This window comes from Chlamydotis macqueenii, chromosome 19 (assembly GCF_036417535.1).
Source record: "Chlamydotis macqueenii isolate bChlMac1 chromosome 19, bChlMac1.mat, whole genome shotgun sequence".
NCBI classification, from domain to species: Eukaryota; Metazoa; Chordata; class Aves; order Otidiformes; family Otididae; genus Chlamydotis; species Chlamydotis macqueenii.
Genome location: NC_141574.1, coordinates 6,970,916 through 7,035,805, shown reverse-complemented (window position 1 = coordinate 7,035,805; position 64,890 = coordinate 6,970,916). Strand labels below are relative to the sequence as shown.

At 48.4% G+C, this 64,890-nt stretch overlaps 6 protein-coding genes across 13 annotated transcripts; 4 read left to right on the top strand and 2 right to left on the bottom strand.

Moving 5' to 3' along the window:
* Window positions 1–14,984: 14,984 nt before the first annotated feature.
* Window positions 14,985–16,122, top strand: LOC104478648 (C-C motif chemokine 3). Its single transcript, XM_010119057.2, has 3 exons — window positions 14,985–15,127; window positions 15,319–15,433; window positions 15,606–16,122. The coding sequence occupies exons 1-3, from the start codon at window positions 15,055–15,057 to the stop codon at window positions 15,709–15,711; spliced, it is 294 nt and encodes a 97-aa protein (XP_010117359.1). The 5' UTR covers window positions 14,985–15,054; the 3' UTR covers window positions 15,712–16,122.
* Window positions 16,123–16,816: 694 nt separating this feature from the next.
* LOC104478649 (C-C motif chemokine 3) lies at window positions 16,817–18,226 on the top strand. Of its 2 annotated transcripts, XM_010119058.2 has the most exons (3): window positions 16,817–17,098; window positions 17,484–17,601; window positions 17,965–18,226. In XM_010119058.2, the coding sequence occupies exons 1-3, from the start codon at window positions 17,026–17,028 to the stop codon at window positions 18,065–18,067; spliced, it is 294 nt and encodes a 97-aa protein (XP_010117360.2). In that variant the 5' UTR covers window positions 16,817–17,025; the 3' UTR covers window positions 18,068–18,226. The 2 variants fall into 2 exon arrangements, with proteins under 2 accessions (XP_010117360.2, XP_086619373.1); XM_086763247.1 differs by lacking the exon at window positions 16,817–17,098 and having other exon boundaries at window positions 17,124–17,601.
* Window positions 18,227–19,424: 1,198 nt separating this feature from the next.
* Window positions 19,425–20,574, top strand: LOC147598361 (C-C motif chemokine 3-like). The gene is made up of 3 exons (XM_086763160.1): window positions 19,425–19,577; window positions 19,889–19,997; window positions 20,169–20,574. The coding sequence occupies exons 1-3, from the start codon at window positions 19,505–19,507 to the stop codon at window positions 20,263–20,265; spliced, it is 279 nt and encodes a 92-aa protein (XP_086619286.1). The 5' UTR covers window positions 19,425–19,504; the 3' UTR covers window positions 20,266–20,574.
* Window positions 20,575–22,242: 1,668 nt separating this feature from the next.
* On the bottom strand, window positions 22,243–23,382 carry LOC104485436 (C-C motif chemokine 3). The gene is made up of 3 exons (XM_086763171.1): window positions 23,241–23,382; window positions 22,828–22,936; window positions 22,243–22,648 (listed from the first exon to the last, which is right to left on the bottom strand). Exons 1-3 carry the CDS (start codon window positions 23,311–23,313, stop codon window positions 22,552–22,554), a joined length of 279 nt encoding a protein of 92 aa, XP_086619297.1. The 5' UTR covers window positions 23,314–23,382; the 3' UTR covers window positions 22,243–22,551.
* A 10,916-nt stretch (window positions 23,383–34,298) lies between these two features.
* On the bottom strand, window positions 34,299–60,455 carry LOC104482320 (merlin). Of its 6 annotated transcripts, none has more exons than XM_086762978.1 (20): window positions 60,185–60,455; window positions 59,242–59,350; window positions 55,838–56,086; window positions 54,269–54,386; window positions 52,392–52,517; window positions 51,912–52,034; window positions 48,161–48,244; window positions 47,294–47,362; window positions 46,991–47,073; window positions 45,684–45,759; window positions 45,090–45,227; window positions 43,250–43,324; window positions 42,379–42,492; window positions 41,818–41,940; window positions 41,017–41,234; window positions 40,012–40,114; window positions 39,158–39,285; window positions 38,409–38,559; window positions 37,509–37,718; window positions 34,299–36,491 (listed from the first exon to the last, which is right to left on the bottom strand). In XM_086762978.1, the coding sequence occupies exons 3-20, from the start codon at window positions 55,843–55,845 to the stop codon at window positions 36,456–36,458; spliced, it is 1,983 nt and encodes a 660-aa protein (XP_086619104.1). In that variant the 5' UTR covers window positions 55,846–56,086; window positions 59,242–59,350; window positions 60,185–60,455; the 3' UTR covers window positions 34,299–36,455. The 6 variants fall into 6 exon arrangements, with proteins under 6 accessions (XP_086619104.1, XP_010122084.2, XP_086619102.1 ...); XM_010123782.2 differs by having other exon boundaries at window positions 60,292–60,455; XM_086762976.1 differs by lacking the exons at window positions 55,838–56,086; window positions 59,242–59,350; window positions 60,185–60,455 and adding an exon at window positions 54,655–54,772.
* Window positions 60,456–60,690: 235 nt separating this feature from the next.
* On the top strand, window positions 60,691–64,306 carry MRPS17 (mitochondrial ribosomal protein S17). Of its 2 annotated transcripts, none has more exons than XM_086763238.1 (3): window positions 60,691–60,764; window positions 62,121–62,267; window positions 63,569–64,306. In XM_086763238.1, exons 2-3 carry the CDS (start codon window positions 62,145–62,147, stop codon window positions 63,857–63,859), a joined length of 414 nt encoding a protein of 137 aa, XP_086619364.1. In that variant the 5' UTR covers window positions 60,691–60,764; window positions 62,121–62,144; the 3' UTR covers window positions 63,860–64,306. The 2 variants fall into 2 exon arrangements, with proteins under 2 accessions (XP_086619364.1, XP_086619365.1); XM_086763239.1 differs by lacking the exon at window positions 60,691–60,764 and adding an exon at window positions 60,822–60,960.
* Window positions 64,307–64,890: the final 584 nt, after the last annotated feature.

Genomic DNA, 64,890 nt, shown 5'->3' with positions numbered 1-64,890 from the left:
CCATCTACCTACCCGTCCATCCATGCACCTTCTCTTTGTCTGCCCATCCATCCATCCATCCGTCCACCCGTCCATCCCTCTATACCCTCTCCCTGCCCATCCACTGTTGTCCCTCCATCCCTCATCCATCCTTCTATCACTCCAGCTCTCCCTCCATCCATCCTCCATCCCTGCCTCCACCCATCCTACACTCCCCTCTCTCCCCACTGTGACCTTTCCGGGTGAAGACCCCTGTGCCGGCGGCTCCGTGTCCCCCACAGAGGGGCCCCTCTGCCACCTGGCCAGGGCCGAGGACCGTTGCCAGCCGAGCGGCGAGAGGCCCCAGCAGCGAGCAGGGCCTCCCTTTCCCCTTCGCTGGACCTGTCACAACAGCGCTCATCGGGGACACAGACAGAGGAGGGGGGAGGCCCTGGAAGAAGGGCTGGAACTGACTGAACATCCCTTGTTTTCGGAGGCACTGTGGCGAAATGGGCTGAGTTTGCTCCTGGGTGTGAGGTGGTGGCGGCTGCGGGTCCCACCGCCATGAGCATCTCCTACAGGACACCCATTGGAGAGCGGCCCCATGCTGGGCACCCTGCTGCACCCCAAAAAACACCCCATCATCTCCAAAAAGCCAGGCTCCAGCAGCAGGAGGGGGCTTTCCCTCATGCCCTCTCCTCCCACGGGACACGGGGTTCAACACCAGCAGCTGCCGGGGCTCCGCTGCGGGTGGATGGGGCACCTGCGCACCTGGCAAGCAAAAACCTCCTCTGCCCACCGGCCTCGGGAGGCGAAACTGAAGCCCAGCTTTTATCCCAAGAGTTCAGAGCCCCGATCCCCAGCACTTTCCCGGCTGGCATGTCCGGTGGGATAATGGTGGAGCAGCTGCTCATTCATCTGGGTCGGCCCCAGCGATGCCTAATGGCCACCCCGCTAATGGCCGGGGTGTCCCGGGGGCCTGGGGTCCCATCTGGAGCGGGGCCCATTGAAGCCTTTCCCTTCCTGCCATTAGTAGCTCCCAACTGGGATTTCCCACTCCTTGCTGGGGGGAAGAACCCCCTAGAAGACCATTTAGGACCATAAATTTTTCAGGAGCTCATTTAGCAGCAAACATTTTCCCATCTGGTTCTGCACAGAGTGGGTTAACCCCTTCAGCAGCCCTGCGGAGGGAGGGGGATGGAGGAGGCAGATCCCGAGTGGGAGTGGGCTGCCATGATATTGGTAGGAGCAGGAGCTGGGTTCGGCTCCTTGCTTTCCTCTCCGGAGCCAACAGCAACCAGCTGCCGGCACCAGAAGGACCGGCATCGTGACCAACGCAGGCTTGAGCTGGCAGGGAGTGGGCAGCGGCAGCCCCAGAGGCAACAAAAATGAAGTCTGACCCAAAACATGCCTGAAACAACAGAAAAACCCTAATTTTACACATGGACCTTCACAGGATGCAACAACTGGGAAACCCATGCAAAGGCCATTGCCTGAATCCCCTCCATCCTGAAGGTAATCCCGTATCCGATGGGAAGGAGCCGACAGCCAGGGCCGGGAGGCATCAGGGAAAACAGCATTTGAACCACACGCATTGCTGGAGTCTGGAATAATTATAGCACCGGGGTCAAAAGAGCCTTCTTCAATGTTATTTCTCTGCTCAATATGCAGCAACCGTTTAAAATAAAATAAAGCCCCTGGAAAGTCCGGTCGTAGAAGGGAAAGATGGGGAATGGCCAGGAGAGAGGTAGGATTTTCCAGCGGGATGGTTGCTGGGCTGTCTCAGGGGCAGGCAGGGAAAGGATCACAATTTTGTGGCAAAAGCTGGTGTTTAAGGCTTCTGGCAACAATTTCTATCAGAGCTCAGCAGTTTTTCGAACGAAGCACTCCTGACCTTGACGTTGTCTGGCCAGCGATGATTCAGTGTTTGGCTACAGGTAGCCACATCTCAATTAAAGCCCCCAGTGTCTTCGGTGACGCGTCTGCTGCATCCTCCACGCTGACCCTGCTAACAGGGCTGGGTGTGGGGTTGGTTTTTCTGTGGCCTGCAGCTCTTTTGGACCTCCTCAGGGGGTCTGACGGATGATCGCATCCTTCCTCAGCCTCATCTTCCTCTCCCAGATGTGGGTGTGGAGGGCAAGGGTCCCCCATTTGCCTGGGGGCTGCCAGGGCACGGGCTGCATCTCCCCAACCTGGGGTTATGATTTGCAAAGTCGAACGGCCTTTGAGGGCTCTGCAAGAGGTGGGGAAAAGGGCTGAGGCACTGCCACCGACTTGCAGGCTGCCCTTTGTCACATCCCTTCGCCTCACCCCTGTGCACAGATCAAAACGGTTTTGCGTTTTGGGTGGTTTCCAGAAGGGCACGAGGGGCAGCGAAGAGGGGGCTGCGCCCTGCCGCAGCGTCCCGCAGGTCAGAGCGCAGCTGAGGGTCCTGCCGCAGCCCCTCGCCAGTCCCCCTCCCCGCTGAGGCTTCCCCCTCTCCCACTTCAAGCTGAACCCTCTGTGAGAGCTTCTCTCTGCCCTTCCCCTGGCATCCCCCAGGGTTTCAGCGCCGTCCCCAGCTCTGCAAGCAGATCATTTAATATTACCGTCGCAGCATCCTTCTAACGCAGATCTCAGCCCTCGGGAGCTGTACTTATCCTCTGAAGGGGACCCCGGGCTGGCCCATGGGATGCCCATGGCACCCCAGCTGCACAAATCCCTCACCATATAATCAGGCATTGTCCTGGCACACACGAAACTCTGCCAAAAGAACCATGCAGTGAGAAAAATAAGACTGCGCAATAAGCCAGGCAAGGGAAGGCAGCGCGTTTCTGCTTGGCTGTGCAGGGAGGGGTCTGCGGTGCGCAAACAGCGTCCGCTCCCATCTTTTCATAGCAGTGACATTGAAGAGAGTTGCAAAAAAAATCCATTTTCTTCAGCTAGGGGAAAAAAAAAAAAAAAAGATATTTGCAGCCTTGAAAGATTTATGTTCCCCTTCCAGAAGCCAGTGAGACCACGCAGGCTGTGTGGAGGTGCTCAGAGGTAGGGGTGGCCCCAAATGGCCCTTCCAGGGTGGGGGGAGGCAGGGATGCTGGTGGGGGGATTCCCGTGGGAAAAGCAGGGTCAGTGGGGGCTGTGAGCACCTGCCCAGCCCTGCTCCATCCATTAGTGATCCTAATTAATTACTGGCTTCTTGCACTGCCCTCTCTTAGTTACATGCCTCTGAGACCACTGGGCAGCAGCAAGGGCTGCAGCTGAGGAACCCCAAAATGAGAAGAAGGACACAAAACAAGAAGAGGGACCCCAAAAGGAGCCTCTCCCCAGTGCAGAGCTGTGATTTGAGCACTGGGTCCATGCTATGTGCCAGTCTTGGGTAAACTCAGAAAAAAAAATCCTTTCTACCTCAAAGCGGAGCCCAATGACAGCAGAAAGGACCAGATCAGCTCCTCCAGCTCCCATCCTCCTTATGGGCTACAGCCCACGCAGACTGGGACCAGCCCAGCCCAAACTGGGCAAGCAGCCCTCCAAGGCCCTGTGTCTCTGATAGCAATTAGCAGCGGCTAATCGATGCTGGTCCTGGGCCCGGGTTCGCCTCCCCTGCTGCCCCCATCTCCTCATCCGCCTCCCCAGAGCTCTCCGGAAAACACACCGGCGCCAGCGTTATCAGCCCGGCCGCAAGCCAGATCTGCCAGAGCGTTAGTGCCATCCCGGGAGCCCGCCGTCTATTTTTAATCCCACTAAAAAGCAGGCAATTTGTCACTTAAGTCTCCATCCCGGACTCCCACTTACCCAGGCGGGATGTGAGCAGCGCCTCTGGCAGCATCCCCTGCACGAGCATCCCCAAAACCCGGCTACGGGAGGATGCTTTTCTGTTTGGGCTCTGAGGCAGCAGGGTGGTCCTGGTCCATGGGGCTGGGATGGAACCTGAGGCTGGGAATGGACCCTGTCCTAGTCCTTTTTCCTTTTTCCTTATGCTTTATGCCTTATCCCTTATTCTTTATTCCTTCATTTTATTCCTTATTTCTTATTTCCTTATTCCTTATTCTTCATTCTTTATTAATTTCCTTATTTCTCCACATTTCCATCTGCCCATAATTTGGGGAGGGGGTAGAAGCAGTAGTTTCCGACCATCCCAAAGCAGATTCCTCTTCTTCCCTTTCTAAAACTGCCAGAAACTGAGGAAAAAAAAAAATCCCATTTCCCGGTGCTCTGCCACCAGCCTGTCTCAGGTGTGCAGCGTGCTCCCCAAAAGCCACTGCTCTTTGTGGTGCAAGTGCTGGAGCCTCGCACTTCATCTGCTGGCAGATAATTTTGCTGTCAATAAAATCTCCATATTTCGTATGGGGTTTTTTTGGGGGGGGAGGAGGACCAACTCACACCTCTGAGCCCCACCGTGTCACCCACCCCTCCCTGCCTGCCCACCCCCTTCTCATCCCGACAGGATCCAACAGCTCCGGCACGCCGGAAACTGAAATCCTGCGGATTAGAAATCAAATGCCTCCCTCAAACGGCAAACGCGATCAGATTGCGGCGCAGCCCGCCCAGGTGGGTGATGGCAGATAAGGGCCTGCTGCCACAGAAAAGGGAAAGCTCTCCGGGAGGAATATTAAACCTCACGGCGGATGGATTGGAGGTTTATCAGCGGCTTTTGATGGTAATAGATTTCTGTAATAACCTGACTTTATTACTGGAAACAATCTGAGGATGCAAAGTGGCTTTGAGGCTCGTTAAAAGCATTTGCCAGCCACTTTAACTCCCTTCTCCCGTCGCCAGTGCTTCACCCGGGGATGCCGGAGAGTCTGGGCAGGGGATGGGAAGGCGAAAAAAACCTGGCCCAGCCCAGTCAAACCACTGCTTCAGCAGAATGGGATGCGCTGGTGAAGATCGGTGTCCCTGAGGAGCAGGAAACAGGTTTGGGTGGCACAGGGATGGGATGCAGCTTTCGGACCCTGCCCTCACTAGCCTGTGCGAGCAATGGGGAGGACACTCTGACAAATAACTGAATTCCCTTTCCTCCCAACAGAAGCCCAGGTTATGTGCTTGGCGGGTGACATTTGTACCTCTTTTAGTGACAAAACTGCAGTACTCTCATTAAATCCACATCTGGGATCAGCCCTTCATCCCGCAGCATCCTCAGATCCTCCTCATCCTTGCGAGGGAGGCGGGAAGAGGAGGGTGAAGGGCAGCACTGCAGGGCAATAGCCAAAATGCTGGAAACCGGGAATGGGGCTAGAAAAAGGAGTGGAAAAAACAGGCCAGAGTCAAGCCAGAGCCATGGAGCGCGGTGAGCGTGGGGCAGCAGGGTCTCCTGGCCAAAAGCTTCTCCGAGGCTGCGGCCAGGTTCTGGCTCTGGATTTGGGCAAATTGCTGAAAGAAAATCCCCCCTCCGGGATCGCAAGGTCAGATGCTTTGATTCATCTGCATGGGGTTATTTTTCTGTTTTTTTGCCAAAGCCACTGGAGTTTGACCTTGAACCGGTGTCTCATTTCCCTCTGCCAACCCAAAACTGATGTTTTTTCAGCAAAATGAAAACAGTAGCTGGGTGAGCACTGTTCTTCTCCAGCACTGGAACCAAAGGCAGCTGTACCAGCACCCCAAGCACCCTGAGTCGCCCCCACGGCCCCGCCACCCCCACAGGGTGACAGCCAGACAGAGAGGGGGGATTTGCAGGTGCCGTTTGAGGACGCTCACATCTGGCTGGGGACACCAAATTGGGCAGCGTGAGGAGGAAAGTGGAGCACCCAGACCCTTCCCATCACCATTACTCTCCCAAATCCGTCCCTTTAACACCTCCGACACCCTGTTTGGAGCCTGCTCGTGGCGGGGGTGGAACCAAGGACCCCTTTTGGTGTGTCCCAGCCAGCTCTGTGCGCCGCAGGGAGCCACGATCCAAGCCCAGCTCTGACATAGCGGCATCATATAAATAATATTGAATTATTTCCCTGCGGTTTCTGGGAATTGCCGGTTAAGGATCTTAGACAGCACACACTCACAGCTCCTAATCTCATTCTCCTGCCATTTACTCTGGGAGCTGAGCACAAAGCCTCCAGCCTTTCTGGGGTGCACGGATGTGGGGTCTCATGTTGTTAATAAGAAGGAATAATTAATATTAATCAGAGGTGTTGCAAATTGCACACCAGGGCCCTTCAGCATGCAGAGCTGGGGTGCAGCAAAGGGAAAAATGGGTCTTTGCACCCCAAAATAGGTCATGGGAGGAAAAGGAAGGGGAAAAGTAGAAGCCGTGCATGGGGATTAATCTGCTGCCCGGTTCATAAGCATCATTCCCCAGATACCCATCTAAGCATGAAAACACCCGCCTGGCACCTGGGAACCACTACCTCTCCAGGAGGTAACACGGGGGATGAAATGTTCTCCCCTTCCTCAGGATTCCTGGGCCTGAAAGACAGATCTGGTGACACCAAAACCAGCTCCAGACTTGGTTGAACTTTGCCAAGTTGCTGACGAAGTAAATAAGAAGGGAGGAAATCTGAAGGTTTGGGTTTTACATTGGCAGAGAGAGATGCTCTGCTTGCACTCACTTCTCTTTGAAGTGGCCTTTGGAGGTGCTGGAAATACCCTGAAATCCAAGAAGCCCCCACTAAAGGGTTTCCTTTCAGACCCCAAAAAGTTATCATTTAATTAAATCCAAACCAAAATGCTTTGATTAGAGCCCAAGACGGAAGCATCTCTTTTTTTTTGGAACCTCCCCATTAATAAAAAACCCCAAAGGCTGTGGGGGGTGGGAGCTCCCCATTGGGTTTTGGGGAGAACAGTGATGAAGCAGCACCAGGGGTGGATGCGGTACCCGGCTGGACATCATCTCCCAGAAGGAGATTGAGGAGGGGTCTGTAAGCAAAATCCTCTTTGCCACATTTTACATTTTGAGAAATTTCAATTATTTTTTGGCTGGAAAGTTTAAAAAAAAAGACTCGGGTCTTATCACACCCACCTATTTATCCCTGATGGGATCAGCGACCCTCTGCAGTCAGATTCCCGCTCACACTGCCGACAAACCAGGGCTGTGACTCCCTGCGAAAAATAGTGTGTGGGGGGTGTCGACACCCGCTTCACAACTTCTAACCTCAGCGCCTTTTTTTTCCCTATTGATATGATTTTTTTCCCTGGCTCATTTCAAGCCTGAGCTCCCCAGACGCTCCCTGACATCTGCTGATATCCCTGAAACTGGAGCCCAACGGGGCTGAGAGGCTTTGAAACCACAAATGATGCTATTTTCAGGCTGTGCTGGGATCAGGAGGGGTTTCCCACACCCTGGGCTCGGTGCCTCCCGGTGGGATGCTTGCAGCAGCCCCAGGGGATCTGAGGCATCGTGGGGTGAGTTTTCCATGGCTTTTTTTTTTTTTTTTTTAATGGGGATGGCACAGCCCTGTTGCAGGCTGTGGCTTGGGGCTGGCAGGAGCCTCTCCAGACCATGACAGATGTACTCGCTCAACCTGGGCTTGCATTTGCAGGCAGGAGAGAAGCTCCTGAAAGAAAGGCTGTGGGTGAAACCCAAATTGCCCCAAATAGCAGGCCTGGCCCATCCCAGAAGGGACTGGCAACTCAGCTTCTCCATGCCTCGGGAGCCAGAGACGCAGCCCCAGGGAGGAAGATGAGGCATCAGTAGCCGGCACATCACGCCATGCCCAGCCCGCAGCCCCACCACCTTCTCCGCTTGCCTTCCCATCCTGCTAATTTCAATCAAGGAAAACTCCATCTGGGTAAAACAGAAAGCCAGCATTTCCCCCCCCCCCCCTTTTTTTTTTTTTTAGTGCATATTGAGTGTGTAGTGGATGTAAACTGCGTTATCTGGATGGCTTGCTGGCTTAGCACAGCCTCCGTTTTACCATACTAATGACTTTTTACACTCCAGGTAAAATCAGAACAAGACAAGAAGGTTTTAGAAAGCTCGTTCTGACAAATTCCTCACTGTAATTACTGGAGCAGAAAGAACTCATCAGCAGTACATGCCGTTGCTCCGGGCGCTAAAAGTCTCGAGTGGTGAATGGCCCAGATATGGAAACTGCAGCCGCCGCCGCCGCCACGGCACCGCACCGCCGCGCGGCACAGGGCCCGGCAGGTCTCCGCGTCGAGGCGGCAAGTGAAGCCCATCGCGGCTTCCCTTGCCAACGGGGCTCCTCGCCGGCCGAGGAGCAATTTTATACACGAGTGATCCGGCATAATCCCTGTCCTCCTCGGGCCGGGGACCGCTGCGGGGTGACAGCACTGCTACAGGGTGTGCGGGGGTGTCGGATCCCACGCCGGCTGGGCTTGGCTTTGTTGGTGATTAAAGACACCAGGCTGGCCTTTGGGAGGCCAGTTTTATACTCCAGGTCCCCCTCACCGGAGGGGATGGAGGGTGGGGACCCCCATCCCAGCTCCCACCACTCGCCCGGCACCATCCCAACCCCAGCCCCACATCCTCACCTCCCAGATCTGGTCCAGACCAAACGCCCAGATGCAAACACCCTCACGGTTGCAATCGTTTGGCTAGGAAGAGCTTTTGAGGCATTTGAGGGCTGCCAAGGTGCCTGTCCCGCATCCCTCGTGTCCTCCCTGAGCCTGGAAAAGCCTGGGCAGGCAAGGAAAATCCACCACGGCGTGGCTTTTGCTGCCCTCTCCAGTCCCCCTCCAGCAAAGGCAGCTCCCAGACTGGAAAACCTCAAAGCACGGGAGAAGGGGGGTCCAGAGCCCAGGGCCGAGCTGTGAAGGGACACCCCCGAGCTCTTCCCCCAAGCCCCAGGGATGGCCAAGGCGAATCCTCCCCCCCACCCTCCCAGAGCCCAGCCCCGGTGCCATGGACCGCAGTGGCCCTGGACGAGCCCCCCGTGAAGGGCAGGGGCCGTGGGGTCGAGCTGAGGGCTGGGGGCTGCTGAGATGTTCCCCGACACAGGGGATGTGGGGACGTGGCCTAGGAGGGGACCACAGTGGCACATGGCACATCCCCTCCCCTCTTGCCACCCCCCAGCCACTGTTGCCACCCAAAAGGATAGGATCAGGGCAGGGGGAGAAGTCACCTTCACTGTCCCCCATCCGGGGCCAGCTCCCGTGCCCTGGCCATGCATAGCCCCCCAGCCTGAGCAGCTCCCAGCAGCTCCGCGCTCCCCAAAACCTCCCCCAGCTCTGCCCTACACATCCCCCAGGAAAGCTCCCATCCTGACCCACTCTCCACAGAAGCCCCCCAGGTCTGTTGGCCACCTTCAGCAGCCACTTCATCAGAAAATGGGGGGCTTCGTGGTGCTGGTGAGTGAATATGCTCTTTTTGGAGCACCCTGAACCTCCAAAAAGACTCTTTTTGCAGATTTTTGTTGGATGGTTGTTTCAGAGATGCAGCACCCAGGTCATGCACGAGTTATCTCTCCTGTGTCCCACCCAGCCTCGTAGTGGGGAGCTAGGAAAGCAAAGCCTTTCCTTTCAGGGGGCTCCTTTCCTTCCTTCGGGGTCCTTGCGCCCCAATCTTGGCACTGAGCTCGGCTCCGGGCAGCGCCATGCCCCCCGCCGCAAACCCCCACGCGCCCGCAGAGCCAGACTGGAGCAAACGCGGGGGATGGATCCCTTTGCTCTTAATCTCTCTCTATCTGCTAATTAAATATTGATGGTAGTTAAATATTCATAGAACATTTTGGCTCCGATATTTTATCTGTCTTCAGGCATACGTGAGGTCTTTGATGTGTTATTTTTCTGGTCACCCAAGGTCCCAGAAGCCTCCAGACTTGTCAACACTCTTTTGAGGATTTTTTTCCCCCCGCTTTCCACGTGTGGCTGGTAGAGGGTTTCAGTTTTTCAGTCCCAGCTCCCAGTCCCCAGTTCCCCTCTGTATCCACTTTCCTAATTTTTTTTTTTTTTTCCCCAGCATGAAGCATGTCATCTCCTCAAAAGGGATACCGGTCCAGGAGAGCTGCACTCCATTCCCTGCACACTGCAGGGATGGGGAGGATGGCCAGCCACAACAGTGGCAGTGCCATGGGATGTGGGGATGGGGCTGGCTCCCCTCCACCTTCCTCTTCCAGGCTCCTGGATTTCTCCCCGGATGATTCCAGTGGGGCTGGGGGTGTCTGGGAGCCTCCTGATGTCTCCATTGGAGAAGGACTTGAGGTGATGGGGCTGGCTGAGACCTGCTGCTCTCAGCGCATCTCCATCAGTTGGGAGAAGCGCTGGTGGGTCCCTGCCGGCGCGGGGTGGGGGCAGCACCCCAAGCCGGGGACCCCAAGGTGATGGAGAAGGAGCCCCGTGGCCCAGCCAGGCCATGCGGTGGGACCGCAGAAGCGGCCGTTCTTCGGGCGACACTGACATCTTGTGCCAAAGGGAGGAAAAACCACCAGCCAAGGCTTGGAGAGCTGCAGAAACACCTCCAGCCTCCCCAAATCCTGCTCTCTCTCCCCTCATCCAGCCCGGCAGAGCCATGGCAGCCATGCGGCTGGGCCACCAAAAGGCTCCCGTGGGCCAGAACCTCACCCGGCTGGTGGTTTGGCACAAGGAACATAGGTCAGGGTCGTCCCAAGGGAAACAAATTCATCATCCGCTGGGTGTCTTTTCCTCCCCAGGCAGGTGGTTTGAGAAATTACGTGTGAAAACTGACAGTTGCTTACACCACAAGAGCAGATTGCAGCTGCTGATAGCCGCAGCCTGGGCAAAGTACCACCGGCATGCAGGGCTGGGTTGTGGGGGGATTCGGGGTGGGTCAGCAGAGCCTCCCACGCCCCAGCGATGCCGATCCCCGTTGCCACCTCCTGCATCCCAGCACTGCCCGGCCTCGGATCTCGTGCCTGGAGAGAGCCCAGCAAGCCCCTAGTGTGAATTTTTTTTATTGTTTTTGACTCCGGCTCCTGGGTGTGGAGGACTTTATGAGCATCTTATTTTTTCTTTTGGGGTTTCTTCTTTTTGTTTTCCCACCATTAAATGTTGCTTCTTGCCTTTCGGGTCGCTGGGAGATTGTGATGCGCATGCAAACCTGCAGAAATCAAGGTGCAGATAAAAAGGGCAGATAGTGCTTTGGGTTTTAGTTTTAAACTCTGGGTTTTCAAAGGTCAAGGTTGGCGGGCGGAGGGGGGAAGAGATCATTCAACCCGAGCCGCCCAGCGCTGATGGTAATCTCCAGCAGCGGAGCTCAGGGTTTCAGCCAGGGTCGGTCCCTGCACGGAGGCAGCCAGGATGCCGGGGCCAAAGGACACGGGAAATGAGTCAGGCGGCACACAGCGGGGGATGCCGGCAAAAAGGGAGAGTTCGGCTCGGGACGGCTGAGACAGGACGAAATGCCAGGGGATGAGTCACAACACGGGGACCGCAAAGCTCCTTCCCCCGGGTGATGGAGAGAGGGACCCTCATCCCACAGGAAAGCTTTGGCATCAGCTCTGCCACAGGCACCCTGAGCCCCCCTGCCTACCACTTTGGGTTGAAAACCTTTCACTTTGGGGATGCTTTCCCCATTATGGGGCCAGCACCCCACCGCCCGGTACCGACAGCCGGGACAGGAGGGGCTGCCCTGGCAAAGCCACCAGCCAGGAGCAGACGACAGATTCCGAAATCAAGAGAGGGCTCCAAAACCCCAGACATTTACATCAAAGCCACACGATACCATGTGTTTCATTGGGTTCCCGGTTCCCACAGCCGGGGAGCGTCGCTGTCGGCCTTTCCTCGTGCCCATGTTCGGCAGGCAAGGGTGGTCTGGGCCTGACGATGCGGCTGAGCTTCTTCCAGCAGCTCCTGTGGTGCGTTGACTATTGCTCCCACATCCGAAATTGGGGCTTGGCTGTGACTTTCCTTGTGAAATCTCCCCTGGACAAGGATAGTGGCACCTGTTCCCTCTTATTTCTATATGTTTGCAACTTCCAACAGCAGGAGATGGGCCCATCCCTGCAGCCTCAGGGCAGCTGGGTACCAGGCGATGCCTCAGAGGCTGCACAATCAGCTCCTACCCTGGTGACAAGATTTGGGGGTGAGATGCAGATCCAGCCTTGGACCAAAACAAAAAAAAAAAAATGAAACCAAACAAACAAAAAAGCTCTCTGCTGTTTTTTGAGGAAGGTGATGGCATCTGGGCTCTGCAGGGGCGTGGGGGGACTATGAGCAACCTCTTCCTGGGAACAGGCGAGGGTGGACCCATCTCTACAGAAACCATCTCCGCAAGCAGCTGGGGAAGTCCCGGGTGGCCAGGGCTGGGCAAGGACCTTAATAAAGGAAACGGCACACGTGGAGCGTGCATTTTAGTGGTTATCTCCCGATCAGCCCCATCAAGGTAATGGAAAAGCTGATCTGACCAAACCACAAAAAGGAAAAGAACAAATCAAGCAAGTTCTTTGTAGAAAAAGAGACCTGGCCTGGCAAAGTTGCTTTGATCATGTTGGTGACTTTGCAGCAGCCGCCCTGGCCCACGGGCGCTGCACTTGGGTCCTCCTCCCCCAGGGTTATCGATAAACTGAAATCAGAAGAGCCACAGCATCAACAAAGCATCTGCAAACGCGGCTGGAAAAGCCGCTCTCACCCAGGGGTGAGCGGCATTTCCAGGGGGAAACGCCACTCTCCCCCAGCACTGGGAGATTTGGAGCCCCTGCACATTTTTTAGAGGGGGCAATAAGAGCTCGGCCCTCAGCAGGGTCCCAAATCCCTCTGCTGGCCTTCAAATTTGCCGCCTTCCCCTGCGCTTCTTGGCGGCTGGAGCTGGACCCTTCCCACGCATTTTGCAGGCACTGACACCTCCCTAACCACCCTCCCTTCTCCCCCGCGATGCTTCCCCCGCGCCGGGGGCAGCAGGAGGGATGTGGGGATGAGGCAGCGTTTCCTGGGGTCCCCCACCTGTATCTCCCACATTTCCCAGCTGTATTTTCCAGCTGTATCCCAGCCCCGGGATTTCCTGGTGAGGGAGGGAGATAAAAACTGTGGCCGGTGGAGCCCCAGGACCCTATGCCATGGCTGTGGCGGAGGGAACAGGCGGAGATGGAGGCTGGTGGCCTCTCACCAGCGGCTCTGCTCCTCACCGTGTTCTGCAGCCAAGCCTGGAGCCAGAGCAGGTAAGGAGTAACCCCATGAAATGAGGGAAGAAAGGGAGGAAAAGGGTTTTTTTCAGCCCAGACCACGTGTGGGCCACACCCGTGGGGCCACCCTAAAGTAGAGGCCAGATCCACTCATCACAGCAGTGAGTCTCCCACATCCCATCTGCTTCTCTGCGTCAAACATGGGAGGGCTGATGAGCTGGAGAGGGGTGAAGATCAGTTTCTCCCAAATTCCTCAAGAGCCGCAGGAGTACCTGTTTTTCCTTCTGCCCCTCCTGAGCCCCCACGGCCATCCCCAGCTCCAGTGCCAGGTCTGTGCAACCCCGTGAAGCCCCAGCCTGGCCGATGTGGGGAGGTGAATACGCAGGTGAGCCCCGTGGACCCAGGCGGGCTCAGAGGCTGCCAGCTCCAGGGGCTGAAAAATCCCCCCATGTTCCAAAAATCCCGTCTGCAGGGTCTGCTCGCCCCGTGGGGCAGTGCTGGAGCTCTGGACCGAGGGATGCTGCAGGTGCTGGGAACATCATCGCCAGAATTCCCCAGCCCGATGTATCCCAGCATTTTTCCACGGGAGTGTTAAAAAGGGGCTTTTTCCAGTCCAGTAAACTCTCGTTTTGTTTTCCTTGTGCTTCTGTTTCATTTTCTTATTGCAGGGAACATTTTCTACCCTTAGGAGGCCACATTTACCCCAGCTGGGCCAGGAGGTCCTGAAAGCGTGGGAAAAGAAGGGGGGATAAGAGGGAAATAACGGATCCAGGAAGAGAAAGGATAGATCCAGGAAGGGAAAGGCGAGCCAGGCAGCTGCACTGGACCAGGATGAGAGTCATCTGCTGTCCTCCACTCCCCACAGTCTCCCCGAGGAGAGATTAAATGTGCGTTGGGGTGATGAGAGGAAGGTGTTCGGCTCCGACAGCTGGGTGTGGAAACATGAACTCCCCTGTGTCCACATCGCCCAGTCCTGCTTACCTCACCTCACTGTTACTCAGCACGTGCGTGCCAAAAAATTGAGGCTGATTTCCGGGAAATGGCTTTGGAGAAGAGCAAATGGAGGGACACGTGGTCCCGCTGCGGAGGTGGCTCCCGTTCCCACTGGGTCATGTCCCTGCCTGGACCAGCACCCCACGTCCTCTTCAGCCAGGTCTCCGCGGCGGGGCTGCCCTGCAGCCCTGGGTGGCCAAACTGCCGGCAGGGTGCCATTGGCATCCCCAACCCCGCGTGACGGGACGCGGCTGCCTGCACAGCCAAGCGAGCAGGGATGCGCATCTGCATCTCCCCACTGCTTCCCACCATCCGCCAGCTGCCGACAGCTGGGATGTACCTTGGGATTTCCTGGAGCTGGGTGGGAGAGGAAGGTTTTTGAACAGCTGAGGCCAGGAAAAATCCACTGGGGAATCCACAAACTGGCCTCTACCTTTCCCAGGTCAGCATGGCCAAGAACATGTGCTGCTGCTTTGGCGCTGGGGAAGGGAAACGGAGTCTGATGGGCCCCAAACACCCCCAAAACCGGCACAGAGCCCTGTGCATCGCTGAGGTAACCAAATAGAAGTTGTTTCTCTATGGCTTTCTTCAGGAGGGGGCTGTTATTTGGCCGTTTGTCCCCTGGCCTGGGATGCAAAGCGATGGGATGCAAATCTTTGCAGTACAGGGGGAGGACGGGGACCGTGGGGAGTGTGTGCGGCTGCGGGGGACCCTGTGGGGTGCTGAGCCCGGCCCCAGTCCCACCCAAGGGGGATGGAACCCAGAGCCTCTCATCCACCCTGGGTCTCCTGCCGTGGGCCACACAGCCTGTCCAGGGACACGGCTTCGGAGCCAAACTTTGGGAGCAACCTGGCCACTAGCCCTAACGCTGGAGGCAGGAGGTCAGGAAAAATTCCAAGCCCTCTGAGAATCAAAAGCACAGCCTAGGAGCTGTTTTTCCCCTTCCGGGGGCTGTGCTGGAAGGGGATGAGTTTTCCTCACGCTCTGTGCTTTGGGACATGGCGGGGGCCCAGGTCGTCTCCCTGCCCACGTAACCACTGTCCCTGGGAGAAGCCAGCCCCGCTGTTCCCCCATAAAAGCAGCCCAGCAGCCGTGACCCCAGCAGACAGCAGCTCCGCACCGGTGTCGCTGAGCAGCCCTCCCGCACGCCAGCATGGCAAAGGTGGCTGTGGTGGTCTGCACCCTCCTCTTCCTCACCGCGCTGTGCCACCAGAGCCTGGCCCAGAGTGAGTGCTGCCACCTGCTCCGTCCCTGCGGGCTGGGGGACGGGGACAGCCCCCGGGGTTGCGGGGATGCGTTTGCTTTGTGCATGGGGTGCAGGGGTCCCCCTCCCAAAGAGCCACCATGCCTACAGCAGGAGGGCTGGGATGGGAGGGGATGATCTCCAGGCGAAGCTGAGCTCACGCTGTTCCCGCAGGAGCCCCGGCCGTGCCGGACAAGTGCTGCTTCAAATTCCAGATGAGAAGGATCAAGAGAGACAACGTCGTCGCCTGCTACCCCACCAGCCCCGAGTGCCCACACCAGGCTGTGATGTGAGTACCCTAAACCCAGCCCTGGGGGTAAAGCCCCTCCAGACCCTGCCAGACCCCGTGCCTTGCTTTAGTGGGTCCAGTCCTGATCCTCTCCGCCTCCGAGCCCCTCAGAAAGTCAGCACTGGGGTCCCCATACCACCACCCTGCTAACCCCGCCTTCTCTCTGTCCCAGCTTCAGGATGAGGAGCGGGAAGGAGATTTGCACCGAGCCGAGCAGGCCCTGGGTGAAGAGGTACCAGCAGAACTTCCAAGTCAGCTCCTTCTCCATCCCCAGCTAGCGGGGCTGCCAGCAGCAGCACGGGGAGTCCCCTCCGCGGGGGACGGGACACCGCGAAGCTGACCCCCTCACGGAGGCGGCTGCGGGGACACCACGTTTGGCTACAGCAGCTCATCGGGCACATCCTCCCCATAGGCTCTGCAACGACCCTCACCACCTTCCCAAAGGCAAAGAGCCTTTGGCATCCCCAGCATCCCAGCAGGATGGGATGTGGCGACCCTGTGGGGTGCTGGGGTCCAGCCCCAAGGCTGCCAGGCACCTGCCCGTACCCCTCGCGGGCAGCGGCAGCAGCGTATCGGTGAGGCTGCGCTCACCTGCCTGGCAGCACCGGGGGGGCTGAGGGGGAACAGCTCCAGGGTTATTTTTTGTACAACACACTGAACAGAATTAAATGCGATCTCACGCGTGCAAACGTCTGGCTGTGCAAGTGTCTGAGGAGCGGGCAGATCCTGCTGCCAGCTTTCCTGCCTGGGTGTCAAACCACGTCTGTAAGCGCTGGGGTCAGGGAGGAGCCGGGAAGAGCCGAAGCCCCAACCATGTCTCTTCGAGGGGGTCTGGGGACTGCACGGGGCCAAACCACGTCCACACTGGCTTTGGGGAAGCCAACAGTGAGAGGGCATAGTCCATGAGGAGGTGGCTTCCCATGCTCCTCGCCAGCCATCCTAATGGGTAGAGACCCCTGGCCCAAATTCAGAGCTGACCCTCATGGACAGCTGTTCGGGCCCTACTGACAGCCCACGCTCCTGGGACACCACGAGATGTGATGGGCACTGCCATGGTGACAGGCACCGTGATGGGCACAGCCACCCTCATGGGCAGCCAGCGATGGGTCTGAGGGTGGGCTGAGGTGAGCCCAGCCACCACCAAGCCGCTCGCCTCAGTGCAGAACTGCAAAAGAGGCAGCGTGGTCGAGCCGAAACTGGGTAGGTTTTGAAAATAAACTCGCCAAGGGCTTTGGCAAGTGCGAGCATCATCCTGTGTGGTTTGCTGGCGGCGATAACCAAACCCAAAATAGACTGCCAGCCCTGGTGCATCACCAGCAGCGCAGAGCTGCCGGCTGCTTGCCACACTTTCCAGCAGCCCTCGGGTACCGCAGGGGCCAGAGAGGCTGGGAGAAGGAATTTCCATTCACCAGTTGCCCTTTATCAATATCTCCAGGCGGTTCTTTCCCCAGGGAGAGTCCAGAGGTGTCATGGAAAGCCTGGCCGGGGGGTATATCACGCTGAGGTGCAGGCAGGAGGGACAGGTAGGTCTCAGTGGCCCCGAGGCAGCAAGAGCTGGTGGCTGCTGGTGCTGACCAAGTCCCGGGACGGACATGAAGGTTTTCTACCTGGCCCTGCTCACCCTGCTGCTGGAGGCTCTCTGGACTGGAAGCCAGGGTGTCTCCTGTGAGTACCGATACTGAGTCTTTTCCCGCTGCCGTCCCAGTGCTGTCCCCAGCTCCTCTGGCTGCCAGGGGTTTGGAGGGGTCAGGGAGCGGGATGAGAGCTTCAACTCCTGTTTTTGCCTTGGGTTTGGGGGTCTGAGGGGCATCGCCAGCTCCCCGAGCACGGGGCTGTCCCAGATCTGCTCAAAAGGAGCAAAAACAGGCTTGGGGATGGCTTCAGTGCTGGTATCCTGGCTGGAAGCAGGCAGGGAAATGGGGGGCTCCTACCATGGGGCAAAGCAGCGCTGCCGGGGATGCGAGAGGGGATCCCTCGTCCTGGGTGGGGGAGCACCCACACCCCTCGTGCCAAGCGTGGGAGAGCACCAACCCCTCTCGCCTCCTCTCAGTCCGCAGCCCCTACGGTGCGTGCTGCTACAAGGAGATGATCATCCGGCAGAAGATCCCTGCCTTCCTCATCAGGAGCTACCAGGAGACGCCTTCCCACTGCTCCCGCAGGGCCGTGCTGTGAGTACACCCAGCCCCCACCCAGCCTTCCTCCCTTGCAACCCGCTCCTCGCCCTCGCTCCTTCCCCGTCAGTTGTTCTGCCTACAGGGATCCCCAAAACAAGCCACCCCCAAAGACTGTCGTGGGTAGGGGTGCCCTGCCCTGGCGTTGTGCACACAACCCCCCGTCCTCGATGCTTTGTGCCAAAGAGCCCCCAAATCCCCCATTTCGGCTGCCAGCCAGAAAAATAGGAAGGAAGCCAAGGTTTGTGAAAAATCAGCACTTTCGGGGGATGCAAAGGGCAGGATGTTGCAGGCATCCCCAGGCTGGCACAGCTGGGTCCCACGTGCTCCCAGCTAACGCAGCCCCTCTCTCCCCCGCAGAGTGGAGCTGCTGAAGGGGAGAAAGTTCTGCGTGGACCCGGAGACGGGCTGGTTCCAGCAGTACCGGCAGCAGCAGGAGTTGACCAGAAGAACCTCCATGTGAAGACGCTTTCTGTATAAGCTCTATTTATTTGCATCCCACAGTTATCTATAAGTTCTCATCTCATTAAGTTATGGACCCTGTTCCGTCCTCTCTTTTTCCATCGCCTCGTCCACACTACTGTACATCCCTTGATGGGTTTAATAAAATGCCCTGTTCTGACCCGCCGCTGGAGTGAGATGATGTAAATCCTGCGAGAGAAAACACAGCACGGCTCAGCATCCCCGCGGGGAACAAGGAATAGTCCTGGAAGCCCCTGGGAGGGCAGGAAATCCCCAAGGGCTGAGGCTGAACCCCTCACCTCCCCCTCAAGCTGAAGTAGCCCCCACCCGGGTGTGGGGTTTAAGGATGCCGTGGGCAGCTGCCCACCTGCTGGGATGCGGATTGAGAGGAGGGCAAAACCAGACACAAGCTGACAAGAGGAGAAAGGGTGCTTGGTGGGTTTTGGGGGTTGGTTTGTTATTTTTCCAGAAGGATCAAGGGGTTTAGAGGCAGCTGCAGAAGGAAAGGTGCACTATTCCTTCAGCCCCGGGGATGGGGACCTGCTCCTGCCAGGGGGGTCCTGTGGGGAAAATCCTCCTGCTGCCTCTAGAGCCTTTCCACCCGCTGCAGCGGAAATAACAATGGCAAAGAAAGGAAATTGGACCCTATCAGGCCAGTGACTCATGCCAGTAATTTCCTTAGCAGTAATTGAAAAGGTAGATGCTTTTGGGCAGGTTTCCAGTGAGCACAGGGAGGCTGGAGCATCCCTGATGGTGCCCATCAGCTCCTGCTGCGGAGCTTCGGAGCGATCTCTGTGACCCTGCTGTGACCGGTGGAGCAGGCTGAGAAGTGGTATTTGTGGCAAAACTGGGGAGAAGTGGGGATTTCATGCCTGGCACTGGTTTTCTGCCAGCAGCAGTGACAGCGGCGTGGACTGTCCATATCACGGCGCCTGAGCTGGGCCGGGCTGTCCGTCCGCAGAGCAGCTCCGCAGCCCCCGACACAGGGATGCTGCTGGGGCTGTTGCAAAGCAAATCCCTGCCTGGAGCCTGCTGGCGTGGCTTCACGGCTGCCTGCTTGGCACTGCCATGGGGCTCTGGCCACACGGCTTTGTGCCCCAGCCTGGCTCGTGGCCGGTGGGTTCCTTGCCGTGGTGCTGGGATTTGGGCTCTGGCTCGTTTCTGCCGGGCACCCAAACGGAATCTGAAAGTTGCAGCCCCGTGGCCTGGCACTTCCCCTGCTGTGGTTTCCTTGCCTTCTCTGGCTCAGCAAAACTGGCCCATCCTGACATAATTTCCTTGGTATGATGCACTCATTTTCTTTCCTTGAAACCCTGCGCCCGCCCAGCGGCTGGGGATAAAAGGAGGGCATCGGCGCAGGGGCCGAGCACGGTGCAGAGAGCCCTGCAGCCCCCGCAGCTTCAGCCCTGCTTGCGAATCCCTCAGCCCCCACGGCGCAATGAAGGTCCCGGCAGCTGCCCTCCTCGCTCTCCTGCTTGTGGCTGCCTGCGCCCCGTCCGAGGCCCATCTTGGTGAGTGCAGGGTCGCCGCTGCGTGCTCCGCAGGGCAGCTGTGCCGGGGCTGTGCTTGGGGCAGTGGGGGCAGCCAGGGAGCCCCATCCCCATCACTGGGGACCCTGGTGGCTCTGGGGAGGGCTGGGAGCAGGAGACCAGTGCCAATGCTGGGACTCGGGCTTGGGGCTGGGGTCTCCTGGGAGCCACTGCTGGGGAACATGAGATGAGGAGGGGCATGGGAGATGGCAAACCCCTGGGGAACCCCAGGCGCCGCTGTGCCGTAGCTGGGATCTCAGCGGGGTGGGCTGACGGTCTCTCTGCCCTCACAGACGGTGTCCCCACCGCCTGCTGCTTCAGCTACCACCAACGCATCGTCCCACGGAGCCTCATCTCCTCTGCCTACATCACCAGCAGCAGCTGCACCCAGCCAGGAGCGATGTGAGTACCCACCACTGCCGGGGCTGGGGTGCGGTGGCCGGGGCAGCCCCCAGGGTGGCTGGGAAGAGGATGGGGACATGGCCGGGAACCCCCGGGCGCTGCCAGTGCCATCCAGCACTGCCACCCTGCTTCCCTGGCTGAGGGTCTCAACACTGTTTTTTTTCCTGGCAGCCTGATCACAAAGAAGAAGAATAAGGAGCTGTGTGTGGACCCCCAGCTGCCCTGGGTGCAGGCGCATCTGAAGCACTTCCTGACCCCGAAGAACTGACCCTTCTGTGCTGCACCCGCGATGCCCCCGGTGCTGCACCCGACGGGGCCTGGCTTCCAGCCCCAGCACGCAAGAGCGTACTTGAACTGCAGCCTTCTGCAGGGGAAAATTTATTCTATTTTAATTATTTAATAATTGTATTATTCTAGTTAAACTAAGTATTTTTTTCTAAGAAAAGGGAAAATACAAAAATAATTTAAATGATATCAAAATAATAATTTAAACCACAATAATTTAACCTATGTCAATGTGCCTGTTAATGAAGACTCAGGAGTTTTGATGAACACTAAATGAAGTGTTTGAGCTATCGTTCTGTTTGTTGGCTTGTTCTTTGGGGATCCTGGTCTCTTCTTCCTGAGACAAAGTCCCAGGAGACAGGGTGCTGTGCAAGGGTCCCTGCGCTGGGGAGGCTGCGGTCTGGGCTGGCTGCTGGGGTGGGGGGGTACCAACCTGTTGGGGACTTGGATGCCCAAGTGAAACATCTCCACCTGGAAGGTGTCGCACCAGGCAGTCGGGGCTGAGCTACTGGCTTAATGTTTTGGTTGTGAAGCCGTTTGGGTGTCTCTGAAGTCCCTGCTAGAGCCCCAACTTGGGGGACAGGACCCCCACGGAAGCCCTAGACCTCCCTATGCCCTGGATTTGCTGATCCCATCAGGCCAGGGCTCCCTCAGCCTCACAGCAGCTCCTGGGGTACCTCCCCTTCTCAGCCTGGGTTCAGTTCTGCTACCACCCAGCACATCCCCACGGGGTGACACCAGCATCCCTCCCAGGGCTGCCAGCACCAGCTCCTGTTCAGGGTGCAGCCCTGCAGCACCCCCGGTGCCAAGGAAAGGGTTGGAGCCTCTTCCCTGCCATGCTTAGACACACCACCAAAGCCACAAGTGAACTCCCAACTTTTATTAGGAAGGCTCTCCAGGTTCCTGGGACGGGGGCTGGGAGGGCATTTGATCCACTGTCACCAAAGGCCCCCAAGGTACCAGCCCCAGGGCTGTGCTGAGCCCACCTCCCACCCTGGAAGCCAGGGCTGAGCTGCTGGCACGCACCCCCTGCCAGGCCCAGCTCAGCATCCCAGGGAACCTCCACCCCTCCCCAAAAGAGACAAAGGCATCTTTTCCTCACTGGGGCTGCTCCCTGGCAACTGGTGAGGCAGGGGGGGGAATCAGCTGCAGCATTGCAAGGAGAGGAGGTAGGAGAGAACCCATCTGTCAGGGATTTTGATGCCCAGGCAAAACATCTCCTCCTGGCAGGTCATCATGACCCGGCACACCTCTGCCAAAGCACAAGCAGCAGAGGGGTTCTGTTGGACCCTCCCAGAGATGGGCAACAGGGTGCAAAACAGGGGTGAGCACACCAGGGCCCATGCCACCTTCCTGGATGTGGCAGAGGTAGAACCAGGCACCGGCGCAGAGGGGACAGGCCAGGGTGCCGGAGCAGGGTCACCCCACCACTGCCTCATGGCAGATGAGTGGTCCTGCTGCACTGCCTGCACCCACCAGTGCTTTTAACAGAAGGACCTGCAGGATGGACATAGCAGTTCAGCCCCAGTCCTCCAGCCCAGCTCCACTCATGTTAACACCTCAAACAACTGTCAGGACACAGCATCACTCACTGCTGCAGGGGAATGGCGAGACTGGGTGGCAGAGCTGGCCCTGGCAGGTTGAGTGCTGGTGGCCCGACTCCCCACAGCTGCAGTGAGGAGACAATGCCTTTGTGTCCTCATTTAAGTAGGGATGGTGGTTCCCTGCCCAGCTGGGCATGGGACAGTCTGTGCACCAGCAGCTCAGCCCCGACTGCCTGGTGCGACAACTTCCAGGTGGAAATGTTTCACTTGGGCATCCAAGTCCCCAACAGGTTGGTACCCCCCCACTGCAGCAGCCAGCCCAGACCGCAGCCTCCCCAGCGCAGAGACCCTTGCACAGCACCTTGTCTCAGGAAGAAGAGACCAGGATCCCCAAAGAACACGCCAACAAACAGAACGATAGCTCAAACACTTCATTTAGTGTTCATCAAAACTCCTGAGTCTTCATTAACAGGCACATTGACATAGGTTAAATTATTGTGGTTTAAATTATTATTTTGATATCATTTAAATTATTTTTGTATTTTCCCTTTTCTTAGAAAAAAATACTTAGTTTAACTAGAATAATACAATTATTAAATAATTAAAATAGAATAAATTTTCCCCTGCAGAAGGCTGCAGTTCAAGTACGCTCTTGCGTGCCAGGGCTGGAAGCCAGGCCCCGTCGGGTGCAGCACCGGGGGCATCGCGGGTGCAGCACAGAAGGGTCAGTTCTTCGGGGTCAGGAAGTGCTTCAGATGCGCCTGCACCCAGGGCAGCTGGGGGTCCACACACAGCTCCTTATTCTTCTTCTTTGTGATCAGGCTGCCAGGAAAAAAAAAAAAACAACAGTGTTGAGACCCTCAGCCGGGGAAGCAGGGTGGCAGTGCTGGATGGCACTGGCAGCGCCCGGGGGTTCCCGGCCATGTCCCCATCCTCTTCCCAGCCACCCTGGGGGCTGCCCCGGCCACCAGACCCCAGCCCCGGCCGCGGTGGGTACTCACATTGCTCCTGGCTGGGTGCAGCTGCTGCTGGTGATGTAGGCAGAGGAGATGAGGCTCCGTGGGACGATGCGTTGGTGGTAGCTGAAGCAGCAGGCGGTGGGGACACCGTCTGTGAGGGCAGAGAGACCGTCAGCCCACCCCGCTGAGATCCCAGCTACAGCACAGCGGCGCCTGGGGTTCCCCAGGGGTTTGCCATCTCCCATGCCCCTCCTCATCTCATGTTCCCCAGCAGTGGCTCCCAGGAGACCCAAGCCCGAGTCCCAGCATTGGCACTGGTCTCCTGCTCCCAGCCCTCCCCAGAGCCACCAGGGTCCCCAGTGATGGGGATGGGGCTCCCTGGCTGCCCCCACTGCCCCAAGCACAGCCCCGGCACAGCTGCCCTGCGGAGCACGCAGCGGCGACCCTGCACTCACCAAGATGGGCCTCGGACGGGGCGCAGGCAGCCACAAGCAGGAGAGCGAGGAGGGCAGCTGCCGGGACCTTCATTGCGCCGTGGGGGCTGAGGGATTCGCAAGCAGGGCTGAAGCTGCGGGGGCTGCAGGGCTCTCTGCACCGTGCTCGGCCCCTGCGCCGATGCCCTCCTTTTATCCCCAGCCGCTGGGCGGGCACAGGGTTTCAAGGAAAGAAAATGAGTGCATCATACCAAGGAAATTATGTCAGGATGGGCCAGTTTTGCTGAGCCAGAGAAAGCGAGGAAACCACAGCAGGGGAAGTGCCAGGCCACGGGGCTGCAACTTTCAGATTCCGTTTGGGTGCCCGGCAGAAACGAGCCAGAGCCCAAATCCCAGCACCACGGCAAGGAACCCACCGGCCACGAGCCAGGCTGGGGCACAAAGCCGTGTGGCCAGAGCCCCATGGCAGTGCCAAGCAGGCAGCCGTGAAGCCACGCCAGCAGGCTCCAGGCAGGGATTTGCTTTGCAACAGCCCCAGCAGCATCCCTGTGTCGGGGGCTGCGGAGCTGCTCTGCGGACGGACAGCCCGGCCCAGCTCAGGCGCCGTGATATGGACAGTCCACGCCGCTGTCACTGCTGCTGGCAGAAAACCAGTGCCAGGCATGAAATCCCCACTTCTCCCCAGTTTTGCCACAAATACCACTTCTCAGCCTGCTCCACCAGTCACAGCAGGGACAGGGAGTTACACACACTCATCTCCCCTGGCAGCACTACTTCTTCCTTGGACGTGTAGGAAAGGAAAGATCATGTAGGAACGAGATTGTATTGAGCTGGAAGTCACTGAGGGTCTCACATTTGTCCCTTTTTTGCTGGCAATACAGTCAAAAGCAGTGGTATGCTCAAATGCTGCAGATAGATGGATGGATGACTGGATGGTCTGCAGGGACTGGATTCTGTTCCCCTGCTCCTGGGCAACCTAGCCTGCCACCCTCCATGTCCCCAGGGCAGAGAGAAGGTTTACACCTCTCTTCACTATTTTAATTTTGGCTGTAGTCTGCAGCCTCTTGACAGTCTAGTTGCTGCAATTACTGCTTGCCCACTTCTTCCTCAGCAGGATAATTTCATCCAGTTTAAGCTCTCTCTACTGGCTTAGCCCCAAAAAAAAAAAATACACCGGTGCCAGGAGACAGGGTGTTAAGAGTCGGAGCTGGAGGGAGCAGAGGGTTCTGCTGGCACCCACTGAGATCAGCTCATTGCAGCCTTGCAGATGAAACCTCAAGGAGATCATGGCATGACTGAAAAGGAGCAGCATTTGAAATCCCGGAGGAAAATTCCCAAACGCTCCTGCCAGCGCACACCCAGAAAGAGCAAGCTACCAAACCTGCCACTTTTTTTTTTTCCTTTCTTTTTCCAGCCCCATCCTGATGCTACCCCATCGTGCCACAGAGGGTTTGCTGCCCAGCTCCCACACAAACGCCCGGCCTCCTGACCCTTGGCTTGGACATGACTAATTCCTGCCGCCCTGATTCAAGGGAAAAGTCTAACTCACCGAGACACCGAGCGATGGCTGTGCCCGTCCTTCCGTCCCCTCCGCGTGGCGGGGGCAATGCTCCCCATTCGGGCACAGGGATAAACCTCGCAGTGGCTGCAATGGCCTTTTGCTCAGAAAAACTTCCCTGGCCAACAGATCCCCATCTGAGGGACACATCCCTCCCAGCTAGCATTAGTTTGAGATGAGGTGTAGGGTTGGGAGAAAAGATCATGATTGTTTCTTTTAGAAGAGACAGTACAGAGGTGAGAACGGTGTAAATCATCTCACTGGAGACCTTCAGGAGGAGGTGATCCGGCCTCGGGGCAATGAGAACAGAAACGACCTCTCCAGCTCCTTCTCCTACTGCCTATGCTTCAGCCATTCCTACTTAAGCCTCTCTGTGCCCAGGGCTACAAATTAATAAATCCTTTGTAATTAATGGTCACCAGGATCTTCCCCTGGAGCATTTGAGAAGGGCTTGGAGGAGAAGTGGTACCTGCTGTAAATGCTCCTGTTTTTGAAATGTCACTGGATACACAAAAGCAGAAGGAAAAGGCTCAACTCCTCCAAGGAGTTAAGATCTGCATGAGTTTCTCTGTTCATGCCACTGCAGAGTCACTATGAGGTGTCTCCTAACCTCAAAGCATCCTCTGTGTGTAGAGAAATCCCAAGTTCAAGGGTCAGCCAGCAGAAGCCTTCTGTGTTTTTATGAACCTCTCCACATGTAAACTCCCACATTTCCCACAAAGACCTGCCCCAGACCTCTGCCCTCCAGCCATCCCATTCTGGCATCTCTCCTGCCCTAACCACAGCCAGCTTTTCTTTGTTTACAAGAACAAGCGTGAGGGAGGACATCAGCATGCAACAGGCTATTATAATGAAGGCAATCAGCAACTGCTTTCCAAGTCAACTGAAGGAACAAGATGCTGAGCTACCCGCACCCCAGGGTGCCATACTTCTGGGGAGAGCAGCATCGAGCCAGGGTTGAGCTGAGCTTGGGCAGGAGAACCAAATCACAGGGCCCCCAGCTGGGGATGGGCAATGGCAGTGGGCAAGGCTGCCTTGGTGGGAACCCCTTTGCCTGCGCAAGCAGAGAGAAAAGGAGTGGGATAGCTAAGAGAGTAGCAACGGGAAACAACGGATGCCAGGATGGTGGTAAGGAATAGCCCGCACCCAGCAAAGATTAGAATCTGAGATCATCACAATGACAAGTAGAAGCGTGATGATCTGTGGGCATTGGCTTTAGCGGCGACCATAGGAAAGCTTGCCATTTGGTAGGAACCACAGGAAATCTCACGACTGCAAAGATTATTTCTGATGGAAATGGCAAAAAGTGTTTCCTCTTTGCTGCAGAAGCGGTTGGCCAAGCCTTCAGTTCTGCATTTAGATGACAGCCGGATGGGACTTCTTACTGCATGCTGATGAAATACTTTCCATTCTAACTGGAATCGAGGATATTTCAATGAATTGCACAAAACTGCAGCTCAGCAAAAGTAGATGGTTTGTGTTCAAGTGTATTTAAGGGATTAAATAGAAGGAACTGATGTAAAGGGAGAGTTAAGAAATCACTTATGGTTTTATTTCTCCTTCAATGGAAGGCCTCTGGAAGCGGATGACTTTCTCATCTCAAAGAGAAACACAAGAGAAATGCAAGGGTGCGGGAGGAAACACAGGAGACCAGAAAACTCAGCTTTACAAATAAATGAAACAAAAGGAAGTAAAAGCCTATTACTTAGGAAGGGGAGCTAGTAGCTAAAGATGCCACTTCTTTTTGGTTTGCCTTTGCATAAATAAAAACAAGAGACTATGGTCAAGTACTCAACACAATCAACATTCAGTGCACACAGGTGAGAAAAGGGGAAAGAGAACAAAAAAGTAAGGAAAAGGGAGGTAAGGCAGGTATGGTCTAACAAAAAGGCCCCAGAGATTCCCCAAAGGCCCTCTCCAGCCAGGCTGTGGCCATCTCTGAATCACTAGTGATTTACAGGACAAACCTCGTGGAGTGGGCGAGGTACCAGAAAGCCAGTGATGAGCAAAAGTGACACCAGTCTTGCATTAGCAGATGCTTTTGGCACTGCCTTGCATGTGTCTGCTTAAGAAAATGAAGGAATTAAAGCCTAAAAACCACATCATCTCCAGGGGTTATGGGCATGGTCAAAAGAGCAGAGGGACCATCATTACTGATCTGATAGCGGGCTGCTGGCAAGGCAGAGGGGGACAAATCAAGGCATGGTGACATGTGAAGAGCTGCACTAAGAGAGCAGCCAGAAAAAGCAAGGACAGCGTGCAGCCAGAGCAGACCCCCAGATTTGCTGCTGGTGAGGAACTCACCGCTCAGGGCATGTCAAGAAATAAGTGATAGGAGAAGAGTGAGAAAAGTGCAGCAAGGAAGTCCCGTGTCCAGATGAGGCAGCCACTGTCACGGGATGCATTTAGACTAAAAGGGAAGATGAGGGATGATCTCAGTCATTGTAAGAGGACAGGAACGCTTCTGGTCCCCAAGCCCTCTAAAGCAGGCTGAGACCCAACTGTTGGTCCCAACCAACTTCAGGAAATCCTTCCCAACTCTAGAGTTTACCCTGAGAATAAATCCCCGCTAGCTGGCAGAAGCAGGCTGTGTTGCTGAACCCCAGTCAGGGCAGAGGGATGCTCTCTGCACCTCTTTCCAGAGGAGCTGCCAGACACCCGGGGCTCTGCGCTTTGCAACACCAAAGAGATCGCAGCAGCCCTTTTGCCTTCACTGAGCACCAGCATAAGACAAAAGGAAATCACATGCAGGAAGAAATTAAGGGAACTGCCAACACCACAATCCCATGCAAGTATAGAGAAAACCACAGTGCGTTATGCAATATCGGTCTGGGAAGGGACACTCATCATTGATAAAAATTATGCAAAGGAGTCCCATGGCCAGAGGGTACAAGGAAAACACAGATCAGCCATCAGTCTCACCCTGCAGTGAGCTTTCGCTGACCCATGCACATACAGTTTTCTGAGAGCATTCAGCATTCAAACTGGAATTCCTAAACCAGTTCCCACGGATATCTTTTCAGTTCCAACCCCTGAATGCCCCCTCCCCCTCAGAGAATCCTATGCTATGCCCTGCACAAAGACCCACAACTCAGGACTGGGATTTTCCTGTGGTCCTGCATCAAAGACAGACCTCTTCTTCCCTCACCTTGAGTGACTTCTACGCTAGACTGAAAGGAAAGAGAGTGGCAAAAGCAAAAATAGCCCCTACCCAGGCAGGAGGCTGCAGCACACCCATGTGTGCATCCATTACAGAACAACACAAGGGGTTTAGTAAGGTCCGATAAAAGGAGGGTAACATGTGCCCAACACCCTCCAGCCATGCAGCACAGCTCTACCAAACCACAGGGACACTCTGAGCCAGTTACCCTCAGCTCCACGCCTGAGAGCTTAGAGACCACCCCAGGAGATGTATTTCACCCCAGCCTCAGCTACTCTCATCCTCTCCCAGACTCCCCATATTGACTGCAAGTCTCCAGCCTCAAGCATCCCTTGCTCCTGGAGGCAAGCAGATACATTTCTTTAAACAAAACCAGGGAAGAGAAATACTGTGTGAGAGGAGGAAGCACCCTGCTTCACCTCCACACAAATACATCCCTCTGTATACAGCAAATATTCAGAGCACAAGGCACAGTAAAACAGCCAGGGTAGAGGCTCACCTGCCAGCCCACGGGCACCTTCCTGCCACACCAGGAACACAGCGTTGCTCTGCCCTGGCTCCCCCAAACAGCACCCAAAGCCTCCCCCTCTGCTCTCACACAGAGCTCACCCCCACCCCAAGCCCCCATCCTGCTATTTGTCTCCTGTGCTTCACGGCTTGCACCTGCAGCCCTGTCCCCACCTCTGGGCTCAAGTGGAGGAAAATCCTGGGGCTAATTCTCACCACAGCTGGTTTTGGTTTTGCAAGGGCACGCGGACTCACACACACAGGAACGCAGGGGAACGGGCTGCGCAGAGAAGCTGTGGATGCCCCATCCCTGGAGGTGTTCAAGGCCACACTGGATGGGGCTGTGAGTGACCTGGTCTGGTGGAAGGTGTCCCTGCCCAGGGCAGGGGGGTTGGAATCTTTAAGGTCCCTTCCACCTCAAATCATTCTGTGACTCTGGTCTCCCAGATGTACTGACCTACAGCTCTTCTGTGCCGTTTGGCAGAGCCAGTGGCCCTTAGCTACTGCCTCTGCAGAGCTCTGTGCCTGCCCACAGGACGCATCGTTGGGACTTTAAAGAAGTTGTCTGACTGCAAGAAGTTATTTCAGTTTTGAATCTGCAGACACCAACTCCCATTACCTCCTGCACCCAGACAGCAGATTGCATAAGCGCCATTTCCATGCAAACGGGCTAAAAATAAAAAAATATCTAAACTTACATAGCTGGAGCTATGTCATAGCAATTTCTTCTGTCTGTCTTCTCCACTTTTTGCCCTTGATGAGATCTTCTGGCAGAGAGCTTCACATGTTAATTATGCCTTGTGTCAAAATATTTCTCTCTAACGCACAGTTTCTCTCTTTAAATGGCTTTAACCACGTAGATGTTCCTTTCTTCTTCCGCATGAAAGGGTAAATAATCAATATTGAATTATTATTTTTAAGCTCCCTTCATCTATTTGCCCCACTCTTTTCAATCTTTCATCTCCAAGTTGCTAAATGCTTTCATCACCTGGCTCAAAGTCTTCTGTGTTGGCTCTATCCATCCCTGAGTCAAAATGATCAGAGCTGAATGTGGCATTTGGAGATCATCCACATGACGGCATTTGGAGAATTAGTTTCTGTCCCATCCTTCACATGCTCCAATATTCTGCTTAGTCTTTGGACTTGCAGCACCAAAGATAACTCTAGAAAATAAGGCAATGGCAGGTCTCATTTTCTAAAGAAAATGGCATTTAGGGGATGTCATTGAAGAGGAATGGAACAGAGACTTCTAAGTCACATGGGCCAAATACTCAGGACCCAAATATCTTTAAACTTTGGCCATAAACTCACAAACATTACCACAGGCTGCCTTCTTCCCCAAGCAGCTGTAGTTCATTTGACCCTAGAAACACAAATTAGTATTTCAAATTACTCCTGAGCGAATGTCATCTGCTAGCACCTAGCCCCATCAACTAACTCCGTTAAACCTCAGCCTTCTCCAACCCTGATTAATGTAAATAAACTTGTATTTTGCAGACATATGCCTCCCACTGAACTCCCCTCTCCAGATCCTCAGGCATCACACAAGATACAACATACTTGCAGTACGTCACGCGGTATTGGTCCCGATGTACATGAACATGAACCTAATAGCTTCCTTTTATAACTTCACAGATACTTGCGACGAAGGAAATGTAGTAGATCTCATTCATCTGGGTTTCACTAAGACATTTGAAATGGTGCCACACAGTAAATTATTAGCTAAAGCAGAGATGTGACTGGCATACGAATGTGAAGCGGGAAAAGAGCTGCCTGAAGGGGGCATGGTAATTGCTTCGGCTGAAAGGGAATGCGTTAGATGGAAGGGGGTTTACAGTACAGTTCCTTGAGCTTCTGCCTCAAAAATTATTCTGCTTAACATTTGCATTAATGATCTTGGCACAAAAAGCAGGAGAAATGAAAGGAAATTTGCTGATGAGGCAAAACGAGATGCTATCATCAATCTAGAAGAGGCCAGGATATCACACAGAAAGATTATCATGACCTTGAGGAGTGGAGTAATGGAGAAGGGATTCGATTCAGCAGTGCGGACTGCAGATCATGCTGTTGGGGACAAGGGGTAACAGCAGCAGCCGTTCCAGTCCAGGAGGCTTTCAGCTGGAAATGTCTGGGGCAGGGAAAGACCCGTGCTACAAATCACAAGACTGTGACAAGACCCTGGTGTTACACAACACACGAAGAGTCAAATGCAAAGAGCTTGGGTTGAGGGGTTAGGAAAGTGAGGGACTGATCCGTGTGAATGCACCAGAGGCAACACCAGAGGTGAAAACGAGGTGTAGCAGCCACTGCTGGTGTAAGGACATATGCCTAGAAAATGGCTGAGAATACAAATAGATGGGAAATTATATTTCCACATGGAAGTGTAAGTTTCTGATGCAGGTTTCTGATCCAAGCAGGGCAAATAAAAAACAATGACGACTCAGATGGATATTGGTCCTACTGGGCAACCAGTATCGGTCCTACTGGGCAACCAGCGTGCTCTAGAAGCCAGCCAGATAGAAGTGTGATCTTCCTTCTGAATTTGTACCGGTTTGTCTTTACAAAGGATGTCACAGAGGTGTTTAGAGTCCTATTTTAAAGGGTGTCACTAACCATAGTGTTGTTTTGGAATCAAATGTTCTGCAAGGCTGTACAAACGCTGTCGGCCGGGCGGACGGCAGCTGCCTGCTCTCATTCCCAGGACAAATGCTGGATTCACTTGTTCCCCTCCAGGGCTGGAGGTGGTGTCAGCGGTTGTGGGGTTTTGGTACGTGATTAACTCCTTCGCTCTGAAACCCCTCTGGCCTGCTCAGCTCAGCCATTCAGTCTGGAATCACTGAATAATAGCACTTCTTACAATTTTCCTCCAGAGTATCCTTTTTGGAGACTCCAAACAGCTCCTCTTTCTCTGCCCAGGAGCAGGGCTGGGACAGAGTCTCTTGTAGTGCACACACTCCCATCTCCTAAGCTGACTACTGTCTGCTCCTGCTCCCCAGCAGTGAATTTATTTTTGCAGTTGCAACCTTTTACTCTTCACGTTCCCTGTATTTACCCTTCCCAGCTTGCTGCCCTTGCTGCTACATCCCCAGGAACGCAGTTACCGTCACTGCAGTATCTAGGCACATCAGATCTCCTTTGGGATCATCAGGGGTTTCTGTTCCTCTCTTTTCCATTTCCTCTGAACACTTGGCTCTGATCTCCTCCTGAGAGTTCCTCAGAGCTTCCTGGGCTGCCTCTCTGCTGAATTGAAAGATTTTTATAACACTATTTCGAATTTTTCAGGCTTTTTCTGTTTACTTCCTCTTTCTGTGGAATCTCCCTTTCAGATTTACGGGCACAAGACTATTTCTAGGGTCAGCTTGTATCCCTTTCCGCATGCGTCTTTCAACCACAGGATGTTGGACTGAATCACCCTGTAGGCAGGATTATTAGTGGTCCCCCCAGCTCTCTCAATTCTTTTTTCCCCCCCACGTCCATGAACCCCAGCACTCACAGCATCCCCCACTCCCATGGCCCAGCCACAAAGCTGTCTCTGGACAGTCTCTTCCACGCTCCAGCTGAAGGGGACTGATTTTTTCCTTCTGTGAATTCCCAAGTGAGAGCACAGAGGTTTATGGCCTGGCAGGCAACAAGCTGTCACATCTTGGCTTTGCTTTTAGGAGCAAGTCTGGATGAATAGCAACCATTAGCCCTTCACTGTCCTTTTAAGAGAAGGCTCCTTGCTGCAGAGTCCATGCGCTGACAGACGGGTGTAAGTTAGCATGGCAAAGCCCTCTCCCCCCAGGAGAAATATTGCTCCTGATTCAAAGTGCTTTTTGGTGTGAAAACTACTTTCTACCCTAGTCTAAATGCCTCAATGCACTCCCAGGGCTGGGCTCCCCTGCGTGTCCAGAGCCCCTCCAAAACACTGACCCTGCTACCCCTGGAAATGCCTTGCAGGAAGAGGGAAAGGAGCCCAAAGAGCGCAGAGACTCAGAAATAACCACACATAGCCGAGTCTTGCATCTGGGCCTGTCTTTTACCCATAAAGCTGTGCAAAAACGGTTTGACATGTGATTTTTTGCCACCGAAGACTCATCACAGCTTTCCTCCTGGCAGGACTGCGTCCTCACCATACTCCCCATCACCCAGAGCAGCAGGCTGGGAGCACATGTGACATTGGCAATGAAGGGTGCTAGCCTAGCGCCCCCCCATACTCCTGATGTTTGAGCACAAGTGCCAGGGGATGCTCTGGGAAGGACACAAGAAGTTGGCAGCTGCCTCCCACGACAGAGAACAAATATCTTGGGCACAAGAGACAGCAGTAGACCTCGCTGGCTCAGAGTGCACGAGGCTAGAGAGAAGTGAGGTAGCAACACAGGGAGGCGCAGGGATGGCAGCCTATGTGCAAGGAAGAAGAGGAAGCAGCTTGCTTGTGCATAATTCTGCAGCGGCAGTCTGTGAAGGCAGGGCGTGAACTCAGCACGCTGCTGGTGACTGGACTCCTTCACAGCAGCAGCACAGGGAGGAAAAGGTCAAGAGCAGATGATTCAGGGGTGAGCCACACACACTGTGGCATCCACCTTCCAGGGCCATGTCAACCCTGCACCCAGGCTAAGTCAACAACCGGTTGGTCTTTAAGAGACAGGTCCCCAGAGAGGACACGTTGTCGCTAAGGTCTAAACAGCATTTGCTTGCTCCCACAGCTCAGACCAGGAGCACCCTGCTGAGCAACAATACAGAGTTTCCCACCCAAGGTTTTTACGAGGGCAGGGAGAGCCCCTTGGGGTTAGAGTAAGCAGCTTTTCGGAGAAACACAGGAGAGCTGGGGAGAGCCATCAACCTCCACACAGATATGAACATCCATTGTGTCACTCCAGGAATAAATTTCCTCCCTCTCCAGGTGATCTACTGGCACTTTCTCACAGATGTGATATTTTTTCTTCCTTTTTTTTTTTTTTGGTGCTGCAGTTTGAAACTAGAACATCATGTCTTATCCAGCATGAAAACAAAGGATGAATTTGTTCTTTCCTCCTTGCAGTGACCCTTGTAGATGCTCTCAGGCCTCTCCTACCCTCTTTAGACTACACACCACGATTCTTCCATGCTCTGCAAATTTACTGGGCCTACGCTTGTTTCAAATAGCACTAATGAAAATATCCCATAGCACCAGACCTGTGGGGTCCCACGTGCTTCTGGCAGTCATGGATGAAATCCACTTGCACAGCCTGATTATTACAGCAATGTGTCAGAACTATTACAGGATTTTTTGTAATATGGGGAGCTAGCTCATACTCATGGGACTAAGCTGTTTTGTGCAATAATAACTTCTCACAGTATAGTGCTTGCACATTTTGAACCCCCATCAAGAATTATGTGAAGTTAGATAACCAGGGAGAGAATATGAGTGAGTGCAGGCTAGCATGGTAACACCCAAGTTGGCCGAGATTGCCAAGGAGCAATGCAGGGTTTTGGGGCCAGCTCTTTCGGAGCTGTTGCGGAACACGTCTAAGCTGTGCAGCAGAGCAGCCTTACAGCACCATCTGCTGACTGCAGATCCACACATCTTCACTCGGCCGGCTGCAGGTTGTGCCTCAAATGTTCAAAGATGCTGACAGCATCATCAGATAAATACCTGGCCCTAAAGACGGTGACAAATCTTGCAATTACTGATTAGAGCAAGATATCTGTGTTCTCTTGCCTGCTTTGGGGGAAACCAGGGCTCATATTTCTCATACTTTCTTCAACTGAAAGACAATCTCACATCCTCCTCAACCCATCCGTAGCTTCCCATTTTAAAAAGTGGGCAATACTGGAAGTGAGTATGAGCATCAGAAGCACCAACATACAAAGTTTAATTGCTGCAAATATTTATTCTTGTTTTAAGCAAACTAATGCCCAGGTGGCACTTCTCTTTGTAGTGCCCTCCCAGCAACAGCCCAGTACACCCAATTTGATCTCTGGTTGTGCAAGCATTTCTCCAGCAAATTCCATCTCCTGCCCCATCTAAGTATGCAGAACATGGTGCTGCACATGAGCAATGCACAGCAAGAATACTTGCAAGCCAGCAGGCTGAGAACAGCTTGTGCAGATAGGCTTCGTTTTTAAGCTGGCAGCAGAGCGACCTTGTTCTTTTCTTCATAGCAATGATATACAGGACCAAGTCCAAGGAAATTAATCAGTCATGCATGTGGAGCAGTTGTCTTCCTCTATGCTCTATACCATAATGCAGCTCACATATGACAGAAAAAGGAAGCCCCAGCACCTGTGGCAGAATGTGGGTACAAGCTTAATTATCTCTGGCGAGACAAAAAAAAAAAAAAAGAGGAAACAGGGAAAGGAGAACCAGGGAAATCCCAGCGCTCCTCGTCACCCCTAAATCCGAGAAGGCCATGTTCAGAGTTGTTTTGTACTGTTCTCCTCTAGGACCATTTCCTGTCTCACCACTGTCCAAGTTCTGGCCCATGCCGACCTACCAAACCCAGAGACCTTGGCAGCATCTGCCTGTTCAATCTGATACCTCTGACAGCTTCTCCATCCCACATGCAAGGCTTTTCCCAGACAGATGAGAAACTATGCATGTAATAACCAATACTCTGCAAACATCTCGTATCAGACAGAGCTGTGAAGAGAATTAACACATTCAACCCCCCCACCCCCACCAATCAAAGGCAGCAACTACTTTCAAGGCTGAGGAAAAAAAAAAATAATAATAAGAGGACACTACTGCAGACCGCTGTTACTTGCACCTTGCCAGGTACCTGCCATGACTGGTAGAAGTCTGAGAACAACTGGCTACAGACACCGTCCCCCGCTGTGCTCTCAGTCTGTTGCAGATGTGTACAGAGGAGATTTGTGTGTTTGTTCTTAGAACTTCCCTTGTTAATGTTGTTGTAATAGCGACACAACATTCACTTTGAAGCTGTTACTAGCAAGTAGAAGCTGAAGCTTTTTATTGCATAGTTTTTAATCTTAGCTTTTAAAACAAGATATTTAACATTCATTTTTACATCACGTCACCTGCTCAACTGTGCTACTACTTCAGCTATACCTGCTTATTGTCTGCTTCCCCAGAAGTCCTCAGACTGAAGATTTATGGTGAAACAGACACTTAAACACACACAAAACCAGAAAATGCAAGTAGGTTTTACTAATGAGGCAGACATTTTGCTGCATGCACCTCTCCATCAGAAACAAGTCCAACTTTAGCAGACACTAATAGCATCTTTTGTCTTTGTCTAATTTGGAAGGCGTGCTATGCAGAACTGGGAAACAAATTAATATATGCAAAGTTTGCTGGAGCGGCAAAAGCAACAGAAAGTGCTTCATCTAATGAGAAACTGTAAAGAGAACAGAAGCTTTGCATTCCAAACAAAGGATTCCCCCAGGAATGAGAGATATTTGAAGATGTCCACTTCTGCACCTGGAATTAAAAGCTGAGATTTCTCACAGAGAAATGCAAATCAATTAAATGAACCAAGAAATGTTTGGGGAGCAAAAGGAAAATATTTGGCAGGCAAATACTAAAACGTTGAGCAGCTCTGTGGGAGTCATGTCCACAGACTAAACCAAAAACAATACTAGTCTATTGTGTAGGTAAACACCAAAATCATGTCCAATTTTTTTCTCTGCCCAAACATGTCCTGGACACTTGTTGCCTAGCATCCTTTCTACAAAAGTAGAGTACCATACTGATATGTTAGTGTATAAAAACACCAGTGGGAGAAAGGTTTAGCAAAGTATAAAGTGTTTCTTCAAAAGTGCATAAGTAGTAAACAACACTCCTCTGGGTTTGTATGTTTACCATTTGTACCCAAAGACACTAGCCATTTTATACTGGCAGTTTTAGTGCTCCCAGTTTATGTTGTCTACTTGGAAGCTGAAAGGCACCACTCTAACTACAGTACCACGTCTCTCATGCCGATGCCTGTCAGCAGACAGAGCTGTGCAAGCGTCCTCGTATAGGTGCATTTTGCAGCAGCCGAAAAGATGGCCACCAGGTTCTACCAGTCTGGTAAGGAAACGAGAGGCTTCAAATGTAGATGACATCCGAGTCATGCTGCTGAACCTACAGGCAAATCAAATAGGAAAAATTAGTTTTGCCCTGAACTCCTACTTAAAGCAAAATAACTTCCTTTGGCTCAGTTCTTTACCTCTGACTCTAGCTTTTTGCAAGATGCTCTGCAATAGCTTTTTCTTCCTCCTCAAAACAAGCATATTTGCCTCACCCCGGCTATCTGGATTAGGTAAGTCTTAAAAGTTGCTTCTGTTACTTGCATTAAAAAGAGCTGCTTCCTCATCTGTTGCTACAGTCAGTTGTGTTCCTTCTAGTTCTAAGCACATAACTCTGAAGATTCATGTCTTGCATGCTATATGCTAGAGCCTCTAACTGATCCTAAACCCCCTCAGTTTTGTTCATATAGAACAGCAGAAAATACATCAAGCTTTCTTGACTCCAAATACCTTACACAATCAACATTGCCTACAGAAAGCCGACTTCTTTCACACTGTTCAAGACCGCATGCCCTTATGGTTCTTCTTGAAGGCACACTAGATTCTCCATTCTAGTGAAATTTAGAAGTAGGTTGTTTTTTCATAAAACCCAGCTCATTAACTCTTCAGGACTCTTCGACAGAGAACTCATTGGAAGAGAACTGAACTGTTGGAAGTGTAGGCATTTATGGGTACCTTACTCCCTGCCCCTTAAAACAAAAGACAGGCACAGCACGTTTTAAGCTCTCTACACCCAGGAGCACATTCTCATTTCCAAGCTTGGCTGATACAAATAATATTTAACACAAATCCTCCTACTGCATACAGGCGTTTTTGTTTTGTTTATCAAAAGGCTTACAGCTCTGCATTCCAGCTTAGAGCATGTGAGAAAAAACAGGTGTCCTCAAGTTATAAACAGTCCCAAATGGCGTGCCAGTACAGAGTCTCCAAACTCATGAACAGCCATTCACTGACTCATCATCTGAGAGGCTGTGCCAGAGCCGGACAAAACAGGTCCCTAAAGCCATTCTTTACTTCTCTGAATTCTAAACTTTTAGTCAATGTTTGGGAATTTACTTACAAATCTGATTACCTTTATAATCTGTTTTCTGGTTCCTGTGCCTACACTGTTGGCAACCAAAGAATTTGCTTGAAAAGACGACTTTTCCACTGGCACTGTGTGTTGAATTTTGTTGGTACAAGGCCAGCTGCTTGTAGTATTTAATGAGTAAGCAGGGAAAGGTCTTTGAAGATTTATATCCAATGAATCTCCAGTTTCAAAGGTTTTCATCCGTGATGGGGTCTTTAAAAGAAAAGAACATATGGAAATTTAATGCTCTCTCTATATCAACACATTAGCCAAAAAAAGAGTATCAGATGCATAGTCCGAAAATAAAGGCCATCTTCCCTTGTAATTTTTCCAAGCCTCTCTTGTCTCTCTAAAACCATTGACTCAGAGCCATTTTTGCTACCTGTAAAACAACCTGGAAAGACAAAGCGAGCCCTGTTCTTGCACTGGTTCAGGAAGAGGTTGGGGTGTATATAAATAACAAGAACCTTACAACAAAAATCTGGGTTTAGTTCCTCATTGTCTTAAAAAAAACCCAACCCATCACCAAGACTTCTCCGACTTTTAACAACCACAAAGCACATGAAAGAGTGTGATGCAAACTATGAGGAAACACATTTAAGTGTGTTAAGTTACAACAATTTAGTTTGCTCCAAGACCTTAAACCCTTACAGTGATTTCATAATCTGTAAAATAAGATTATTTTTTTTTGCTTATGGTACTGGTATCCCACCCAGGAAAAACTTCTTAAATTTTGTTTTGACATGAATTTTCCTTGTCTGCGTTCACACTTTCAATATTTTACTGTCAAGGGTACTAAAGCATGTGCCTTGAACTGAAATACAGCACTCACCTTTGGCACACCCACACCATTCTCTTTTATGGTTCATGCTGAAAAAAATGTCGAGTATTTTGGGTACATACATTTCCTAAGGAGCGATCCAAGGATCCCAGTACTTCATTCCAATGAGAGTAAAGCCCAGACTGTTTTTCTTCTAGTTTCAAAGCATGAATTTCAGACTTCAGTTCTTTCAATCGATCTTCAAATTTTCTGCTCTTTTCTAAGTAGTCTAGCCTGTAGTCCACACATTGGAGACAAAAAGCTTATTGGCACAACATAGCTCAAGAACAGGTATGCGTGGAAGGGGGATTAAGGAAATTTTTTGTTTCATTTTGGTTTTTGATAGGTAAAATGAAGTTTGGCACATATCAGTCTGACTCCCCTGGCCTTGTGAGAAGGGGATTCGCTTCCACCCTTCAGCATTCATACACCTACTAACTTTTTATCAAGCATTTCCTTCCAGATCAAGAGAGGAAAAGCCTCTTGGTATATTAGATCAAAGCAATACCATACTTCAACACTAGAGGGAAACTTCTGTCCTCTAACATACTGTTAATCCGGTGAAGTACTTTGCCCGTGACATAACGCTCTCCAAGACAGAAGGGTTCTGGACTTGTCATGGCTTGATGCTACCAAAACACTCTTCCTTTATGTAAATAGTCTTTCAAAGACATATTCTACACCAGCTCAGTAAAAGGCCTTCAGATGTATGTAGGAGGCCATCCTGAGTTGTTAAAAGGACGAACTGTGACTCCCAGAGATTTTTTTTTCCATTTCTGGCCTTTCCATGATTAACATTCTCATTTATGTGCACCATAAGCATACTGGATACCTCTCTCTCTCTATCTCAAAGGATAGTCTCTTCAGGTCAATGTCCTTCAAATCCAGCTTTATGGATCCTTTGTCAAAGTTGGCGTCTCTGGTGTCATTTGGCAAGTATTGGGGGTACTTGAGCATGTGCTGAAAGAGGCAACACAAGCATGGTCAGTCAGATCCAATTGTTTGATTTTGGGTTTATCTCCCCAGCTTCTGCAAGAATACCATGCTGAGCCATTTCACAAGTTACCCACAGATTCTGTGATACACAGACACTCCTGCAGCCCTTCCCTTCTAGCTGAGTGGCACCAGATGAACTGCTGAAGTCCACCACCCACAGATCCAAGGGCAGAGGAGTATCCTTGGCTGCAATCTTCCTATCTATTTCAGAGAATGGAAATCCATTCTCAGCAAGACTGGAGCAGAAGAGGGAGTTGAGCCATACAGCTTTAGCGCTGCCTTCTTGATGGAGGGAGCTTCATCTGCTTTGCCTGAAGACACTTGTGGGCAATTCACATGCCAGGACTACACAGCTGGCTTAGTACTACCTCCTCCAAAAAGTATTGCCTGAGATGGCACAGAGTCAGTATTAGGCATGAATGCAGGCAAGACACTCTGTTCCTTAAGTCCCAACACCAGTCCTGTTTTTAACTTTTGTCTTGCCTTTCTCATCATTCTGACTCACTGCACTGAACAAATAAAACTTCCATCCTAGTTACACTGTGTTTAAGCACCAGTTAGCCCTACAGGTGTTTGTCCTCCAGTTGGATGCAGACATGTCACTACTCAGCTTGATGGGAGCTATAAAAATGCAATCAAAATTTTACTGTCTCTGAGGATAAAGTGGTGCCCAGTAGAGCAGAAACTTACAGGATAATTAAGCCTGGTTATGTCTAAGAGTTTCTGCTTCGCTTTCCGTTCAGCCTCTCTGGCTTCATGCAGATCTTGTTTCAGATGCTCTGCTTCCTTGGCTCTGTAAAACAAATATCCTGGCGTGAATGGTTGATGATTTCCAGTATAAGGCAACATATGGATTTCAGAGCTACACACCTCACTAGCTTCCAGAGAACAAGATCCATTACTGTGAGTGATTCCTTTACCCAAAGACACTTATGGTAGGATGGCCACATGGAGAACTAACTGGACACAGCATAACGCTTTCAAAGACAATCCTGCACAAACTGGACGAACTAACATGTTTTTCCTGCTCCTAATTTCTATGGGCTCAGTTATGACCTGCTGATACAGATTCTCAAGGCTGTGAGAGATCCTCCCTGAGGTGGGGAGAGGTGCAACATATCTGCTCTTTATTTTGGCAAGCTTTCTGGCAGTATTCTAAAACAAGCAGAAGGCCCTTAATACCAAGGTTAAACATCTTCTGTCAACACTGGACTGCTCTGCGTCTTCAGGCAGCACAGTGTTACGGAACATGCAAACACTTACAGAGTGGTTTATACTCCACATAAGTGTACCAGGTTTACACTTCTCAAAGATCTGAAAGGGACACAAGAGACCATCCCTTGAGACTAATGAATGAAAACAGCCTCCTAACTCACAGGGTACACAGACTGGGAATTCAGGTAGCTAGGTAGCCAGCGCTCTTTTGATAATGCTAAATAGCAAATGCTTCTGCATTCTGGATCTTTAACCTTAAACATCTCTAAAGCCTTGCATTTGATCCTCTGTAAACTTCTTGACCTGCATCACAACCACTGGTACCAGGTGGAACAAACAAGATGCAAGAAGGCTTAGTCACTCTGAAGTGTTGCTTCAGGAACAATCTCTCACATCCATGCTTAGCTCAGAGAAAAGCAGCACTCTTTCCACCCTGGCATCCCAGTGCAGATCACACAACTCCGCTCAAGCAAATCTAACCTCCGGTCAGACTCCTTCACCAGCTTCACTGCTATCAGCTCTGCCTCCCGCATCTTTTGCTCCATCAGGCGTTTCTCTTCCTTGGTTTTCAGAGCTGTGATCTCCAGCCTCTGTCGCTCTTGCTCAGCTTCTGCAGCATTTTGGGCCAGCAGTTTCGCCTCCTCTTCCGCAATCTGAGCTTTCTCAGCCAGCAACTCTGCTGCTTCCTGGGATCGGAGCTAAGAAGAAATAATTTTTCTTAGTTACCCTGTCTGGCATCTACAAAATCACCCCTACAGACAGTCAGGAAGAGGACATTTTCCCAAAACATCAAGTGATAAAAACATTACTCCTTAAAATAAAAAAAAATATATAGCAAACATAATTGTAGGGTCTGGTGTTCCTCCTCTACTCCAGAATTGCCTCCCTTCCTTCCTGCCTCTCACCTCTACAAAGCAAGGAGATGCATTTGCTTAGAGTTGGACAAAGACATCAACTGAAAACTGAAGCTGGTCCCTTCATTTAACAATGCATCATGGCCCTTTCTCCCAATTTCAGCTCCAAGGTTGCTTGCTTTCTCTCCTCTTTGCCTGAAGAAAGCACTGTGAACCAAATACAGGGAGTAAATGGAGAGTATGGCAAACCAGAGTTTTCCCAGATATTCCTACATGCCCTCTCCACCAGTGGTCAGTAACTCTCCAGCCTTGTCTGAGCCGTAACTCCCGGTGTCTCACAGGAGCCGTAAGGAAAAAAAAAATAAAAAGCTTCCAAACCAAGAGAGCTCATCAAGCATAAGAATATTCAGACTCATGTGCTACTCACCAGGGCCTCGTTGGCCTGCCTGGCTTCATCTTCCAGCTGGAAAAGACGCCTTTCCAGCTCTTCTTTGGCTCGCTCAGCTTCTTCTCGGAGCTGCTTCTCCCTGGCCAGCCTTTGATTCTCCATCTGGAAATAGAACGAGCAATATCACATTTGTGGGTTTGCAGCAGAATCTCATCTGGGCCTGAGGCAGCACAGCAAATAAATCTAATGAAGAACGGACTGCTTTCTAGCTGGTGGACTGATATTTATCAGAGATGCAGTGCTAAAGCTGCTTGCACTTTGCAGCACTGAACTCCTCTAACAGGTAACACTGGTTATTTCAGACAGCTGTAAGGGCTCTTGGATTGATTTCTTATGTACCCCGAACCTTTGCCATCACCTATTAAATTTCACAAACATCACTTACATCCTCAGATGCTGCATAGACACTAGAGCTGTTCCCACATTCAATCCTGCCACACTTTCTCACCTCCCACACACAGATGCAATGCATGGACAGCAAGGGCACCAGCTGGAATAATAATCAGTGTTTTCAACAACAGATGAGCAGAAAGAATCTACCTTTTTTCTAGCTTTTTCTTCCCTTGCTTGTGCTTTCATTTGTTGGATCTCTATTGAGTCCACTTTTCTTCTCCTCATAAATAGGTCATGGTTTCCAATGCACAACTGCAAAATCTGGACAGGAAAAGCAAAGGTGATTTTCATGTACTTGTGCCCCAGCCAGAGAGACAAAGAGTCCCAGATTGGCCTCACAGGACAGAAGCTGGCAATCCTAACTTCAGCACAAGTGCTGGCAGTTGCTTCCCTTCCAAGAAAATCAGCACCTAGGGCAGGCTCATACCCAGGTACATAATAGTTTAGAAAAGTTTGTAAGAGGATGAGGAGTTCCTTCTGTCCTTCATCCCCCTCTGGTTCCATTTTCCTGAATAAGAACAGGCAATACACCCAGGCCAAGAGTACACAAGATGTAGCTGGCACAGTGGTCACCTGTGATGACCCCTCCACAAGCTCTGAGAAGTGACCTTGCCCCTGTTGTCATGTTAGGAAGCAATCAGTGATGATACAATTAGCCAGTTGATTAGGTCCCCTCCTTGTTGCTGCCCAGAAAAGGAGAGGCAGTAGCTGATTAAGAACCCTCAGCAGCCAGATAGGCAGATGCTGAAGTGGCTTTGCATCTTTCCATACGCTACATCCTCCTTTTCCACATCTGGATTTCCCTTCATGATTTAGGCATTCTTTCACATCATCTCCCCTTCCCAAAGAGGACAAATATATGCACCCTGACTTCCCAGACAGAACAATCCTCAGGAAAACACATGCTGAAACTCAGTGCTCCCTGGCCTCTCCATAGGTTTTACAAACAATATTTCTCATTCAGACACCAGTCAGTATTACCAGGCTCAGTTTTAAAGGAAGAAAGCAGGACACTTACCAATTTGTTCACTTTGAGTTGAGAGGAGAAGAACTTGAAGACTTCTGCTTTTTTGTCAAGAGGTTTAATAGTTAACTATACAGGCAAAAGAAAAAAAAGAAAGGGAATGCAGTGAGAAGGAGGAAAAACAAAGCTGAAACTACTAATACTATCGCAAACTTTAGCCCATCTTTCCAGGGAAGCACTGACTTTGCCACAGGTAGAGGGAGAGTGATGCAAAAATGTTTTGCTCAAAAGAACCAGAACCAGGGCTGCTGTTACACAGGTTCCTCATCTGCTCCCATAGCAGGCTGTTAGAAAAAGCCTCCTACAGACCCACTCCGACACCAGTTTGGATGGTGGTTTTCACGGTAATACCACATGTACATTGCAAACTATACTAAGAATACTGGAACAAGCACTGGTTGTCAGGAAAACAGAATATACTAGTAATCCTCAGAAGCAATCATATTCTTAAGTGCTTGACATCTCCTTGACTTTATCTCAATACCAATCATTGCAGGTAGAAACAAAAACATATTGAGGGCCTGAAGGACTTGTTCTTCTGACCACTGAGTAACAGGCCTGGAGCTCCCGCTTTCTCACATTTTCAGTCCTATCTCCCAAGCTGCTTCCAGAGGACATGAAGGGCTTTCATCCTGCCAAGTCAGTACACGCTGTTTCACTTCATGTGTTGTGCCCAGTTCGGCTGCATAACAAAATATGGCTCCACTCTTTAAGATCCTCTTTTCTGTGACTCATGGGTTAGCTAGCATTTTATTCCTGTAATTCATTTGCAGCACAACGTATAATTTCAGGCCATCTGAGTCACCAAGATCGTAGTGTCCTACAGCTCATTTCACCCCGTAGATAACAACTGGTTGAATGTGTTGCCTTGTGAAGGAGCAGGACTGTGAATGTGCCACTGAACACAGTGGAGCTTTAATACAGGGCTGCCCAATTTCCCAACAATAGGGAGTTAAAGTGGTTTATTCACAGATCAGAGGGGAAGTTTGATGTCATGCAAGGACTGAAAACTTGTTGGAGGCAGAACTCGCGTAGGCTGCTCTGCCTGATTTAATATATGCACATCTAACTCTGGACAGCAAATCTCATCCTCAATGTTTTTCAAAAGGCTCACAGAAAATGGAACAGGCTGTGCTGTCCTTCAGCTGACAAATTCCAGGTATTCCAGTACCAATGTAGTTTTTCTGGTTTTGTTTTTCTGATTATAGCCTTCCATGTCACCACACGATTTGTAACGAGACTCAGTTTCACCCACTCCCTACTGTACCTTCTACAAGTAAAAGATGGGCTCTGAAATCACACTGAAATTGCAATGGTAAAGTTGTGCTGAAGACTGAAACAGTGCACTGATGAACTGGCAGAATTCAGGCAGAAAAACATGTACATCTCCCTGCATGTCTCCTCTTGCCAGTGTGCTTCAAACCTCATCTACAAGGACAGCTTCTGCATACGAAAATGGCATTAAGTCTTCACAGATCATCTAATTCCTGCTGAGATAACTGAAGAAGCTAGACACGCTGGCATTCATAATATCTATCTTTTTTTCAGAGATCAACACACTTGTTTTGCAAAGGACAAGCAGCAGGGAAGGAATCAAAACAGTGGACTCCATGAGTCTGGAGAGCTCAGAGCAGCCTTTGGCTCCTAGGGGAACCAAGGTTATGCAGCACATCTGAAAGGCAGGTCTGTTATTTTTAGTTTTGTAACAAAGCTCCCTAGGATTTTCCCCTTCTCCCCCAAATTATTTAAACAGAGACAGCTTTCAGCCTGTTCCAAGAATCCCAGTCCACACCCATACCCATAGAAAAAGAATAATATATCAAAGCCATCATACCTCTTTCTCACTATAGGAAATGTTTCTGATAGCACTCCACTCAAACGACTTACTTGGAGAGAACCTGTTGTTAATGCTGTAGATGTGAATACCTTTGGCATCAACTCCAAGTAGGAGATCTGTATGGTTTTTATTTTGCTAAAAAGCAAGAGATAGCAGTAAAAGCAATTTATAGTGACCTTAAAGAACCACAGACAAGAACCACCCTTATTCTAATAGACTGATACTTATCTGTATTTTTTACAAAATTTATATTTCCACAAAATATTATGAATGTTGCCACTGATAGCTAATGAACCCAAGCCCTCTAGGTTGATGATAGCAGCTCAAACTTCTAGTTTATTTCTACTTCTTCCTATTACATACCCAGAGCTACTCAAGACCTTTGTCAAATTGTAAAACATTAAATCTTAACTGCTTTTTCACCTACTCATTTAGCAGGCAAGTCAACCAAGTGAGGAGAATCAGTACACAGCCCACCATCAGCAGAGAAAAGCAGAAGCCAAGAGTCCCAGTTCCAAACTCCCTGGAGGATTTTGAAAGGACAGTACCATCACCCGCGGCAATTGAAAACTGCTAAAATAAAGCACTTACAGCAATTGGAAAATAATTGACACCATACATTTCCAAGTCTTGGGCAATTTTCAGGTAGTTCATCTCAGCTTCATCCCTAGGGAATAAGGCCATGATTACACCTGGAGATTCCTGTCCAGCCTTTCTGTCCTAGCTGACTCTACATTTCCCACTTAGAAAAGAACAGGCAGCCTGGTTCTTTGTACTTTCTTTAATTTTGCTATCTTACTCTCAACAATAGAAAAAGGATAATAAAAACAGCATCTCTACAGGAAAAAAAAAGACAATAAAGTTGCATCTATTTTGAATCATGTATAGTGCAATCTTTATTAAAATTCAAGTCCACCCTTATCCTTGTGTTAGTTTTGACACTCTATCATTATTACGTCTTGGAGACCTACCCTACCATTGTTTTCCATAACATTAGTGTATTTCCTTCATAAAACAGAGTTCATTGAGAAATGAGTCCTGAATGAATTCTAAACAGAGCTTTGGGCAGAGGCCAAGGAAGGGTGAGAATCTCTCCACCCACCATTCTTCTCCCTTCAAGGTGAGGCATCAATAAGTCTTGAGGAAAATATTCAGTAAAAATAGTGCTAAAAAGTATCTAGAATAGCCAAAAAGAAACTGAACCGAAATATTAAGAAAGGCTGCCTCTGGGTGTCAACATCTCCTACTCCTTGTTTGACTGATTTTCCAGGCTTGCTGAAAGTGTTGAAGTAGCTGAACGTCCATAGGGACTAGCACCAAAATTCAGTTCCGGAACTATGATGCCGTATCTTCACTGTTTTGGTCCCCTGCTAAGTACACTGACACCCTTTTGGGTCATAATTTTCACAAGGTATAAAATCTATCATTCTTTCTTTTTATGGTAGGGGTATGCTGGCATGATATGGCCCCAGAAAGGCAGCTGCTGCACAGAGCAGACACACCAGCAAATCCCGGTAGCTAACAGCCTTAAACGAAAAGGCTAAACTCTCAGGGCTAACTGCAAATTCAACACAACCCAAACTTTCTGCAGGAAATGTTTCTGCCATACATGGACTCTGATGAGACAGGACTGCTGTTTTAGCTCATGAAGTTCTGCAAGAGCCCTCAGCTTGTTTTTTCACTTTAAAGCAAGTCCAGTTTGCAAGCACTTGGAGCCCTACACAAGACACTTTTTGGTGGAGATGAGTGGGTGTTTTTATCCTTAATTATAAATTAACCTATTACACAGCTTGACAATATTTCTTTGCTCACTCTACAAAAGCAAAATTTCACTGAAAACAGCATACAAACATTTACTGAAGTGTATGGGATTTCCCAAAATGAAATTATTTCAATACCTGGCAATACCCCTGTGCTCAGCATACCAAGCAGTAATCTTTTCTTCCCACATCTCTGCTGTCAGCTGATACTGCCTGAGGACCTACAGAGAAAGGAAGGAGTTTGGTTTCCTTTGAAGATACAAATACACGTGCCGCCTCTCCCAAGCAACGTGAATGCAGCAATGCAGTTCACAACTCGGTCATTTTGCCAAGTTCAGGGCAAACGCAAACAGTTTCTAATGCTCTGGTTAATCCCATAGCAAGGTCTATGTTGCAAAGAGTAGATTCAAAGATTTGCGTTTATACAGAATAAAGACTTACCCTTTTGGGTAAAAGCTCATCATGGGCTAGAAAGCCTGGCTCATGAAAATTTGGGTCATAGTCACCATACTGTCCCAAGAAAAGAAAAGACAGTTCAGTTTGTTAGATGCCAAAAGCTAAAGAACTTGTTGCTTGCTTAGTTTGATGCGATCACTTGAGACAGATTTTGGTTTGGTTCTCCTGTATACAGGGTAACACATAATAAACAGGCTCTGGTCACACGAACTGTCCATGGAAGTTACTCGCAGTGTTTGTGCTATGCACGCAGCTCCAATACAGCCACAAAGGTGGCTTCAGTCCTAGCCTGCAGCTCTCGGTAGCTGCACATATGAATGAATCTCCCATGACTGCAAATCCTTCTCTGAACTACAAGCTACGTTCAGGAGCATAAGCTCCCCTACTCCTATAGTGCATATAGGCTGGGCTGCTGCAGCAGGCCAGCCCTGATAAGCATTTGTGATCACCTTCTGCCACCGTATAAGTTTGGCTGTTGGTGGCATGAAGTGAACTATGTTCTGAGATACACTAACAAGCATGTCCTTCCATCGTGAGCCCCGGTATCAGCACTCACTGTATCCATGGACATTTTTTAGAATTACAGGAAATAATTCTAGCTGAGAAAAAGATGACATTAAAATGTTAGGTCCAAACAAATCCCCTAAGTTGTGAAAGCTTAGTATATAATACCAAAACCCTTCTAGTGGCATCTAAAACTTATTTTTCTAGCTGCGCCTGTACCTCCCAGGATGACCCACTTCTTTAATGGCAAATTTTAACGCTGCTGTGTTTTACATACCACCATGTATTTGTGTCAGTTAGAAAAGAAAAGAAAAATCCATTAAAAAAAGAACACTTCTATGCACGAACCTTGGCCTGAACAGCGTAAGAAGCCAGTAAAACTGTTGCTTCTGGAGAACAATAGATTTCTTCATCCAGTATTTGTTTCTTAACCTAAATTAAGAGAAAAAGGGAGCAAGTTAAAGAAGCTAAAAATCAGGGCTTATGTCAGGCTTGAAATGAAACTAGACATGTCCAGACTACAACTTGGCACCAAATATCACCAGTATGAATTAATAACAGCAACTACAAAATAGCATTCGGAAACACAAGAAGCCTTTACTTAGAATTATATCTAAAGGAAAAAAAAATAAACCACACAAAAAACCCCAGCTTTTGAAAGTTAAAACTGTCTTAATTCTATGTTCATAGAAATACCAGTTAACTATCGCCACACATTTATATAAGTCCTGAAAAATAATGTTATAAAACATTAATTTTATTGTCTGCACTTCATTCCTTTTAGCAATTCTTCTTTTTCTTCCTGCTTTGGAAAATTTAGTTTTACAATATGTAAAATATCAAATTTTAGGTTGGAAGGGACCTCTGGAGGTCATCTAGTCAAAGCAGGTCCAACTAGACCAGACTGCTCAGAGCTGTCCAGCTGACTAATACTGCCAAGGACAGAGACATACTGAAAACCACAATAGTATTTTTTCAAGCTTTCCAGAATGAGAGAATACAGGAGACCCCACAAAGGGAAGCTAACAGAGCATTTAGTTTATTCAATTACAGTGGTGTAAGCACAACAAAAACATAAGGGCTTAAAAATAAAAGCCCAGCAAAAATGGTAAAGAGTCTTCTAACATTTTTTTCATTTTAATAATCCATGGTGCCACCAAGATCAGAGGTGTAATAGTTGGTAAGATGTTGCTTGATTTTAAATCAGTTAGTTAATTTTTCCTCGAAAACCTAAAGAGGGAAGAGGAAATTAATCTTCAGAAATTCTCCTCTCAGCTGTCATATATTTAGCCTACTAACAAGCACAAGACAAGAAAAATTTGCATAATGCACAGTCTTAAACATTTCTAAAAAGAAAAATCACTTGAGATAACACTAAGCTATCTTCACAAATACACTTTGGCACTGTAGGTACTGTGGACTGAAATGAACCATCAAGAAGGCTTTTCTTTTAAGATTAGTCTCTAGTGAGCGCAATATATAAACCTGAGTTATAGTACAGGGAAAAATTCTTTCTAAGCTGTTAAAATGGAAAGAATGAAAAGATTGAAAAGACTTTTCTTCCAAACTGGAAAGCTCCAGCTTTCATAGTCCATGGTGCAGATCATATATTTCAGATTTTAAAACAACTAAAGATAAATCCCCTAGAAGCATCTGGAGTTTTTCTTCTGATCAGTTCTTACAAGGACATTTTGTTCTCTTTCTTTATTAAGGAGAAAACTACCTAATCTTTAAAGAGAAAACATTTCGCTTTAGTCATTTACATTTATTCACACATTTTGCAAAAAGCTGTTATGTCACATTGATTTGTAAAGGTCTGAACAGTCAGTAGAGCTGAAATCTGTAGGCATCCAGATGTCCACACGTGTTTTTCCTATTAGCATCCAGGTGTGATCTTAAGCTATTATAGTCAGGAAGCTTTGCAAGTTCAAATTTGTTTCAGTCTTGTTTTTCTACTTTGGAATGAGAAGAATTTGCTAATTGCATACCTGCTAGTCAAGGCAGGTTCAAGTAGAAAAGAAAAAAGTGAAAAAGTCAGGATTAAAAGACTAGGAAAAGAGTTCTATCCCTCTCATTCCTCTCCAAAATTAGCTAAAGAAACAAATTGCCAAGTGGCTAAGGGTTCTGGATGAAGTTCTAGTTAGTGCATTATCCCTCAGAACAGCATTCTCCCATTACTTCATTAACACATCTTCCTCAGGGAACAAGCATGTTTACTGTTTTTATTTACAGATGCAGACTGAATTTATTCCATACACCCAATCAACTTGCACAGACAAATACTGCTGAAAGCTACCAGAATGAAGCAACATACCAAAAGGCAGAGGACTCCTCAGCAACTCAGGAGAGAAGCTGAGTGTCACAGACATTGGAGCAAGCAGTGACTTCAAGTGACCATCCAAAACTCAATGCTTATATACCTGTTGCTGCAGCTATGGAGCCACAGCATGGCTTCTTTGCATTGGACTCTAAGAATTTGCTCCTTCATCTACTTTTTCATGGAGCTAAAAGAACCCTAACGATTTCCGGGACAAAAGAAAAGCAACTGGCAAATAGGAAAGCTGCTTCTGCAATGCTACTGCCATCAGTGTATGTGTGGGGTTAACTTTATTACTTTTACTGGCTTGCATCTCACGGAAAGTTGTAAATCTGCAAGAACCACCATGGTGTACGGACCAAGTATGTTCAACACAGCTAACAACTCTGCTGTTGAACACAGTACCGCTGTCCTGCAGCTCCTCAGAAGCTGCCCCTATGGCAGAGCTGAAATGAGTTCTGTTATCTGTAATGAAGATTTGTCAGGGCTGGGGATTTATTCTGCAGGCACCCAGTTCAACAGGGTAGGGAAGACAACTCAAAGTGGCTAATTCGTATGGCAGAAGTCAACGTGCGCAAGTCTGGACGTTTCAGAAAAATACCAACACCACACCAAGGGAACAGCACTTCTCATCCAGGGCCTATCAGATAACATGATGATGCCTCCAGACTTCATCTGTAAAAGGATCACACACTGTAGTGAATCTTCCGTTGGAGTTGCAGCTGTGTGTGCTGCTCTACTCCTTTTGAAGTTTGCTAGATGAGCAAACCTATATTTCAGGTATGGCTATCAAATTCTATGATCTTTTTTTCCCTACAATCCAAAATGAAGATCTAAGAAGGACAGGTTTGGGAGTTCTTGTTTTCTAGTGATTGTGCCTTCTACAGTCATACACAACCACATCTCCCAGTAACTGCCTGGACTATTTTTAGGAACTCGCAAGTGTTACTTTCAGGGATAGGCTGTAGTCACAGGTCTTGTTCCATCTACAGCTGATACGGGTGAAAAAGCTTATTGACCCCAACTGCTTATCACCATTCTTTTCCTCTTCTCCACCTTCACAACTGCCACCATAACTGCCTGTGTAGTCACTCCCCCATGCAGTGCATATATCTAATAACAGGTCTCTCCTAATCCTGCTCATTTTGAAAGACCTAGGTTAGGGAACGGTTACACAAGAGGTTACACCAGCAGATCTAAGACAACAACAACAAAAGCTGTTGAGACTCTCTTCATCCAACTTAGCTGCAGCCAAAGAACACCAGATGACACAGTCCTCAAGGTAACTTCTGTAGCTGATAAAAATGGTGGCTTCACTTTATACTCCTCAGCACCGACCACTTAGGGCCAAAGCCTTGCAGTTCTTCAAGCAGTGCCAGTCTTGCATGGATTTTCTTTTTTTTTTTAAACACACACTACAGGACCAAAACAAGTCTGGAATATCCAGAGGTGGAAGTATCACCCAAACTAGGTATAAAGGTCATCTTACATAAAACTACAAGTCTCAGTAATTTAACTTCCATTCCTAGAACAAACAGTAAGAGAATCCATCACGAGAACAAAAACCTGCAGAAGGCAAACAATATTCAGCTTACCAGTACAGAAAACCACAGCAGTCAGGAGAGATGTTTATATTTTGTAAAAATGAGATCTTTACAGAGACACTGATACAGCTGAAGCCAGCAGAATCATTGAGACTAACAGCTGCCACAAGATCAAAGAGAATACAAAAGGACAGGGGTAAATACACAAGGAATTCATGGTTAAAAAACTGTTCCTAACCTGAAGGAAGAATAAATGCTGGGTAATTTCCTGTAATAGTTCCTCTTCTACCTTCTCTGGGTAGAATTTAGCCAAAAAATGAAAGCTAATGGGATCTTCTTTAGGAATTTCTTGATCTAAAACCTGTTTAAAGATAAGAAAAATCAGCAACAAAAAGTATCTCAAAATAATATTCCAGAATAAAAATCAGAAGGCAGGTGATAAAACAGTTAAAGTAGCCTTTCCTGATTTTAGAAGGAAGGGCAATGCTGAGCTTTAATCTAACAGCAATCAGTGTACATAGTGGTGATCAGTGTGTGATATTTCAGGTCAAATGCAATAGAAGCAATCAGACCAAATAAGACAACAAACATTGGTCTTCTAATTATAACATCTAAAATTATGAGTTGTTGTGTAACACATTCCTTTATCTCCTGAACTAAAAAAAAAAATCTTTTTATAAGTAGAAATTGTCACATTCTTATTTTTTGTTTCCTATACCTTTTTGTCCATCTTTAACCAGGTGCATATTCCTTTTATTGTGTACTGCAAGCCAAAGAACCATGTCTCCCTTAAACCAAGCGCTCTGCATACCAAGTCAAATAAGTCCTTTCCCTTCCACTTCATCTAAAAGAGAAAAAGAAAATTAAGAAAAACAGATACATCTTGAATTAATTTGCTACATTTTAGTCAAAGAAACCAGGCTATCATTTGCCTTTCTCCTATGGACTGTTATTTCACCTTTAGCTTTTCAAGGAAATACACTGTCTACAGCAAAGGTGCAAGAGTTACTCCAGAGAACATTCACAGAGCAGCTGTACTCATTTAACCACAGCATCACACACTTTATCAGCACAGGGAATACTGATTGTACTATTGATTTCCTAAGACACAGCAAGGCTGTATTAATATTAGCAAAAATATTATTCAACAGTTTATACAAATTGGAGAGATTGTTAGAAGGCCAGGGGAAGTCAAAGGAGTGTCAGGGCACAGCGCAGAAGTGCCAAACAGCAAAGCAAATCCATCTTTCACATACCTCAGCTATTTCCGTGGCACCAAGCCAAGCCTTTCTACTACTCTGATTTAAATGAGCAGGAGCCTGTCTTCTAGATTAATTTCCTAGCCTGGCTCCATAGAGAACAGAAACTTTGATTAAAGGTCCTGAAATTCACACATATAACATCTTATTTTTTCACTGAAGAGGCTGCACATCTGTTTCTTCTATTTGGCTACATATTAAAAAGATGATTTTTTTTTTAACTGCATGGGTCAGCCACTAAAATCTTAATGGCAAAAAAAAACCCACAACTTTTGGGCAGTATTTGGATGGAAAGCAGGAAATCATCTCAGCAGAAAAAAAAAAAAAAAAAGGAATATATGGGGAAAAGGGAGAGATAGCCAAGGAAAGAATACATCAATCTGGACTTGTTAACAAGGACTGTGATATCTAAATCAAATTTTCCAAATCCTTCATTTTACAACTTTAATGCAAACATTCTAGATTAGTAAATCACAGAAAGGCACTGCTGGCAACTAATCTATTCTGTCCCTGAGGGATCTACTAAATGATATACTAAATGCCCACAAAACAGTCAACTCTCATTAGAATAGCCAGTCTCACTGGACCTCAGTTTTCTAACTCCTCAAGGTAACTGTCTTTTTAGCTTTTGCTGGATCATTGGGAACTGATCAGGTATAGTTTTGTTTCCTCAACAGTGCAGCCCAGTTCATTTAGCAATCGATCACTTGCTTGATTTGTTTTCTTCCATAGTTTTCTGCAGTCATAATTTCTTCATCCAATTTACTAGACAGTCATAACTAATAGAAGAAAAGCTAGCTTTTTTATTTGATCATTTCTCCTCTACCCAGAGATACAAAACAGCCATTGTAGTTCAAGAAAAACTGGAGTTTACCAATGGTAAACTTCAAGAGAATGTCCCAGATCAACTGAGCACAAATGTAGGATTTTATAAGTTATTTTATAAACATGCTAGGACCAGCTCTGACCAGACTTCTTCATCCAAGCTGGCAGTATCTTAAAGAGTTGTGTCACTTACTAAAAAAGAATTCTGTGGAGAAGTAGGTATACTTACAAACAAGCCCTGCATGATGTGCTGGAATGCTCATGAAGAAAGTGGGTCTACTGCTAATTTGGTTGGGTCACAGTCAAAATGGATTTCATGGAAACAGCTTTAAATTCTGAACAGAGTTGTTGAACAGAAGAACACACCTGTGACTAAGTAATCCATTGTTTATAAAAGTAATAGATCTGTTTTCAGACCATCCATGGACTGATGATCTGAACTTTTCAAATTTACATCTTGCTAAAAAAAGGTCAATCTCCATCTTTCCAGCATTCTGCTGAGGACTCTTACCTCACAGCTGAACTCCATTTCAGCATCCACTGTTATAATTTTGACTTTAAAAGTCTTCGGTTGTTTCTTCTTCAGGCCTCGGATGGACATATTTTTTAGTTTGTGAGGATAGCCACACCTGAAATCAAACAGGCATTAACATTTAGCTGTGGAAATTCAGCAACATTTTCTTGTCTAAATTCCAAAGTAGGATGAGTCCAAACTTGCAGAATAACGTCACCTTTAAATATGCATTTTTGCATCCAAGAATGTAAGAAAGGATGCTGAAACAAAACATTTAGTTTGCTCCTTAAAAATCAGTTGCTCCAAAATGTCATTTCTATCTTTCCTCTCAGACTTTGGCAAAGACTGGGTTCCTACAGTACTAGAAAGAACTTCATTCAGACCTTAAACTGCCAGATCCAGGGGCCTGCCTCTCTCTACGGCTGAGGACATCTACGAAACCTCCAATCCAGCCCTTGTGCTCCACACAATCACCCAGGTCCATGCAACGCAGCAGTCTCTTGCAACAAAACTCCGCAATGGATGAATGTTTCTAGATTCATAAAAGTAATACCTGGCTTTTGAACAATGCCAACAGAAATATGGCATCCCTCATTCCTTTCAAATATCCAAGCCAAGTTCCCTTTCTCAGCAGAGATGTCTACAGTGTGTACCGACACAAAATATATCGGCAGAGGCTCCACTTGTAAAACACAGTAGAGAGCAACATTACGCAGCAAAACCTTATGATATCAAATCCAACTTAATCCTTTTCCATTAGTTATGGCTCCTTGACCAACTAATCTATTAAGTTTCTTTACAAAATTAGATCTTAACTCCCTGAAATGACACAAATGCCAATACATGCAGCAAAATTAAGCTGAATTTACTCTGTTCTCTTGGGCATAGTAACTCACAATGACAAAAGCTATTTAGGACACAATTTTTTTCCAGTGGAGCTCCTGTGAAGTGAAATGGATTTAATTTTGCAGAAGCCTACAGAAAATTCCTTCACAAATATTCTATTCTAAAAGCAACTGACTGCATGCCATCAAGAAAATTGATGAGACATGCTATTTCCACAGCCACGAGAGTTTTGTGGATTCAAACCAAATGTTGAAAGTTGGGGTTAAATGATAGTGTGAATCTTCACTATGCAGTTCTCATGTTTATTTCTGAGCACAGGAAATCAGCCTGTAAAGTTTTCTTCTTGTTTTACTTTGTAAAATTAACAGACTTGCACAACCTAGTTAGTATCTGCAAACTATATAGGTCAAGAAGAGAGTGAGGCATTCTTGGTTTCCTGCAATATAAGATTATTACAGTGGGGCAGACTTCCAATCTCTCCTTAAGGAATTCCAAAATAAAGTTCTAGTTTAAACCGAAAAGTTCCATTTGTCTGTTCCTTCCAGGATTTTATAAAATATCTTGTCCCCTTTACTTCTGCTGAGCTCTAAATTGGCTTGCAAATGTACGGATTATTTTCTGCCAAAATTTCAAGTAGCTAAACAGAAGGTAAAATGTATATGAAAGTTTTTCTTTTCAAATTGTAAAGAAGTTGAGGCAGAGAACAGATGAGCTAGTTACCAAATCATATGGACATCAGCAGCAGAGTTGAGAACAAGTTCTTGAGACAACTCAGAGTAGGGAAGAAAAGCTCAGGAGGAAATTCATCTTTCTGACACCACCAAGACCAACTGAGAAGTCCTCTCCCTCTAGCTGGCTCTGGTAAAGCTTCTGCTGAAGTCTTGTCCAGTTTGGTGCAACACACTTTAGGAGAGGTAATGGGCTAATTGGAGACAATCCAAAGGAGACATCCAAGGGCTAGAAAATGATCTGTAGTAAAATGAAAGTACTGGTTAGTACTGAGAAGGGACAAGTGTGGCAAGATACTATGTCTGCTCTTAGCACAATGGTTAAGACAAGGAATAATGGCCTTAATTAAATTGCAGTCAGGTTGCACACTGAAAAAATTCACTAACAATGACAATACTACGATGCTGGAAAAACATAGGAATGAGTTTCTAACTTTCTGAACAAGTTAGACAAAGTTCTGTCCAAAACAGTGTGATAGTACCTGCTCTCACCTCAAGACTGGAGGGAACTACGTGCCCTCAAAGTACTCTTCCTGAGCTGCTCCCTGCCACCAGCACTAGGAGAGGCCAGCGCACACTACTGAGAATCAGTGCAAACCAGGGTGCTTCAGGGATCCCAGCTAACCTTAACACAGGGGAGGGGTATCGAGAGCCAAATCCCATCACCCCCGGGATACCCCCTCATCATCAGGGAATTTTTTTTTTAGAGGTGTGAAAAACAGATCTTACTACAGAGTGTTTCCTCTGTAATTCAGGCAACATCCCAGTGCACACTACTGAGCACAGCTCAGATCCTTTCTATTTAGCATAGAAAAGTGTTTTCAATTAAGAGGAAAGGATGTTTGAAAACCCAAAAATGACCATAGTAGTACAGTGTAATGTGACCACAGTGATATTGACAAGGAGAGCATCATGTGAAGGCATCCAAAACAGCAATAATTAATCCAGTAATTTTTTTTATCTCTAATCTGCAAGCTGCAACACAGCTAGCAGCAAAATAATATTTTTAGCTAGTTACATTCCAAAGGTCTTTCCTGTCCAATTTTCTTCAAAATTAGAGATTCACTGTAAATAATAGTACCATTGGACACATCAGTTAAAGCATGAGAACTACAAGCTACTATACAATACTGGAAACAACTCCTTCTTCTACTAGTTCTAGAAGAAACACCAATGACTGAAGACAAAGGAGAAAAAAGCTTCATAATTCATCTTTAATATGTAATTTGAAACAACAAATTGAATTGAACAGGAACTTGGAGTTAGGGCCAGTACAGAACATTCTCAGAGTTCCATATGGGAAACACTGAACAGATAAAACTGAACAACAGCAGAAGAATGTACTAATTTTCTCAAAATATGACAGAAACACCAGAGCCCTTCATTTTCACTTTGAAGTTCTTGCTTTTTTTCCTGTATAACCTGGTTGAAATGACAATATAATTTGTTCAACATTTCCAATAGCATTTTTTTTTCCTTTCCAGAATTTTTATTCCATGGAAAAGTACATTCTGACTCACAGCAAAAAGACATTTTTGAATATCAAATTTTCCCAAGAAATGTAAACTGCATTTTAATCAATAGCACTGGTACAGAAACAGAAAAGGTTTTCACAATGAAGAGCTTAAATGAACATCAGATACTGACAAGATAAGCAAAAGCACTTAACAGTCAAGTTTTCAGAAAAATAACTTTTTCAAATAAGAGAAATCTTGCCAAATAAGACAATCTGGGTTTGCAATCTTTTGTTTAAATGCAAAAGCAATCCACTCTCTAGATCCCTGCTAATAACAACATTTAACTGTGAATCACATGCAATGTGTCTCAAGATAGAGTTTCTATCACTGAGCTCCAATGATTTATTTCTGCAGTTGCCACTGGGATCTAAGCTTAATACCCAGAGGCAGCAAAATGTGATAGATTAGAGCATGTCATAACCTTACCAAATAACACATTAATCCAGAACAGGGCGGGGTGATAAAATATTCCTGTCCAGACAGAATCTGGGAACAGATAGCTCAGAACCTGTGAGTGTCCACAGCTTCTCCTGCACCTTATGAAAACCAGCAGGAAGACGATAAAAGCTTTGCTTGATGAGGGAAACAGAAAAGCAGTGATGAGGAATATAATTTGCAGGAACTAAATGGTCCTGACACTGCCCTTTAGCACATTCATGTCCAAAATGAAAAAAAAACTGACATCCACCAGCTCCGACTGGGTTACAGTCTTCTCCCTTCTTGACAATGAGAAACCAGTGCCTGAGCAAAACGTGGGGGTGCAAGGGAAACTCGGAACAGCAAGAAGAACTGGCAAGACGACTCTTGCAAGGACTGATGCTTATCTGTATCACAGCACTAGATGGGTAGTCGTGTTACACCGCCGCACACTTTACTGAACTGGGAAATAACCCACACATCAGATCCCAGTTACTTACAGCTTTAACTGAAAATTACAAGGAGAAAGAAAATTAAATCAGCATTCCCCCCTTAAAGCTCAATTAAGGCACCAGAATTCAGTATATTACAGATAGACACAGAGAAATACCTCAACAAACAAGTTGTAATTAACCTTCCTAAGAGTGAGAGTACAATTTACATTCAGTTTAGCTTTTGCAAAGTGAAGGGATGGTTTGCAGGGCTCTCCACAGGATAAAGATTTTTCCTTCACATGGCACTTGCTCTCAGTGACAACTGTGCATGAGCTATTACCATCCAATCACTCTTTGGTCAGGCACTCGCAAGTGAAAAAGGAATCTGTTGTCACCCACGCAAAAAGCCAGCAGCACTTCTTAAGGTGAGACCTCCTTTAGTCTCAGCTGCAGGCAGGCTGGGAATTAACAGCAGTTGTGAGACCCCTCTTTTATACCCACAAAAAGTCTGCCCTTAAGGATCAGCACATGCACAGGGGTAGCAACTGCACCATCTGTTAGCAAAGTCCTTAACCGAGCTGGAAGTGCAAAGCCCTTGGGAGTGTAGTGTGGTTTAAAGAAACAAGATTTGGGAAGCACTTTAAGAGCCACCAATAGAAGATCCTTGAAGCATCAACTACAAAAGCACATTAACATAGATGCTGCTACAATTTGAAAGTCTCCTGTCATTGCTGAAATATTTACTGCAACTCTTAATTGTAAATTCACCCCATTATCTTTCTCCCTGTTCCTGACTTTCTATACTTAAGCTCAGAAATTAATGCAAGCCATTTGAATGCAGACAATACAGGAAAAGCATTTTGAGCTTCTCACAGTTGTTGACTCACACTTCTGCTTTTGCTCCCTGCCCAAGTAACAATTTAAGAAAAGAATTCAGTGTTTTAAAATAGGTCAGCAATAAAAGGTTTTTCTTACCTTTCAATCTAAAAAGAAGTTCTCTAAAGTCACCAGTTGGAACAAAAACTTACCTCACAGATCATTTTCTGAACAAAGATAAGAAAAAAAAAAAACTCTTTTTAATCCAAAATTGCATGTTTTTCAGCAGGCATCAATATCCAGCCTTCACAAGTTCTGCCACTGAAAATAAAATCCAAGAACAACTTTTATACTTGATCCCCTTTCCTTTGTTTCCTATGAACTGCAGCATGTTAGCGCCCTCTGAAAAATCAAAGAATTGCTTTCCCAGGTGATACGAACGGCTCTTAACCATTTCCTGCCTGTGCCAGCACAAGACTCCTCCCAATTTCTCTCCACTGTAATTCAATCAACAAGGCACTAAAAGAAGAGTCCATTAATCTTGACTTAGATGTCTGTTAGAAGTGATAATAAACTCCTAAATAACTCATTTGATCAAACTGTTTCAACAGTGTCTACAGCCATTCAAAGCCTGCTCTCACTATAGCTAGCCACCTTAAAAAGGGAGGCTGCACAGTCTTGTCCTATCAAGTAAATACGATTCCCTACCTGCCCTCTTCCTGTGGTGAGAGGTGATGGGACAACAATGCCTCAAGAGAACAAGCCTGAAAATTGTGAAGCAGCCAAAGTACTTGCCAGGGGAAAAAGATTAATGAATGCATTTAAGTAAAAAATGGGATGGCCTCAGCCTGAGGTCACAGGAAAAGAGACCACAAGCTCCATGGGCTGCCAGGAGCACATTACCTCAAAGGCAACAGCAAAGTCAAGGCATTTTTGTTATTCGTTTGTTTTGTTTTTTGCAACCCTCCCCATCTTAAGATACAGATTTACAGAAATTTAGTTTCTACCAGGCTGTACAGAAGCAAGGACAACAGGCCAGCTCTCACTTCATACGTGCTACAACTATTCCAGATTTACACGGAAAACCTTCAAGACTTGGCTCATTAACTTCACAGCAGGTGGAAGAGCACAAAATTACTTCCTGTGCAAACAGACCTCAGTGCCACAGGGCCACAAAAAGATATCATGCTGACACCGTGCTTCACCCCCTGAAATCCTGGGTGTAAAGCAGCGCCTCAGCTCTCACACCTCTGCCTCCTCACCTTGCGGGACCTCCAGGCCGAGGCCTGCTGCAGATTTGCGTCCAGCCCCACAACACAACGCATTGCTGCTGAATGTAGCACCTGTATCAGTTATTCGTTATTAAAAGTCAGGCTGGATGCAGCTGTGCCAGCCCACAGCTGCCAGAGGCAGCACAGGTTCCCCTGCGGAAGCAGGGCCCACACCCATCTCCCCTAGCTACAGGGCCTCTGCCCCTCTCGGCCTTAGAGAGAAAGAAAAGCTTCATTTTCATCAGCTTTAGCCTCTTATTGCGCGCTGGGGCAGCACACAAACGAAGCACGACGCTACCAGCACCCCCCCTCATCGCGGCTGAAAGGAGGGGCGGCGGCCTGCGCCTTTAAATCTCCCCGGAGGCTCCGCCCCTCCCCGCCGCGCGGCTCTTCCGGCCTCGGCTCCGCCACTTCCGGCTCCGTTCCTTTAGGGCCCGTGAGGCGCGGCGGTGGGAGCGCTGGCGGTGAGGGGCGCTGGGGCTGGCTGGCGAGGGCCGCTCCCTGGGCAGGGGCTGGCTGGCGAGGGCCGCTCCCTGGGCAGGGGCTGCTCTCCGGGAGGTGGCTGAGGCCCAGCGCCTGCGGGACAAGGCCTCCCATCAGCCCTGCTGGCAGGGAGGCTTCCGAAGCTGGGCCTGGCGCCGGGGGCTGTGCAGAGCTGGGGTGGAGGGAGGCTTCAAATCTGTTTAAACTCCCTCTTTTATCTTCCTCTTCCCTGTGAGGGACGCCCAGTCTAGGTGTCCGGCTCCTTTCTTGCTGGTAGCTCCCTGTCCTTTGCGGGTGTTGCTTGTTTTGTACCCGTTTGCCTCTGCCCGGCCTGGTCGCTCTGGTTGCTGGGGGTTAGCCATGTTTTGCAGAAGGAAGACCTCTCATGCTGACTCCCTTCTCTGTGGGTCGCACAGCTGATTCAAGGACGGACGCCTCGCTGCTTAAAGCATTTCATCCTATGGAAGTGTCTCTGTATCCCTAAGCTTTTCTTCTGATGTGTTGCAGTATCAGAGCAAGCATCACTGTGCTACAAAATAGAGAATTCAACAGGTGTCAGTTGTGCTTAACGGTGCATAGCTGGCTGGGAAAGGAAAAGGTCATTGGTTTTCCTCAGTTTTAATACTGGCTCAAGTCATTTAATGTTAACTTGTTTGTTTTGCCTGTGACTCTTGCAAGGGTGGTATAGAAAGCTCTCCCTAATTAAACAAAACAAATAAGGTAGAGGAGTATAATTACTTACAGGAAAGAACTAACTCAAAAGTGACTACACTTACTGTGTGTTAGATTGCTCATTGATATGTCATTTATGTTTTGAGAAGTTTATTACTTTTCATCAGCTTGGCTAATAATCATGAGCTACGCAGAAGCAAATTATATTCTGGCCAGAGGTTACAGCTGCTCCCTGTTTGGGTTGACTCTGGTCATATACAGACCTGATAAACAGATCTCCAGCAAAAACAGCTACTGGAGTATGGGTTAAATTAATAGTAATAGCTACACATTTCTGTTTAGTTTGTGACAATTGGTATGATTCAAAGGAATTTTGTAGACCTTGTGGGATAAGGTCTCATGTTCAAACTCTGATGAAGTCCATTTTTACTGTTATCCTGAAGAAACTTTCCCTGGTAATGAGGGCATGTTCACATCTCTTCTTACTGTAAAACAAGGCTGAGATAGTGCAATATATGGAATTTTGAACTGCTTGTATCTACCCTGTTTTTCCCACAAAACAACCTAATTAAGCTGTTGTTCTGAAATGGAAATAATAATCTTGGTATTGATCAGAAACTGGTTATTTCTTTGTTAAAATAACATGTCTGTTTCCTTGTTGCCAGGCACTGGATGACCATAACTAAACAATGTCTGTGCCACGTGGAGCTGTCCATGCAAAATGGATAGTAGGGAAAGTAATAGGAACCAAAATGCAGAAAACTGCCAAAGTGAGAGTGACAAGGCTTGTGCTAGATCCTTACTTACTAAAGGTAAAAGCTGATTGACAACTTGTCTTGCCTGGTAATTTTTGTACTATGTGGAGGAATGTTTTTTTTGATTTGACTCTTAGAATTTTTGATAGCTCTTTAAATGCAAACTCCTTAAGGAACTTGCATAATGATTTGGCTGTGGAGATGACTACAAAGAATGAAAAGCAGTGTGTTGTGAGGACACTTCCATACAAATTCTCTGCTAAAGGTGTGTGTCTGAAGTACTTTGTTAATGCACTTCATTTGCTCTTATTTGACAAGGTAAGTTTTTGTTGTTTCACACTTAGATTTAATTTTCTGTATTGATTTGGAGTATCTTTTGTTTTGGAAACTTAACATTCTATTATTCACTTTTACATTAAATTTTGTAGCAGTTTTTGTTTATGCCTAATTGTAAGCATACTTTGTATTTTAATCTGTGCTGTAACGGGCTATATGAGCTTTGCATTTATCACTTATTAATGCATTTCAAACAAGGGGACTAAAATGAGTATTTTCTCAGTTTTTAGATAGGGAAACCGTGGTACGTGTAGGTGAAATAACTTGCCTTTGGTGACCAGAAGGTTAAGGATAGAGTCAGGATTAGATAATTGGTTTTGCAGATCCCAGTCCAATACTTTATCCAGTAGAAGAACCTGTTAATTTCTTAAAAGAAAGATTCTGAATTCCGCTGTTCCAATAAGAAAAAAATATTGAAGTTTCATATGAAAGAAAATGAATTGAGCACGAGAACTCTCAAATGACAAACTTCAAAAGGGCTGATGAACTTTAGACATATTAGAATGAGTAAGAATTAATACCAGTTCTTGAAGTGTGGACTGCACGGGAAAATCATTCAGCTTGGAAGAGCCAAGGCAGCTCTCTGGCTGAAGCAGTGTTGGTGTGCAGCATCCCAAGGAGAGGAAAGGCTGACACTGCAGAAGTAGAGAGCAGAGAGGTGCGTGGGAGGTGGTGATGCTAGGACAGGGAATCAGTGTTAAGAGCTTGTTATCTTTACCTGTACCACAAGTTCACTGTGAACAGCTTTTTGTACTTGGCTTTTTCTTCTCCACCTCCTTCTCTACAGGTTTGGTTGGCGACAACATCCTGACCAGAGGGATTGTCAGGGAAGCGCAGTGCTGTGCTTTCTCTGTAAAACAGAGGGCACAGTTGCATTTCTCTTCATAATCCAAACTTAATCTTGTTAAAAAAATGACTTTGCTCCTCCTTAGTGAAATTTAGTTTGTTTTATATTAACTATATATTTGCCAATTGCTTAACTTTGAAATCTAATGCCAAGGTTTACTTCTTTCCTTCCGCAGTTCTTTAACAAGCGAAAAACCTATTTTGCCCATGATCCGTTGCAGCAGTGTGTTGTTGGAGATATTGTTCTTCTGAAAGCTTTGCCCGAGCGGAGGAGCAAACATGTGAAACATGAACTGGCTGAAATCGTTTTCAAGGTTGGAAATGTCATAGATCCAATAACAGGAAAGCCCTGTGCGGGAACCAGATTCCTTGAAAATCTGTCAGACTCGGAAAATCTGACAGAGGCAGATACTACCTACCTAAGTGAAAAACTCCAGGAACTTAAAGTTTGTTCAACAGACAAATAGCGGAGAAAATATTTAAACAGAGGGCTTTTCAGCTTGTCTGTCAGGGATGTTTGGGGCCCTGCTATTTGTTAAGTGTTTCAATGAAATCTGTAGTTCAAATAAACAGTAAACAGAATTGCTTATAAGAACAGATGTTACAGATTGATAGGCACCTCAAATCTTTAAATTAAAGTGCAGAGAAAATATAACTTTAGTGTTAACACTTCATTTTTTTTGCATGTAGTTTTGCCACAACCCTTAACAGTTTTTCAAAAGCCAGCTGCTCATTTGGAATGACTCTTCTGTATTGAGAAAGACAAGAATATAACTATAGAATGTTTAAGTTTGATGGGACAGTCATTGTATTATTTGATTGCTCTGTATTTCAGAGAGTCTTTTGTGGTTTGTAGGATTACTTAAGATAATACTATTAAACCTTCTGGAAGGAAGTGTAGAATTTTAAAACCAGCTACCTGCATGCGTCCTTATTTCCTCTTACATACCACATTGCAGTATTTTCTGACTTCCAAAATCTCTGACAAAACCACAGCCACTTGCCTCTTATAATGGCAGTAAGGTGGGAATAAAAACTTGGGGTAGCTTAGCTTTACCTTTGTAACCTGTCCAAAGGAAGTATTGTGTTGTGGGACAGATGGATCTCTTTAAACTGCCAGCAGAAAATAGAAGCTGATGAGAATACAAAGTCAAAAAAAAGTAGAAGTAAAGATAATTAGATTTAGTCTCATCAGAAAAGTTAATTAAAACAGCACATTTTTGGGAACAGCATTCCATGTCCCTGCAAGGAGGGGACAGTGGTATATTAAAGCTATGAGAAATCTTTTTTGAAGTGTCTACCTATGGTCTTTAAGATGAGAAGCTAAACAAGGTGTATCTGAACAGAGTTTCTCTGACCTAAAATATCTTAAACTGAGCCATCTTACACTAGTAAGCTTTGGATTGTGTTCTCATCCATTGTCACAGTGGTGTAAATCATTTGCCCTTTAACTTCCTTCACCTGCATAAAATCAGTTTTGGCTGCCTGCAAACTGCTA

Coding starts and splice junctions, on each gene's coding strand:
- LOC104478649 (XM_086763247.1), top strand. CDS start 17,366: ATGGGGCAAAGCAGCGCTGCCGGGGATGCGAGAGGGGATCCCTCGTCC. Junction 17,602..17,964: donor TGCTCCCGCAGGGCCGTGCT/GTGAGTACACCC, acceptor TCTCCCCCGCAG/AGTGGAGCTGCTGAAGGGGA.
- LOC104482320 (XM_086762976.1), bottom strand. CDS start 54,755: ATGGACCTGGGTGATTGTGTGGAGCACAAGGGCTGGATTGGAGGTTTC. Junction 47,074..47,293: donor ATGAGCTTTTACCCAAAAGG/GTAAGTCTTTAT, acceptor CTTTCTCTGTAG/GTCCTCAGGCAGTATCAGCT. Junction 45,760..46,990: donor GAGCACAGGGGTATTGCCAG/GTATTGAAATAA, acceptor CTTATTCCCTAG/GGATGAAGCTGAGATGAACT.
- LOC147598361 (XM_086763160.1), top strand. CDS start 19,505: ATGAAGGTCCCGGCAGCTGCCCTCCTCGCTCTCCTGCTTGTGGCTGCC. Junction 19,578..19,888: donor CCCGTCCGAGGCCCATCTTG/GTGAGTGCAGGG, acceptor CTGCCCTCACAG/ACGGTGTCCCCACCGCCTGC. Junction 19,998..20,168: donor TGCACCCAGCCAGGAGCGAT/GTGAGTACCCAC, acceptor TTTTCCTGGCAG/CCTGATCACAAAGAAGAAGA.
- LOC104478648 (XM_010119057.2), top strand. CDS start 15,055: ATGGCAAAGGTGGCTGTGGTGGTCTGCACCCTCCTCTTCCTCACCGCG. Junction 15,128..15,318: donor CCACCAGAGCCTGGCCCAGA/GTGAGTGCTGCC, acceptor CTGTTCCCGCAG/GAGCCCCGGCCGTGCCGGAC. Junction 15,434..15,605: donor TGCCCACACCAGGCTGTGAT/GTGAGTACCCTA, acceptor TCTCTGTCCCAG/CTTCAGGATGAGGAGCGGGA.
- MRPS17 (XM_086763238.1), top strand. CDS start 62,145: ATGTCTGTGCCACGTGGAGCTGTCCATGCAAAATGGATAGTAGGGAAA. Junction 62,268..63,568: donor TAGATCCTTACTTACTAAAG/GTAAAAGCTGAT, acceptor TTCCTTCCGCAG/TTCTTTAACAAGCGAAAAAC.
- LOC104485436 (XM_086763171.1), bottom strand. CDS start 23,313: ATGAAGGTCCCGGCAGCTGCCCTCCTCGCTCTCCTGCTTGTGGCTGCC. Junction 22,937..23,240: donor CCCGTCCGAGGCCCATCTTG/GTGAGTGCAGGG, acceptor CTGCCCTCACAG/ACGGTGTCCCCACCGCCTGC. Junction 22,649..22,827: donor TGCACCCAGCCAGGAGCAAT/GTGAGTACCCAC, acceptor TTTTCCTGGCAG/CCTGATCACAAAGAAGAAGA.